Source organism: Rhinoderma darwinii, chromosome 3 (assembly GCF_050947455.1).
Source record: "Rhinoderma darwinii isolate aRhiDar2 chromosome 3, aRhiDar2.hap1, whole genome shotgun sequence".
In the NCBI taxonomy this organism is placed as follows: Eukaryota; Metazoa; Chordata; class Amphibia; order Anura; family Rhinodermatidae; genus Rhinoderma; species Rhinoderma darwinii.
In genome coordinates, this window is record NC_134689.1 from 16,531,840 (window position 1) to 16,603,928 (window position 72,089).

General features: G+C 47.0%; 1 protein-coding gene across 2 annotated transcripts; it reads left to right on the plus strand.

Annotated features, from left to right (window-relative positions):
• The first annotated feature begins 1,841 nt into the window (after window positions 1-1,841).
• FERRY3 (FERRY endosomal RAB5 effector complex subunit 3) lies at window positions 1,842-44,605 on the plus strand. Of its 2 annotated transcripts, none has more exons than XM_075856038.1 (14): window positions 1,842-1,992; window positions 6,199-6,392; window positions 10,242-10,387; window positions 12,585-12,766; window positions 13,546-13,645; window positions 14,729-14,850; window positions 16,549-16,655; window positions 16,745-16,942; window positions 17,704-17,832; window positions 30,778-30,852; window positions 34,108-34,310; window positions 40,513-40,570; window positions 41,692-41,759; window positions 44,253-44,605. In XM_075856038.1, exons 2-14 carry the CDS (start codon window positions 6,215-6,217, stop codon window positions 44,343-44,345), a joined length of 1,659 nt encoding a protein of 552 aa, XP_075712153.1. In that variant the 5' UTR covers window positions 1,842-1,992; window positions 6,199-6,214; the 3' UTR covers window positions 44,346-44,605. The 2 variants fall into 2 exon arrangements, with proteins under 2 accessions (XP_075712153.1, XP_075712152.1); XM_075856037.1 differs by having other exon boundaries at window positions 1,842-1,980.
• Window positions 44,606-72,089: the final 27,484 nt, after the last annotated feature.

Consider the following 72,089-nt stretch of genomic DNA (forward strand, 5'->3'; position numbering starts at 1 on the left):
TTTGGTTGGATGTGAAAATATTTTTTTTCCTTTTTGTGGTATATTTGAAGGGGTTGTTTCGGCTGGATCACCCCTGTCCATGTTATGTGGACCTCATAGAGGGGTCTCCCACTTTAGAAATCCCTCTATTTGCCATAACAGAGAACTGCTCTGGAAGACTTGGTTTAAAGTGTCAGTCCAGTTATTCTCTCCTGCCCCAAGTAACATCGGGAGTTGCGGGACGCTCCTGTACGCTGGGCGTTCCAGGTTGTTGAGGAAACCGTGCGATGCCTGGAAAGTATTGTGCACGGGTCCAACAGTACCGCCCAGCATGCCGGAGTCTCTTCACACCTGATGTTCAGGCGGGAGAGTGTAACTAAACTGACACTTTGCATCAGCAACAGAAGCATCCGGGGACCAGTTTGGGGAACTCCACACAGGTCGAATTGACTGCAAAAATCTGCAGCGGCAAATCCACATTGAATCGTGCAGATTTGCTGCTGTGGATTTTGCTGCAAATTTCTTAAGAAGCAAATAAAATAAGAATAATTCATGTAAAATCCGCACTTGTGGATCTGCAGGTAAATAATACATTACATTGTTTGCGGATTTTGACTTCCGTCATTAAAATCAATGGGGAAAAATCTGCAATAAACCCACCGACCTTAAAAAAATCCGCACCGCAGGTCAAATTCTGCTCAGAAAATTTCCATAGCGTCTAGATGAGATTTATTAGAGAGAACCTTTCACCTACACATACACGTGCAGCATGTAATAGGCAGGGCTTCACAAACCTTGTTTCACTTGGAAAAAAAAAAATTCTATCCTCCGTTATTTAGATATTGGTGCCGATATATTTGGTGCCAAATATGTAAATAACCCCCATAACTGTCAACAGGGCATTTCTTTATTTTTAAATAGCATGGGGGGCGTGTTTCTTATCGCTCTGACATTGTCCAATCAGCTACGGACAGTGCGAGAGCGGCTCGTGCTGTGTGATCTGTCTCGCGAGATCGCAGTCTTGTCGTTCTGCAGAGAGCGCGCACCCTCACCCATGCGCGCACATCTCCGACGTCGCCGCTCCTGATGATACTCCTGCCGCCACGGAACAGAAGAGGAGGAGATGGAAATACCCCTTTAAATGCTACAGAGTTGCAGTTGACTTTAGTGTTCTCCAGTTGGTTGCACTCCCATTCATTTCAATGAGACAGGTAGTCCCAAAAAAGGGTGAAAAAAAAAAAGTGTCACAATGTTGCGTCAAAGCTGCATTTGCCTTCACTGTAACTCTGGCGCTGTAGCCTATAGGCTAGGGCTACACAGCGACTTTGGTCACGCAACATCATCTTGCATGGCAAAAAATGTGTGTGATTTGTTGGGGGCTTGCATCGATGTTGCACATCTATTTTAGGGTACGATTTGGTTGCACCCAAAAAAGTAAATGCCAATGAGTCGCACGCGACCTATATCAAAGTCTGTGATGGCAAAGTTGCTTCTGATCTGCAACGAAAACTCCCAACAGATTTTCGCCACTGTCATGATCACATCACAAGCATTAGTTGCGTTGTGGTGCGACCAAAGTCGCCGTGTAGCCCAAGACTGGAGCCACACATGGACTTTTCTTGTAGGACTGCTTTAATTTCAATTAGTTTGTGACTTACATACAACTTTTATTTACATGTGTCTTTTTTTGTCTTTGTTGAGCGACAGTTGCATAAAAATCGCATAAGCATATAATTTCCACCTGTCGTGCTACAAAAATCTGCCTGTTGTCTCCGATGTGAACACTAGATGGTGCTCTAGAGCTGCTCTAGTGATTAATTCGCTCGCCTGTGCTTGTTTGGGCTTAGTAGCCACCCGTAGTCCGCTAAGGCTCATGGGTTATCCGGGGAGATGACTCCTGTCATGGGTTGTTGTGAAGATGCTGTGGCGTTAAAATAGCCGCCAGGGGAGAGAGATTCCCGGTATTCAAAACACGGTGAATCGGGGGCATCTGTGCCGCAGGTAAAACATATAGTAAGTGAGGGAAAACACTAGAGGGCGCTGTTTTGCAGCTGGAGTTTACGGTAGTCCAGCAGAACCTCTAGCTGTCAATCAAAGGTGGGGCATTACATGGACACATGGTGATGGTCACTAGAGGGCGCTGTCTCACAGCCAGGGTTCACTTCTCAGTGATTGACAGCTGCTCTAGTTGTCAATCAAAATTCATCTAGCCCTAATGGGCATCCAGTCCCTGCAACACTGTTACCTATAGATAATTACTTATTGGTATTGGAATTAGAGGTCGTATTGCTTGTCCCCAAAGGAGAATCTTCTCTTTAATGTGACTAAGGTTGTATAACCCTTTATAGTGCGTCGCCTGCAACTTTGTTTCATTTTCCGTTCATTGACATTCATGGGTTGCAGCATTTAGGGAATTGCTTGAGTAGCAAAACCCTAATATAATGTTATTACCGGAATTGTTTTCAATATTGACAATTAAGAAACTCATTCACCATGACGAGTCTGGTTATCCATGCACAGCTCTGTTCACACCATGTCTGGATCAATCTGCCCTTTGATTTCCGTTGTATAATTTTTGTGAATTAGGTCACTGTGTACATACATTACATTACTTATCCTGTACTGATCCTGAGTTATATCCTGTATTATACTCCAGAGCTGCACTCACTATTCTGCTAGTGGAGTCACTGTGTACATACATTACATTACTTATCCTGTACTGATCCTGAGTTACATCCTGTATTATACACCAGAGCTGCACTCACTATTCTGCTGGTGGAGTCACTGTGTATATACATTACATTACTTATCCTGTACTGATCCTGAGTTACATCCTGTATTATACTCCAGAGCTGCACTCACTGTTCTGCTGGTAGAGTCACTGTGTACATACATTACATTACTTATCCTGTACTGATCCTGAGTTACATCCTGTATTATACTCCAGAGCTGCACTCACTATTCTGCTGGTAGAGTCACTGTGTACATACATTACATTACTTATCCTGTACTGATCCTGAGTTACATCCTGTATTATACTCCAGAGCTGCACTCACTATTCTGCTGGTAGAGTCACTGTGTACATACATTACATTACTTATCCTGTACTGATCCGTAGTTATATCCTGTATTATACTCCAGAGCTGTACTCACTATTCGGCTGGTGTAGTCACTGTGTACATACATTATATTACTTATCCTGTACTGATCCTGAGTTATATCCTGTATTATACTCCAGAGCTGCACTCACTATTCTGCTGGTGGAGTCACTGTGTACAGACATTACATTACTTATCCTGTACTGATCCTGAGTTATATCCTGTATTATACTCCAGAGCTGCACTCACTATTCTGCTGGTGGAGTCACTGTGTACATACATTACATTACTTAGCCTGTACTGATCCTGAGTTACATCCTGTATTATACTCCAGAGCTGCACTCACTATTCTGCTGGTGGAGTCACTGTGTATATACATTACATTACTTATCCTGTACTGATCCTGAGTTATATCCTGTATTATACTCCAGAGCTGCACTCACTATTCTGCTGGTAGAGTCACTGTGTATATACATTACATTACTTATCTAGTACTGATCCTGAGTTACATCCTGTATTATACTCCAGAGCTGCACTCACTATTCTGCTGGTGGAGTCACTATGTACATACATTACATTACTTAGCCTGTACTGATCCTGAGTTACATCCTGTATTATACTCCAGAGCTGCACTCACTATTCTGCTGGTGGAGTCACTATGTACATACATTACATTACTTATCCTGTACTGATCCTGAGTTATATCCTGTATTATACTCCAGAGCTGCACTCACTATTCTGCTGGTAGAGTCACTGTGTATATACATTACATTACTTAGCCTGTACTGATCCTGAGTTACATCCTGTATTATACTCCAGAGCTGCACTCACTATTCTGCTGGTGGAGTCACTGTGTACATACATTACATTACTTATCCTGTACTGATCCTGAGTTATATCCTGTATTATACTCCAGAGCTGCACTCACTATTCTGCTGGTAGAGTCACTGTGTATATACATTACATTACTTAGCCTGTACTGATCCTGAGTTACATCCTGTATTATACTCCAGAGCTGCACTCACTATTCTGCTGGTGGTGTCACTGTGTACATACATTACATTACTTAGCCTGTACTGATCCTGAGTTACATCCTGTATTATACTCCAGAGCTGCACTCACTATTCTGCTGGTGAAGTCACTGTTTACATACATTACATTACTTATCCTGTACTGATCCTGAGTTACATCCTGTATTATACTCCAGAGCTGCACTCTCTATTCTGCTGGTGGAGTCACTGTATACATACATTACATTACTTATCCTGTACTGACCCTGAGGTACAGCCTGTATTATACTCCGTATTATACAGCTGGATTCCCATTTCTGCTGGTTGTCAGTGGAAACAGTAAGCAAGCTTAGCTGGGCTCTTATAATGCAGTTAGTTTTTCCTACATCAGATTACTGTACAGTTTCTGGTGTATAGATGACACTTTCCAGAATGCAAATCATCAGAGAAAGCTCTGGGCAGACATTGAACCAGCAAAGAATGCTGGGAGATTTCAGCTCTAAAGCTTACAGAACTATGAATGCAGCTCTGAAGTATAATACAGACTGGAAGTCCGGATCAGTACAAGATATGTATTTCCAAAGTGACTCAATGAATGGTGAACATGGAAGGTGTCATGAAATATTTTTTATTTTTTATCCAATTGCTTTTAGTATGATATTAAAATAAATTTTATTTATTTGTGTTCTACTTTTTATTTATTTTTTACTTCTCTAGGGGGGCTGCCATTTTTTTTTTCATCTCTGTATGTGTCGATTAACAACACATACAGAGATGGAATACGGCACATACAACCCCATAGAGACTGCGAACGGGAGTCTTTCTATTCACTGGAGTGTACGCCGTCTGTGTGGGAACGCCGCATGCGCCGCTCCCACACAGACCAGAACGAAGCTCGTTCGCAGAGTAAAATCCGGCGCCATTTTATGTGGACCAGAAGCCGCAGCCGAACAGTAAGATGACGACTTCCGGCCGCGGCTTCCGGCCATATGTTCAAGGAAGTGAAGACGCAAGGAATAGGAGCGGAGGCGGCAGGAGCAGGTAAGTTATGTCTGTGTATGTTCGTGTGATACTGTCTGCTGAGCACTGTATCTAATCCTCCTACACTGTGCATTTGCTCAGAAAATGGCGGCACACAGTGTAGGAGGTTTGAAGATTCAGCCCCCTCCTTCGCCTGGCACTAGCCAGAAGAAGGGAGGGGGGATTGTGTGAGGACACTAGAGCGAGTGTGTCTACCCCAAATTTGCAGCATAAAGCAATGAGGTTGCTTTACCACATGCCAATGCTGCAATTTTGGGAATTGCTCCCTCTAGTGCCCAGCACATGGAAATGTTATAAATTAGAATCTAATTTATAATATTTCCTGACTTGTGAAAAAAATAAATAAATTAAAACAATGTGTAATCACTCAAATAATAATTGTTTAACTAAGAAAAAAAAAAAAAAAAAATTTCTAGCGACACATTCCCTTTAAATGCTGGTGTCATGCTCCACCCCTATGCATAGCTATGGATGCAGAGCAGTATATATATATTATACGTAGGGAAATTGGGGCGGAGCACGGCACCAAAGCTCTAATAAGAGAAGCGTGTACAGACAGGTTAGTTGTTGTACACGGTGACCCCGAGTGGTAAGAGTTCCGGGTAAAGCTTCCCCATTGTATAATAAAAAAAAAGTTCTGCAACTTTCTAATATACTTTATGGTTCAAATTCTCACCATTTTCAGCACCTCTGCTTGCTGTCAGTAGATGGGCACATTCATTGTTTACATTAAGAGGCAAAACAACGCATCCTGATCATGTTCACCTGCCACAGGTTACACTGGTTAAGAGTATCACAGCTCTAGCTTGTAAAAGCCTAATCCTGCTTACACAGCTGCCAAGGTTGTTACAGTATCAGTGTTGACAATCACCTCGGACCTAATCGCAGCAGATGCACAACTTTCTCCACGCTGATAGCTCTTTCTACCTATGCTTTATGCATTGTAACAAGCGGTCAGCTGTGTGAACAATATATAAACAATGAATGTTTCTATACACTGATAGCAAGCAGAGATTTTGAAGATTATAATGAATTGTCTCTAAACTGAGCAGTCTTTGGTTCTCTTTTAGCTGAAGACACGACACGATGAAGCCTGGAAAAGGGAAGACCTGTTACACAGAGCGGGATTTTTTGTACAACTTCAATGCAGGATCCCAGAGCTTTCTTCTCACTGTCCCGCTCCAATTCCCAGTCCAAGAAAACCTCGATCACTTACACGGACGTCTGATGCTCCTACACGACTTGCCCTGTTTCATAGAACAAGGTGATTACAGGATTATTTATACATGATTTTTTGGGCTAAAGGGATATAGAAGTTTATATAATTAAAGGGAACCTGTCAGCATGGCAGCTGCGTCCAGCATGATATAGCGACAGGTGTCCTGATTCCCTAAAACGGTGCGGCGCTGTAGAGTAAAATATAGTTTAATGGGATCAGGGCACCTGTCACTGTATCATGCTGCCCGAGGTTAAGGTACCCTGTTTTGATGTTTAAAGGGAAACTCCTTGTAAATTCTCACCTGTAGTCATGATATCTGATGTCACTTCCATAATGAAATAGAAGGCGGGATGCGCCTGGGTCGTTGCATAGCAACTATCTAGGAATGCACAGGGTGACCACCACAAGCCTTCTTAGCCCTATGTCCTCTCTTGTTGTCACTCACTCACCTCCCGGCTGCTTCCTGTCCCCTATACATGATGTAAGATTATTGCCAACCAATCATGTCTGCCCCTCTATGCAGTAGGCTGGAGTGTGCACACTGCCTGTGACATGCGCGCTGCTGCACAGGGCACAGTCTGTCGCCTCTCCTGTGCGTTAGTCCTGCAGCTGTGTCTCTCCACCATTTGGAATGATTTATATCGCTATAGCTTCTGATCGATGTGATCGAGCCACTCATCCTTATATAATCAGGAGAAAAAAGGGTTGTTGGACATCAGCATACCATCACTTCATTTTATTTCAGGCAGGGAATACAAAACCAGGGATGTTTCGGCTTAGACGGAAGTGAGGGCATGCCGACTCCAACAACCCTACCTTACTTCACTATTATATGATGGGTATAGGCTAATCCATGAGGATGGACTTTTCCTTCCGTTATCACCATCCTACATGGGACGTTCGTGCTGCTTCCACTATCCGGTTTTGTCACCACCTTTATATGATGTCATCATGGGACAATCAAGATGGTGGACAGAAGCTGGATTATCCGTTTACGCCTATCCCTCTTGCACACGACCAAGTGGCACCCAATCATTTTTACGGACCCATTCGCTTCGGGTCCGACTCTCCGATCCATGGAAAGATAGAACATGTCTTTCCGCGGACCACGGACGGGACTCGGGCGGCACACAAGGTCGTGTGCATTAGAGCTTGGAGGTGGCATGCAGGTAAAAAGGACACTGGTATAAAGTGGGTTAGATCAAGGGGTAGTGGGAAAGATACAATAGAGAAAGTCCTGCCAAGCCCTCTTGCCTCTTCTTGGTTAGGAACTAGATTTAGATGCCATTCTGGGCATTTGGAAAGCTGGTGAGGAGCAGTTCAGGCATCTGTATGGTCGTTAATGGCTGCCACCCAGTATATGTTACCCTTGTAGGAATGACTGGGTAGAAAATCTGTTACTATGGTATGTGGCATACCGCGCCAACCCTGGGGTTTGTAGTTCTGTGACTAGCCGGGTGATGTGGGTTGGCATGGCATCTCCGGTTGAATCCAGCTGGTGTAAACAAGACGGCCATATGGGATGGTGCCATGCCGGGATATTTTGCACAAGATGCTGTTGCTCACAGTTAATGAAGCAGAGACGTAGCAGCTTGTTGGTGTGACCCTGACCCTGCGAGACCGAGACAGCTGGCCAAGAACCTGAGTGCTTACAGCCGCCCGACATGTCTCACAATCCTCCACGTACACGGCCCTGGAATATTATTTATTGCCAATTAGTTATATGGCACTGACTAGCCTTACACCCGCGGACAGGGCCAGATTATAGCATTTGCCCCTGGTCCCCCCCATAAATCTGACCTTCCCACCACGCAGGTCCCACTCTGAACTACCTCTATGGTGGGTCGTCCTAAATTTACATCATATCGCTGGATGTGGTATTATTTGGGCACTGTATGGGACTATTATGCAGGCACTCCGAAGCAGTATTATGTGAGTACTCTATGGTGGCATTATTTGGGCACTGTATGGGACTATTATGCAGGCACTCTAAGGCCTCATGCACACAACCATAATTTTGATCTGCAATTACGGATCCGTAATTGCGGATCAAAATACTGATCCATTAATTTCTATGGCCCATGGATAACTTCCCGTATATTTATGGGAAGGTGTCTGGGCCGTAGAAATGACCCTAAAAAAATAGCACATGTCCTATTTTTTTAATTTGCGGATTGTGCTCCTATATTTTATAATGGGAGCACGGCCCGCAAATGCAGTTGCCAGTCCGCAGCCATCCATGCCCGTAATTACCAGCCATGTGCATGAGGCCTAAGGCAGTGTTATGGGAGTACTCTGTGGTGGTATTATGTGGGCACTGTATGGGACTATCATGGAGACACTCTAAGGCGGTGTTATGGGAGTACTCTGGTGGTATTATGTGGGCACTGTATGGGACTATCATGGAGACACTCTAAGGCGGTGTTATGGGAGTACTCTGGTGGTATTATGTGGGCACTGTATGGGACTATTATGGAGACACTCTAAGGCAGTGTTATGGGAGTACTCTGTGGTGGTATTATTTGGGCACTGTATGGGACTATCATGGAGACACTCTAAGGCGGTGTTATGGGAGTACTCTGGTGGTATTATTTGGGCACTGTATGGGACTATCATGGAGACACTCTAAGGCAGTGTTATGGGAGTACTTCATGGTGGTATTATTTAGGTACTTTATGGCTTTATTGTGGTGACACTCTGGCAGTATTATATTGGCATTGTATGACTGTAGAAGACTATGGTAGTATTATGTGGGTTCTCTTTGGTGTTCGCCTTTAGACTTTGTGGCACAATCATGTACAACCGCTATTCCTGTCTAGAGCAAATGAGTTCCCTTTTGGCCTCCGTCGGACTGGTATACGTCCGTATACCTTTTTTATTTTTTTTCTGAGGTATGGAATCGCTTAGGAGGCTGTGACGATACATACGTAAAATGCGTAAAAAAAAGTATACCCTAAAAAGTATGCCACTTTTTTTTAACATGGCAGCCGATGTGACGTACAGTATGCCACTATATGATGTCAGCCCATCCATTAAACGTGCACGTCATAAGCTTTACATGACCTATACGTTACGTGGCTGCCATGATACCCTATGAGTTATGGATGCGTGTGACGTATGACTAAGGGCTCATTCAGACGGGCATGTATCTCGCGGTCGTCACACCGACTCATGTATTTCAATGGGGCCGTTCTCACAACTGTTGTTTCAACGGAGTTTGTTTAGGATCTGTGAAAAATTTGAATATGTCCTATTTTTTGGCGCTTCACGCATCCCTCTCTAGTCTATGGGGGGTGCATGATAACTGCAGTTTTTCACGTCCCAGGTTGGCCACATTCACACGAAACAGTGGAAACCGCCAGCTATAACGGTATTGGTTTAGCGCATATATCATGAGATCTCATGACCTATCTATAAACGTATCCCAACATGGTCTATGGGTGACGGAGGCCACTATTAGGCATCCGTCACATCCCATGTTTAACGTATACGCCGTTACATTACTATCGTCGATTGGCGCTAAATACGGGGCATTAATCTGCCGGTGTAAAACCAGCCTAAGTGGCATCTGCAACCATGGAAACAATCAATGCCGCGCACACGATCCTTCCATGACCATCTCCTTTTTATAAGGTGGACTCGCGCTATTCATAACGTGTTGGCAGGAACTTCGCGCTTCTGAGTTTTCAACAGGTGCTTTCAGGCCCATATCAAGGCTCCGGAGTTATTCCCGTACACTGCAGACCCGAAATAATTCTCTTAATTAAGCCTCCTATACCTGTAAGCGGGGTAACCCTTTATAGGGTTGTTTTTATGTCATCCTGGTTCATCTTTCATCCTATTTCTTGAATTAACCCTTCTTTGACCTTTATTTTAATGTTATCTTTGCAACAGACGTAAAGCAATCTCTGAGTCGGTTTGTCAGGGAGGAAACCATTAAAGATTTTGACAGAGAAGCTGAGCAGGCGCTGGAAGCGGTGAACTCGGGCCAGGTGGATGTCGGCTCCTTGGCCAATACCTGGATGAAAGCCTATACAGAGGTGAGCGGGGCTGATATAAGAGGCCTCAATAACTATGAGCACGACTTCTCCTCGCTAGGGCTCTGTTCACATCTGCGTCGTGGTTTCCGCAGTGCCGAAAAAGTCGTAAAACGGATACCACAGGCTCCCGACGGGCGTCATTGATGCCAAATCAGATTAAATCTTTCTGTTTCAATTCCTTGCCATTTTGTAAGACCTTTGCTTGCTGTAGTGAATTGTACCATTCTTGTTTACATTCAGAGGCTGAAAACTTGTCCTGCTCACATAGCTGTAGTTTGTTACAATGTATCCATCTAGGTTAGAGCTATGAGCCTGGAGTCCAGGACAAGAGGGAAGGACGTGATGCTGCAGTGTTGAGCTCACAGAGGATTGCCTAAACTGATAGATTGTAACAAACCTGCAGCTGTGTAAGCATGTAAAGAAGGGGATCTTGAAAATGGTGAGAAATGAAGCACAAAGTTTATGTGCATCATTTATTTTACAATGATTAAGCTTAATTTACATAAGACTGGACCCCTTTTTGGTCCATTGTACCAGTCCAGTTCTGAGCGGCAGGCAGTTTCCACATCAGGACGAGGATAGTTGTCCAGCTGATCACATGGGTACAGCAAGTGTGACCATGCGATCAAGAGCGGGGCAAGCGGCACAGCCGCAAACCCGCTCTGCATACCGGGGTACAGCGCTCGGCTATCTCCTTCAGTACTACAGAGAATGAATGGAGCGGCTGTGCACATGACTGCCGCTTCACTCGAACAGGGGACTCGGGAACCCCGTTCTCCGGATCGGTTGGGGTCACAGCGTTCAAACTGGGAGTTTTGGTGGAATTATGCGTCTAAATGATATACACATATTTGGTATCGTAACAACCTGTACAATAAATTTAGAGCTTCACTTATCCTGATTATTGTTTTCTGGGAAAAATATATATATTTTTCCATTTCTGCACTTTTGCCCCAAAAAAATGTATGTAAATTCAACACTGATATATATGTGGCAAACAATGGCACCTACATAAAGTACAACTCATCCCAAAGAAAACAAAGCCTTCTACAGCTGCGTCGTACGAAGAATAAAAAAGTATTGTCCGCCGGAATGTAAAGAAGAAAGATCTAAAAATGATTCTGGTCTTCAAGGGGTTAACAACCAAAACTGGGTACTACGGGGGCACCGTCCAACAACCACAATCTTTTCAGTGGCAGCGGCTTAACCTCCTATAGTAAACCTGCTCGGCTGATCCAGTCGTCCATGTTTTTTGGGGGCAAATGGGGGGATATAGTTGTCAAATGGACGAGCGCTCAGCCGACAACTCTCTTCATGGTGAATGGGCAAGGAGACGCGATATAACCATCTTTATGGAGAGAACATCCCATAGAACAGCGGCTATGTGTAAATCACTTATTATGTTTTTTTGTGGGATGGCCGATGTAAAGAGAATGACAGGTAGGGGGCAGTAGAACGCTGCCACTATGGAAAAATACAGAGATATATTTAAGGTTTGTTAATGTGCGAATATATCTTGGTACAATTTCTGAAATGCAGTGGTGCACCTATATGGGGGTGCAGAGGTAACAGTCAAACCCAGGCTCTCGTACCAGAGGGGGCACAAGGGGATTCATTAGGTGTCCCTCGGACCAGAAGAGTTTGTGCACCACTGGTCTAAACACAGCCGTAAAAGAAGTCACAACACTTAAAGGAGTTGTCCCGCGAAAATAATTTAGCACCTACCCACAGGATAGGGGATAAATATAGGATCGCTGCGGGTCCGACCAATGTGCCCCCTGCGATCATGAGAACAAGGGTCCCGTGTCCCCTGTTTGAATGCAGCGGTGGACATGCAGGCAGGCTACCCCTCAATTAATTCTCGATGGGACTGACGGAGATAGCTAAGATTGAAGCCCCCGTCCCCCCGAGCTCGGCTATCTCTGTCAGTCCCATAGAAAATGAATGGAGCGGTAGCCTGCACGCATGTCCACCGCTCCATTCAAACAGGGGACACGGGATCCTCGTTATCACTGGGGGTCCCAGAAGTCGGATCGCAGTGATCATACAATTATTCTAAAGGGATGACCCCTTTAATGAGCAAAAGGAACCAGGGAATGTGACTGGGATATGCCATGTTACCCCTTCACTCTATTTAGAGGACAGGTGCCCTTTAAACTGTGCTGAGCTAACCAACAGTAACACCCCCTTCCTGCAGACAACACTAGAACATGCTCGTCCTGAGGAACCCAATTGGGATGAAGATTTTGCCGACATTTATCATGATCTCATCCACTCCCCGGAGTCTGAAACACTTCTGAACCTGGAGCACAACTACTTTGTCAGCATCTCCGAACTCCTGGGAGAAAGAGACGTGGAGCTGAAGAAGTTACGAGAGAGGTAACTCCATATTTTATGTTCAAGCCATTGATTCGGGGTGGTCATAGACATAGGAAAGCCGCATATGTTTTCTGTACTAAGTATTCATGGTTTGCAAGATCTCTGCTTTCAGTCATTCAATAGGATTTTTTATTGTTTACTTTTAGTATGGCAAATGACCAGGAGTTAAAGGGTAACTAAACTTTTAAAAACTTTTGACATGTCAGAAGTTTTGATCAGTGGGAGTCCGAGCACTGAGACCCTCACCGATCGCTAAAACGAAGAGGCAGAAGCACTCGGGTGAGCGCTGTGCCACTTCGTTTCTGATCGTCTTTCCTCGGAGCGGTGTACAGGCTCAATAGAAAGTCGGTACACCGATTTCTCGGCTTTCTGAGGGAAGCCGATCAGAAACGAAGTGCCACAACACCCACCCGAGCACTTTTGCTGCTTCATTTGAGAGGGGATCCCAGTGCTCAGACGCCCACCGATATAACATGTCAAAAGTTTAGTTACCCTTTAAGCCATACAATTCTTTCTGCCGGCAGACACCACTAGGGGGAGCATACCGCATACTGTACTTTTATTAGTAATTGTATAAATTGTATGCAGTGAGCTCCCTCTAGTGGTGGCTGAAAGCAACCAGTTTTTTTATCATATTTTATCATTAGACTTTATGGCTACGCAGGGAATTTGGAGCTCTTTTTGGGATATATTATGATGCCCTTCAACTTCTAAGATTAAAAATCATTGATATTAAATGTACGCTGCAGTCACTGATATCATCCATCTCGTCCCTACAGGCAAGGCTTGGAGATGAATAAAGTGATGCAAGAATTGGGAAAGTCACGAAGCGACTACGATGTCAACTCAGTAGCCACTCAGCATTTTGAATCTCAGCAGGTGACTATCTCATGATCAGCGTAATATCACATTTCCCTTGCAGCCCCCCCCCCCCCCCAAATGATAACAACTGATCTCTGGGGGTTCCAGCAGTCAGACCCCCGACAATAAGCTCATAAATATAGGGATTGTATCGCAAAGACAACCTCTTCTTGTAATGAAGCCAACCGGGCGATCTTGTGATTTCTAAGGGTCTGACTTCTGAAACCCCCAGTGATCAGCTTGCCACTTCTGGGGAAATTAAGTATTACATGGCGGCTATTCAAATGTCTATGTAATACATGGATGGGCCAGGTACACCAGATCAAGGGCAACTGATACTTAGCAGAGCTTTGCTGGGATCATAGAGGGGTATCCCAGTCAGGGGACTCACCTCTATAACATCCATATGCCCTAATAGGTGATTTGGACAGGGGTTGTCTTAGGGATACAGCCCCTTTAACCGCTTCTGGATTTTGCTGTAAAAGCTGCGGAAACGGAAAATCTGCATCATTTCTGTCCTGTCTGAATCCAGCCTAACATGTGCCTGTCTAATATGACAGTATATTGTATATAAAAAAAATCCCTTTATGGGAAAAAAAAATTTAAAAATTGTTACAATTTTTTTTAATAATTACATTTTAATTTTTTTTTAATAATAAATACATTTTATAAAAAAACAACATATACTATAATTATATACGCTTACTATATTGTAGGTCAGCAATAAACAACTTCAAAAATAAAAAGGGAAAAAACATGGCCGAATAGTGTTTTTATTTTGATTGTAACCCTAAAATTAAATGTAAATTTTTTTTAAGTGCTAACATATATGTTCCCCAAAATGGTACGTGTAGAAACTACAACTTGTCCCGCAAAAAAAAACAGGACCCCGCGTCGCCGCGTTGTTGCAAAAATAAAAAATACATTTAGTTCCGGAATGGTGAGACGGAAAATCCAAACTTTTTGTGTGCTCCTGAAGGTCAAAAATGGCCTGGTCCTCAAGGGGTTAAGGGAGCTGCCGAATGTAAGGGGGTCGTCCTGGTGGGACAACCCTTTTTAAATAACCTTTAATAAACTTCTCTTCATAATTTTTTTTTGCAGCTGCTAGAAAATAAATGGAGCACAGAGCTGAAGCAATTATCTACAATCCAGAAACAGGAATATCAGGAGTGGGTGATCAAGTTACACCAAGACCTCAAAAATCCCAACAACAGTTTTATAAGGTGAGAGGAAACCGAAAAACAAGGAGGTTCATATTTTTTCTGGGCTAGGGGGCGCATACGTATACATTGTTCCCTTACACACCTGCAGAAAGCCAAGCATCCAGAACCACGGGTGTATATCACACGGACTTGACGTTCAGTGACATTTATTACGACTGTACAGAACTGTTTCACGCTTGTTAGTCCTCATCAGGGCAGGATATAGAAACCACAGAGGGATTTGGGGGGGACCGTCCTATTTTATTCTGTATGCATATCATGAGTAGGACTTAAAGGAACAGTAAGCATGTTTACTGTAGACTTAGAGGGGTTTTGGTTGTGCACATCGTAGTTAAAACTGGATTTACTAAACAGAATCCAGCGCACAAAAAACCTTAAAGGGGTTTTCTGGGACTTACGAGGACAGGAGGGAGATTTGGGCTGCTGATGTTTTTACCTCACAGAGGATTGTCTTGACCAGATACAGTTGTAGCAATCACTCAGTATATTGAGGGCAGATACTGGACAGACTTTTCAGTAGGCCAAAATTTCGGTATTAAAAATCATTTTTGAAATTGGGTTTATATAATATTCTAATCTTCTGAGACTATACATTTTGGGTTTTCATTAACTGTTCCCATAATCATCAACAGAAAAATAAAAAAATTCTGGAAATAGATCACTGTGTGTGTAATGAATCTATAGAATATACGAGTTTCACTTTTTGTATTGAATTACTGAAATAAATGAACTTTTTGATGATATTCTAATTCATTGAGAAGGACTAGTATATAAGATAACCAAAGGAGCCAAAAAATCCCTCCACTCTTTGGGATACAGCAGTACTGTAATGTCATGGTTTCAGTATCTTGCACTGATGAGGACTAACAAGCCTGGAACAGTTCTCTGCATGTTAGACTTGATGGATCTGAATTAAAGGCGTAAAGATTTATCCCCTATCCGCCGGCATAGTCTACCTGTTCTATCCACCAGCGGTTCTAGATGCGTGGTCGTGTAATGGTCTTCTTTCTGTCTGAAATGTCTGATGGAAATTGTGTGACGGAAATCTGACAGCGGGTGGCGCTGTTGCATTGGTGCCTATGAGACACTTCTGGCGAAGAGGTGCTGCAAGTGACTAAAAGGCTCAGAGCTGAATTTCTGGTTCGATTGCAAATGTAATCATTGTATGATGAAAATGTCCACAACTTTCTAATATTCTTTGTGTTTGGATCTCTCATCATTTTCAAGATCTCTGCTTGCTCTGCTTGAATCAATGAATGGTTGCATGCTTATTTACATCAATTGGATGAAACTTGTAAAACCTAATACTTACCACAGCTTGCTACAGAGTTTGTTACAACTATATCCTGTCTACACAATCCTCGGTCAGGTAAACACTTCAGCAGCACAAATTTATCTCCTGATCTGGCAGTTTGCTACAATGTATCAGTGCAGGTGAAATATATCAGTCTGGAGTCCAGACTATTTAGCTCACAGAGGATTGTTTAGACTAGAGACATTGTAGCAACCCTCAGCTGTGAGATGTGTTAGATCTGTAGCGTCCGTACAATGTTCAGTATTTAGATATAAACAATATTGCTTCCATTCACTGACAGCAAGAGGAAATCCTGAAAATATTAAGTATTGAAACACAATGTAGAGGCAGGAGAGACTTGTATATGAGAAGTTACATGTTGATAATCTCATTCTCTTTCGTAGCGAAGACATTAAAGTGCAACCAAATCGCTTTCAAGAATCCGCCGATTCAGGTCGACCTGTGTACGAGGAGCGCGGGCAGCTGGAAGAAAGTTTCACCATACATTTGGGTAAGAGCCTTTATGACTCTTTTTATGACTCCACATCTGGGTGACAAGTTTCTGGGGGTCCGCGGCAGTCACTGTGCTCTTCTCTCCAGGTGCTCAGTTGAAGACCATGCACAACCTGAGGCTGCTGAGGGCCGACATGCTGGACTTCTGCAGACACAAGCGCAGCCACCGCAGTGGAGTGAAGCTGCATAGACTACAAACTGCCCTCTCCCTGTATTCAACCTCGCTGTGCGGCCTGGTCCTGTTAGTGGACAACCGCATTAATTCATTCAGCGGAATTAAAAGAGGTAAGATGACTCTAAACGTGATGATCTGTTCTAGATTTACTCTGCTGAGTGTGCAAGCTATTATTACCTGTTATCAGCCACCACTAGAGGGAGCCTTAGAGCATACTGTGTTATTATGGAGTTCAGTGTATAAATGTATGCAGTAAGCTCCTGAGCTCCCTCTAGGGGTGGTCGCAGGCAGCAAATAGTTTATTATTGGGGTAGTCCCAGAATTGACATGCATCACCTGTCCACAAAATGTGTGACGAGTCTGATCGCTGGGATCCCCACAATCACTAAAACGGGGGTCCTGACTTCCCTGTTCCTTTTTAATGCACGACTGCAGTGAGGAGGAGTTTGAATGGAGCGGAGGATGAACACGCGCGGCGCCGCTCCACTCAAAGTCTACGGGACGGACGGAGATAACCAAATACAGCGCTGTCCGTTTCATAGACACTGAATGGAGCGGTACTGCGCACGCTCATCCTCCTCTCCGTTCAAACTCCTCCTCACTGTGATCGTGAGGATCGCGAGTGATTGATGGGGGTCATTAGTAGTGGGGCCCCCAACGATCAGGCACTTATCACAGGGGATAAATGTCAGTTCTGGGAATATACCTTTAACTTTATGGTTATGCAGAGGTTTTGGAACTCTGTATCACAAAAGTAAAGCTCAGACCACAATAAAAATGATGATGAAAAATGATTCTGTTTTTTGCCAGCTTTATAAAGTCTATTACTTTTGAACTTTTGTTATTTGCTATTCTTTTGTCATTCATTCAGATTTTGCCACAGTCTGCCAGGAGTGCACTGACTTCCATTTCCCGCATCTACAGGAGCAGTTGGATGTGGTTCAGCAGGTGGTGCTGTATGCCAGAGCTCAGAGGAACCAAAAGGAAAAACGCCAACAAGGTCAGTGGGTTTCTTGTGGAAAATACACGGTGATGACATCACAAAACCATGACATCGTCCTGCCCATAAAACCTTAACATTGTACGGTGCATAATATGGTCCCACATAACGGATTGTGAACTGCTATTGGTTGAAATGGAAAGTCACCCCCCCCATCTAGGATTACATTGACAGAAACCGTTCACACAAACCCTCGCACTATGGCGAAGCGTAGATCAGACAGGATGGATCCCTCTAGGCTGATTGGTCAGAGAAATCTAGCAGCCGCTGATCTTAACCGCTGAATTTAGGGTCCGACTTGCCCAACGTTCGCTTTTATTGTTTCCGTGCTCATCATCTGACAGCATACAACATATAAGCCAAGACCAACTTATCACAGGGTATTAAATTGGCGATAGAACATATTGAAATTGAGTCCATCTGATCTTGTTGTGTCCCAAAGATAAGCGGTGCCATATATGTCATGTGGCCGCTTATCTCCTCTATAAAAATAACATGTCTGTTTGACTGAGCTAAATGGACAGGTTGATAGGTAAGTTTATGTGATATGTCTGTAAAATACGGTGCAGTTCCTGTCCCACCGGTCACCAGATGACTTGTCATTCAGCTACATGTCATGTCGTCACTATGTGCGATTGGCTGCCATGGTCATGTGAAGAGGTGAGTATATTATGAAGTTTGCTTTTTTGCTATGTCAAGCCCGTAGGAAGATTTTATTAGGGGTTGGACATCTCTTTAATGTGGACTCATTAAAAAAGAAGAAAGTGAAGAAGGTATACGCTGAAAAAATTGTGTATAGCAACAGCTGTTGCCCATGGCAACCACTCACTCCTGGTTGCTATGGGCAATCATCTTTCTAGAATACTTTTTCTAAATGTCTTCGTATATGTTTGAGTTCCCAGAATTGATCGGTTAAATATATGACTTGACCCGGCTCATCCAGGGGTCCCCCCTCCCCGGTCTCATCCAGGGGTCCCCTCTCCTTGGCCTCATCCAGTTGTCTTCTCCTCCCACCTAATCCAGGGGTCCCCCCTCCCCGGCCTCATCCAGGGGTCCCCACTCCCCGGCCTCATCCAGGGGTCCCCCCTTCCCGGCCTCATCCAGTTGTCTTCTCCTCCCCGGCCTCATCCAGGGGTCCCCTCTCCCCGGCCTCATCCAGGGGTCCCCCCTCCCCGGCCTCATCCAGGGGTCCCCCCTCCCCGGCCTCATCCAGTTGTCTTCTCCCACCTCATCCGGGGGTCGCCCCGTTTTGCTATATGTTCCTTTAAGCTTCGAGGGTTGTAAACAGCTTAAACCCGTGACGTGAATATATATCAGCACATAACAAAATGAAGACGCGTCTATATTTATCTGTGTCTGTATTTGGCGTGTCATCTGCTCTCTGCTGCTCTATAAATTGAAGTGCTGCTCGGACAATCCTAAATACAGCCAGCGGCTTTCACTAAGTAGTATGAAGAGGGGGAATAAACGGTCGGCATGACGATTTCAACAATTTGGCACCAATTCCAAGCTCCGAACTAAGAGGAACTTACAGGACCCATTTAATCCTTTCTGCGTAGACCCTGTTCAGATCTTAAGGGGGTCATAACCTCCGCTGTAAATTTCAGCACCTTAAAGAGCGATCTCAGAAGACCCCAACACATTGCAGACACAGATTATATACATAGGTTTTCTGGAGGAAAAAATGACCATACAGGTTCTATTGCACCGCTCATCCTGAGCCTCCTGGTTCCTGAATATAATACTAAGATTACTATGACATTTACACAAGCAGAGCAATTAGAAATTAAGGAGTGGAGGATGAGAGTAATAACTACAGTGCAGACTAATAAGCCATTCAGGGTGTGGGGAAAGCTGGGTGGCACTTATGGGAATTATAATGGCTTCCATTAGTAGCTGTCACCCGTGGGAAGATAAATAACAGAAACAGCTAGAAGCCAAACAATCAACTATCTTCCTTGAATCTGCCAAGCTGAACAGACATGTTGTCTCATTATCCGGGAGAGTGAGAAAAGTGGCTACAGGATACATCTGGCACCGCTTATCTAATATTGAAAAGGTTATAATACCACTCTTCGGTTCGATTTTTTTTTTTCCTATGACACATCTGGGTGAAGGTGGGCAGCCCCCGCATACAGGTGGGATCAGTAGTAGATCACATTTTACTGTCTGAACCTAATCAGTATTGGTAGGCTGACAGGCCCGCCCCTGGGCATCCACTTTGTTGGAGTTTTGGTAGGGGTGGGGTAAACCTGTTGGTTCCCGACACCAAAGATGAGGTATGTGCCCCTCTTCAAATCTCTACTCACTATACCAAGATTTTCAATAAATGTGCCTATTCTTCACAAAGACCCTCTTAGTGTTGCCTATTTAAGGGGGCAGTGCCAATTTTGATTGGTTTGTACTTCTTTAATAAAGGGGAACTTCTTTTACCACTTCGATTCAGCCAATTATGAGAGCTTTAGGCATTAGCATGAGGACTGGTTCTGTCACTGTTTGGGGGGGGGGGGGGGGCACTGTGAGGTAATTATTGCTGTTATGGGGCACTGTGGCTTGCTCAACGACGGTGCTGCAATCTCTTATTATAGCTGTTGTTATTATGGGGGCACTGTGACTGGTCACTTATGTCAGCGTTGCACTGTTATGGGGGCTTTATGCATGTCATGGGGAGGGGGGGTTGTACCTGTTTTTGATTTTTTTTAAATGTTGGAGGTTAGGGGGAACTTCAGAAAGGGTAACCTTGTCCGATTGCTGTACTGGGCTATGTATGGCCGGCGTAGAGTGTTTTGATACATATATTCAAGGAAAAAAGTGAGACCCCTTCCCGCGTTCATGCCCGTATACTAGAAGAGTCACCTGACTTTGCCCATTAGACATTGATTGTTGGTGGTCTCTCCTAATTTGCCTGAGTATTTGCAGGGTCTTGATGGCATGTGAGGAACCTCTGGTGTCGTATGACTCACAAAAATAAGATTACAAAAAATTCTGTTCATCTAAAGCCAGAAAGCCGGAGTCGTTTCTCTAATTATCCCGCTGTCATCATACGAATGTCACGTAAATATACCGCTAAATTACTGCCTAAAAGCGATAAAACATACGGCAGGGTCAGGTTTTATTACATCCAAAATGGACCTTTCACAGAGCGTTCCAGAAGCTATTCACCGAGATCTAAAGTGTCTACATTTTTCTTAATTGCCAAGAGGACCTGTCACCTCTCCTGACATGTCTGATTTAATAAATACCAATTCTGCAGCATATAGTCCTAGAACTCTGCGTTTTGCGTTCCTCTGTTAGTCCTCCTAGAAATGTATGAATAAATTGACAACTGGCGTGTCCCTACATTCTCATTCTGTCAGCACTGATTGGACAGTGTCAGTCTGTCTAGGGACACACCCCCAACTGGTAAAACCCAGTTGTTTATTTATTCATAAATTTCTAGGAGGAATAACAGAGGAATGGAACAATTTAAAGTTCTAAGAAAATAGGTTCCAGAATTGTTAATTAGTGGGAAATACAAGTAATTACTAACACAGACCTGTCAGGAGAGGTGAGGGGATGGTGAGGTGATCAGCAGGGGACTTTTCCTTTTACCAACCACTCTCTTTTACATGATATGTTGTTATAGCCGCGTCTCTGTTGTGAGTTGCAATTTTCTTGGGATGGTAATAGACGGGCAGATATCGCACAGGGGACAGTTTGTAAGTTTAGACGGAGCTGCATTCACACTCCTGCCGTATTGGGGAAAGGCAACATTGACTTCCCAAAATCTCAAATGCTCCCCATTCATTACCCAGTGGGCCACTCTGCAGGTTCTTGTGTTTCAGGTAAAAGCAGTATGTATTTAATGAAGTTGGTAAGGGCTCCATTTTTCTGATCCAGAAAATCTCCAAATCCCCTGCATAGCCATAACGCGGTGCGGGGAGTGTGGATGGAGAGGAGGAGCGTGGTGCAGGGAGTGTGGATGGAGAGGAGGAGAGCGGTGCGGGGAGTGTGGATGCAGAGGAGGAGCGCGGTGCGGGGAGTGTGGATGGAGAGGAGAGCGGTGCGGGGAGTGTGGATGGAGAGGAGGAGAGAGATGCGGGGAATGTGGATGGAGAGGAGGAGAGTGGTGCGGGGAGTGTGGATGGAGAGGAGGAGAGCGGTGCGGGGAGTGTGGATGGAGAGGAGGAGCGTGGTGCAGGGAGTGTGGATGGAGAGAAGGAGAGCGGTGCAGGGAGTGTGGATGCAGAGGAGGAGCGCGGTGCGGGGAGTGTGGATGGAGAGGAGAGCGGTGCGGGGAGTGTGGATGGAGAGGAGGAGAGAGATGCGGGGAGTGTGGATGGAGAGGAGGAGAGTGGTGCGGGGAGTGTGGATGGAGAGGAGGAGAGTGGTGCGGGGAGTGTGGATGGAGAGGAGGAGCGTGGTGCAGGGAGTGTGGATGGAGAGGAGGAGCCTGGTGCAGGGAGTGTGGATGGAGAGGAGTAGAGTGGTGCAGGGAGTGTGGATGCAGAGGAGGAGAGCGGTGCGGGGAGTGTGGATGCAGAGGAGGGAGGAGAGAGGTGCGGGGAGTGTGGATGGAGAGGAGAGAAGTGCGGGGAGTGTGGATGGAGAGGAGAGAGGTGCGTGGAGTGTGGATGGAGAGGAGGAGACTGGTGCGGGGAGTGTGGATGGAGAGGAGGGAGGAGAGCGGAGCGGGGAGTGTGGATGGAGAGGAGGGGGGAGAGCGGTGCGGGGAGTGTGGATGGAGAGGAGGTGAGAGGTGCGGGGAGTGTGGATGGGGAGGAGGAGAGCGGTGCGGGGAGTGTGGATGGAGGAGGAGAGTGGTGCGGAGAGTGTGGATGGAGGAGGAGAACGGTGCGGGGAGTGTGGATGGAGAGTGGTGCGGGGATGGAGGAGGAGGGCGGTGCGGGGAGTGTGGATGGAGAGGAGGAGAGCGTTGCGGGGAGTGTGGATGGAGAGGAGGAGGAGCGGTGCGGGGACTGTGGATGGAGAGGAGGAGGAGCGGTGCGGGGAGTGTGGATGGAGGAGGAGAGCGGTCGGGGAGCGTGGATGGAGGAGGAGAGCGGTGCGGGGAGTGTGGATGGAGAGCGGTGCGGGGAGTGTGGATGGAGAGCGGTGCGGGGAGTGTGGATGGAGAGCGGTGCGAGGATGGAGGAGGAGGGCGGTGCGGGGAGTGTGGATGGAGAGCGGTGCGGGGAGTGTGGATGGAGAGGAGGAGGAGCGGTGCGGGGAGTGTGGATGGAGAGGAGGAGAGCGGTGCGGGGAGTGTGGATGGAGAGGAGGAGAGCGGTGCGGGGAGTGTGGATGGAGAGGAGGAGAGCGGTGCGGGGAGTGTGGATGGAGAGGAGGAGGTGCGGGGAGTGTGGATGGAGGAGGAGAGCGGTGCGGGGAGTGTGGATGGAGGAGGAGAGCGGTGCGGGGAGTGTGGATGGAAAGTGGTGCGGGAGTGTGGATCGAGAGGAGGGAGGAGAGCGGTGCGGGGAGTGTGGATGGAGAGGAGGGAGGAGAGCGGTGCGGGGAGTGTGGATGGAGAGGAGGAGAGTGGTGCGGGGAGTGTGGATGGAGAGGAGGAGAGTGGTGCGGGGAGTGTGGATGGAGAGGAGGAGAGTGGTGCGGGGAGTGTGGATGGAGAGGAGGAGAGTGGTGCAGGGAGTGTGGATGGAGAGGAGGAGAGTGGTGCGGGGAGTGTGGATGGAGAGGAGGTGCGGGGAGTGTGGATGGAGAGGAGGTGCGGGGAGTGTGGATGGAGAGGAGGAGTGCGGGGAGTGTGGATGGAGAGGAGGAGAGCGGTGTGGGGAGTGTGGATGGAGAGGAGGAGCGGGGAGTGTGGATGGAGAGGAGGAGCGGGGGGTGTGGATGGAGAGGAGGAGCGGGGAGTGTGGATGGAGAGGAGGAGAGCGGTTCGGGGAGTGTGGATGGAGAGCGTTGCGGGGAGTATGGAGGGAGAGGAGGAGCGGGGAGTGGAGGGAGAAGAGGAGCGCGGTGTGGATGGAGAGGAGGAGAGCGGTGCGGGGAGTGTGGATGGAGAGGAGGAGAGCGGTCCAGGGAGTGTGGATGGAGAGGAGGAGAGCGGTCCAGGGAGTGTGGATGGAGGATGAGAGCGGTGCGAGGAATGTGGATGGAGTGGAGGAGAGCGGTGCGGGGAGTGTGGATGGAGAGTGGTGCGGGGATGGAGGAGGAGGGCGGTGCGGGGAGTGTGGATGGAGAGGAGGAGAGCGTTGCGGGGAGTGTGGATGGAGAGGAGGAGGAGCGGTGCGGGGACTGTGGATGGAGAGGAGGAGGAGCGGTGCGGGGAGTGTGGATGGAGGAGGAGAGCGGTCGGGGAGCGTGGATGGAGGAGGAGAGCGGTGCGGGGAGTGTGGATGGAGAGCGGTGCGGGGAGTGTGGATGGAGAGCGGTGCGGGGAGTGTGGATGGAGAGCGGTGCGAGGATGGAGGAGGAGGGCGGTGCGGGGAGTGTGGATGGAGAGCGGTGCGGGGAGTGTGGATGGAGAGGAGGAGGAGCGGTGCGGGGAGTGTGGATGGAGAGGAGGAGAGCGGTGCGGGGAGTGTGGATGGAGAGGAGGAGAGCGGTGCGGGGAGTGTGGATGGAGAGGAGGAGAGCGGTGCGGGGAGTGTGGATGGAGAGGAGGAGGTGCGGGGAGTGTGGATGGAGGAGGAGAGCGGTGCGGGGAGTGTGGATGGAGGAGGAGAGCGGTGCGGGGAGTGTGGATGGAGAGCGGTACGGGGAGTGTGGATGGAGAGCGGTGCGGGGAGTGTGGATGGAGAGCGGTGCGGGGAGTGTGGATGGAGAGGAGGGAGGAGAGCGGTGCGGGGAGTGTGGATGGAGAGGAGGAGAGTGGTGCGGGGAGTGTGGATGGAGAGGAGGAGAGTGGTGCGGGGAGTGTGGATGGAGAGGAGGAGAGTGGTGCGGGGAGTGTGGATGGAGAGGAGGAGAGTGGTGCAGGGAGTGTGGATGGAGAGGAGGAGAGTGGTGCGGGGAGTGTGGATGGAGAGGAGGTGCGGGGAGTGTGGATGGAGAGGAGGTGCGGGGAGTGTGGATGGAGAGGAGGTGCGGGGAGTGTGGATGGAGAGGAGGAGTGCGGGGAGTGTGGATGGAGAGGAGGAGAGCGGTGTGGGGAGTGTGGATGGAGAGGAGGAGCGGGGAGTGTGGATGGAGAGGAGGAGCGGGGGGTGTGGATGGAGAGGAGGAGCGGGGAGTGTGGATGGAGAGGAGGAGAGCGGTTCGGGGAGTGTGGATGGAGAGCGTTGCGGGGAGTATGGAGGGAGAGGAGGAGCGGGGAGTGGAGGGAGAAGAGGAGCGCGGTGTGGATGGAGAGGAGGAGAGCGGTGCGGGGAGTGTGGATGGAGAGGAGGAGAGCGGTCCAGGGAGTGTGGATGGAGAGGAGGAGAGCGGTCCAGGGAGTGTGGATGGAGGAGGAGAGCGGTGCGAGGAATGTGGATGGAGTGGAGGAGAGCGGTGCGGGGAGTGTGGATGGAGAGGAGGGGTGCGGGGAGTGTGGATAGAGAGGAGGGGTGCGGGGAGTGTGGATAGAGAGGAGGGGTGCGGGGAGTGTGGATGGAGAGGAGGAGAGTGGTGCGGGGAGTGTGGATGGAGGAAGAGAGCGGTGCGGGGAGTGTGGATGGAGGAGGAGAGCGGTGCGGGGAGTGTGGATGGAGAGCGGTGCGGGGAGTGTGGATGGAGAGCGGTGCGGGGAGTGTGGATGGAGAGGAGGAGAAAGGTGCGGGCAGTGTGGATGGAGAGGAGGAGAGTGGTGCGGGGAGTGTGGATGCAGAGGAGGAGCGCGGTGCGGGGAGTGTGGATGGAGAGGAGAGCGGTGCGGGGAGTGTAGATGGAGAGGAGGAGAGAGATGCGGGGAGTGTGGATGGAGAGGAGGAGAGTGGTGCGGGGAGTTTGGATGGAGAGGAGGAGAGTGGTGCGGGGAGTGTGGATGGAGAGGAGGAGAGTGGTGCGGGGAGTGTGGATGGAGAGGAGGTGCGGGGAGTGTGGATGGAGAGGAGGAGCGCGGTGCGGGGAGTGTGGATGGAGAGGAGGAGAGCGGTGCGGGGAGTGTGGATGGAGAGGAGGAGCGCGGTGCGGGGAGTGTGGATGGAGAGGAGGAGCGCGGTGCGGGGAGTGTGGATGGAGAGGAGGAGAGCGGTTCGGGGAGTGTGGATGGAGAGCGTTGCGGGGAGTATGGAGGGAGAGGAGGAGCGGGGAGTGGAGGGAGAAGAGGAGCGCGGTGTGGATGGAGAGGAGGAGAGCGGTGCGGGGAGTGTGGATGGAGAGGAGGAGAGCGGTCCAGGGAGTGTGGATGGAGAGGAGGAGAGCGGTCCAGGGAGTGTGGATGGAGGAGGAGAGCGGTGCGAGGAGTGTGGATGGAGTGGAGGAGAGCGGTGCGGGGAGTGTGGATGGAGAGGAGGGGTGCGGGGAGTGTGGATAGAGAGGAGGGGTGCGGGGAGTGTGGATGGAGAGGAGGAGAGTGGTGCGGGGAGTGTGGATGGAGGAAGAGAGCGGTGCGGGGAGTGTGGATGGAGGAGGAGAGCGGTGCGGGGAGTGTGGATGGAGAGCGGTGCGGGGAGTGTGGATGGAGAGCGGTGCGGGGAGTGTGGATGGAGAGGAGGAGAAAGGTGCGGGCAGTGTGGATGGAGAGGAGGAGAGTGGTGCGGGGAGTGTGGATGCAGAGGAGGAGCGCGGTGCGGGGAGTGTGGATGGAGAGGAGAGCGGTGCGGGGAGTGTGGATGGAGAGGAGGAGAGAGATGCGGGGAGTGTGGATGGAGAGGAGGAGAGTGGTGCGGGGAGTTTGGATGGAGAGGAGGAGAGTGGTGCGGGGAGTGTGGATGGAGAGGAGGAGAGTGGTGCGGGGAGTGTGGATGGAGAGGAGGTGCGGGGAGTGTGGATGGAGAGGAGGAGCGCGGTGCGGGGAGTGTGGATGGAGAGGAGGAGAGCGGTGCGGGGAGTGTGGATGGAGAGGAGGAGCGCGGTGCGGGGAGTGTGGATGGAGAGGAGGAGCGCGGTGCGGGGAGTGTGGATGGAGAGGAGGAGAGCGGTTCGGGGAGTGTGGATGGAGAGCGTTGCGGGGAGTATGGAGGGAGAGGAGGAGCGCGGTGCGGGGAGTGGATGGAGAGGAGGAGAGCGGTCCAGGGAGTGTGGATGGAGGAGGAGAGCGGTGCGGGGAGTGTGGATGGAGAGGAGGGGAGCGGTGCGGGGAGTGTGGATGGAGAGGAGGGGTGCGGGGAGTGTGGATGGAGAGGAGGGGTGCGGGGAGTGTGGATGGAGAGGAGGAGAGCGGTGCGGGGAGTGTGGATGGAGGAGGAGAGCGGTGCGGGGAGTGTGGATGGAGGAGGAGAGCGGTGCGGGGAGTGTGGATGGAGAGCGGTGCGGGGAGTGTGGATGGAGAGCGGTGCGGGGATGGAGGAGGAGGGCGGTGCGGGGAGTGTGGATGGAGAGGAGGGGAGCGTTGCGGGGAGTGTGGATGGAGAGGAGGAGGAGGAGCGGTGCGGGGAGTGTGGATGGAGAGGAGGAGAAAGGTGCGGGGAGTGTGGATGGAGAGGAGGAGAGTGGTGCGGGGAGTGTGGATGCAGAGGAGGAGCGCGGTGCGGGGAGTGTGGATGGAGAGGAGAGCGGTGCGGGGAGTGTGGATGGAGAGGAGGAGAGAGATGCGGGGAGTGTGGATGGAGAGGAGGAGAGTGGTGCGGGGAGTTTCGATGGAGAGGAGGAGAGTGGTGCGGGGAGTGTGGATGGAGAGGAGGAGAGTGGTGCGGGGAGTGTGGATGGAGAGGAGGTGCGGGGAGTGTGGATGGAGAGGAGGAGCGCGGTGCGGGGAGTGTGGATGGAGAGGAGGAGAGCGGTGCGGGGAGTGTGGATGGACAGGAGGAGCGCGGTGCGGGGAGTGTGGATGGAGAGGAGGCGCACGGTGCGGGGAGTGTGGATGGAGAGGAGGAGAGCGGTTCGGGGAGTATGGAGGGAGAGGAGGAGAGCGGTCCAGGGAGTGTGGATGGAGGAGGAGAGCGGTGCGGGGAGTGTGGACGGAGAGGAGGGGAGCGGTGCGGGGAGTGTGGATGGAGAGGAGGGGTGCGGGGAGTGTGGATGGAGAGGAGGGGTGCGGGGAGTGTGGATGGAGAGGAGGAGAGCGGTGCGGGGAGTGTGGATGGAGAGGAGGAGAGCGGTGCGGGGAGTGTGGATGGAGGAGGAGAGCGGTGCGGGGAGTGTGGATGGAGGAGGAGAGCGGTGCGGGGAGTGTGGATGGAGAGCGGTACGGGGAGTGTGGATGGAGAGCGGTGCGGGGAGTGTGGATGGAGAGCGGTGCGGGGAGTGTGGATGGAGGAGGAGAGCGGTGCGGGGAGTGTGGATGGAGAGCGGTGCGGGGAGTGTGGATGGAGAGCGGGGCGGGGAGTGTGGATGGAGAGCGGTGCGGGGAGTGTGGATGGAGAGCGGTGCGGGGATGGAGGAGGGGGGCGGTGCGGGGAGTGTGGATGGAGAGGAGGAGAGCGGTGCGGGGAGTGTGGATGGAGAGGAGGAGGAGCGGTGCGGGGAGTGTGGATGGAGAGGAGGAGAGCGGTGCGGGGAATGTGGATGGAGATGAGGAGAGCGGTGCGGGGAGTGTGGATGGAGAGGAGTAGAGCGGTGCGGGGAGTGTGGATGGAGAGGAGGAGGAGCGGTGCGGGGAGTGTGGATGGAGGAGGAGAGTGGTGCGGGGAGTGTGGATGGAGGAGGAGAGCGGTGCGGGGAGTGTGGATGGAGAGGAGGAGAGCGGTGCGGGGAGTGTGGATGGAGAGGAGGAGAGCGGTGCGGGGAGTGTGGATGGAGAGGAGGAGAGCGGTGCGGGGAGTGTGGATGGAGGAGGAGAAGAGCGGTGCGGGGAGTGTGGATGGAGAGGAGGAGAGCGGTGCGGGGAGTGTGGATGGAGAGGAGGAGGAGCGGTGCGGGGAGTGTGGATGGAGGAGGAGAGCTGTGCGGGGAGTGTGGATGGAGGAGGAGAGCGGTGCGGGGAGTGTGGATGGAGGAGGAGAGCGGTGCGGGGAGTGTGGATGGAGAGCGGTGCGGGGAGTGTGGATGGAGAGCGGTGCGGGGAGTGTGGATGGAGAGCGGTGCGGGGATGGAGGAGGAGGGCGGTGCGGGGAGTGTGGATGGAGAGGAGGAGAGCGGTGCGGGGAGTGTGGATGGAGAGCAGGAGGAGCGGTGCGGGGAGTGTGGATGGAGAGGAGGAGGAGTGGTGCGGGGAGTGTGGATGGAGAGGAGGAGAGCGGCGCGGGGAGTGTGGATGGAGAGGAGGAGAGCGGTGCGGGGAGTGTGGATGGAGAGGAGGGAGGAGAGCAGTGCGGGGAGTGTGGATGGAGAGCGGTGCGGGGATGGAGGAGGAGGGCGGTGCAGGGAGTGTGGATGGAGAGGAGGAGAGAGGTGCGGGGAGTGTGGATGAAGAGGAGGAGCGGTGCGGGGAGTGCGGATGGAGAGGAAGGAGGAGAGCGGTGCGGGGAGTGTGGATGGAGGAGGAGAACGGTGCGGGGAGTGTGGATGGAGAGGAAGGAGGAGAGCGGTGCGGGGAGTGTGGATGGAGGAGGAGAGCGGTGCGGGGAGTGTGGATGGAGAGAAGGAGAGCGGTGCGGGGAGTGTGGATGGAGAGGAGGAGAGCGGTGCGGGGAGTGTGGATGGAAGTAAAGATATATTAAGAAATTATTGGTCACAGAATTTTGGCTCCATTTAGATTTTAAAAAATAAATGGTTTTCAAGGGTGGCCATTCCCTTTTAAATGTATAAATAATAAAATTCAAGTTTGTGGGCTGAACACCAGACCATTAGGAATAGGCCTTATCCTCTTAGCATGAGACACCTGATACCTCATGCCTCTAAGAGGTCACATATTTCTGCAGCATGACAAAGCAAATACCGGTTCTGCCCACACCAGGGGTAGATGTGCACGAAACTGGTTCACTTTAATGGTTTGCCTTGAAATCTTGTTAGTAATCCATGTGCATGCGTGGCTGATGGGCAGGATTCACCCGGCACATAGCAGAGATGGTTGATGTTTTATGCTTGGCCTCCTTTAGCTTATGTCCTGCTGCAACCTCCTCACCCGCCCCATACCTCCGGGACAAGCAGAGCATGCATACGTAACCTAACGCCACTACTCAAAAATACAATTATTCCAAATGGACCCTACGAGCGCTTCATGCACCATTAAGGGTTATAGAGAGTATGTGGCGGGTGCCAAAAACCTTCCCAGCAAGTAACTTTATCAGTCTGATCCTCTTCTGGAGCGTCCGGGGACCTTTTTGCACATCCGATGATACGTTTTCGTGTATATTCGTGATTGTGTGCCGCGTTCTTCTCTGATCTGAGGACAGATGGGAGCGGAACAACTCCTCACCCGCGCCGCCGGGACATTATATGGCCTCCTATGGGAATAAAGTTATTTTTCGTGAGTTGCGTTTCTGTCCTACACATTACACTCGCTTGTCAATTCAGAGGAATTTCTGTAAGCTGATGACAGGCATTGAATGGTGACCAAGGTCATGGGTTGGAAATTAGCGTTACTCGCATTTAAAATGGACAACGTGTCTTAGGCAACGCTGACAGGCATGGAGCAAATGATGCCATTTATCTTAAAGAGGAGCAGTCTCCTCTCCGGACATAAAGTAAAAAAAAATAATTTTTGTGCCGTTCCTCTGTTATTCCTCCTGGAAATGAATGCGTAAATTGGCAACTGGGGAGTACCATTTCCCTTGTCAATAGGGTGTGACCCTACCCAGTGTGATAATGTCAGCACTGATTGGATGGTGTCAGTGTATAGGGATACCCCCAGATTCGCTAATTGTGGTGTGAACAGAGCCTCAGGTTCATACATAACGCCTGTGTCATACTTCACTAATGTCTTTCTTATCATTTTAATTCCTAGTGAAAGGTTTGATTTTAGTTTGTAACTATAAAATATTTCTTCTTCTTTTGTTTTACTCATTTTTATCATTTTTTTTAATTTTTTTAAATCAGTGACGACTAATGGGAGTGAAGGACGCGGTGACAAGGTGAAAAATGCCGAGCGCAACCAGTCTAATTTATTACCAGGTGAGTACACCCTCTATATAGGTAAAGGGAAACCTTGCATGTTTGCCCAACCCTATGAAAAAAATTATATATTGATTGATCATGGTGAGATTTTTACTATGATAGTTCTTCAGGGAAATCTGAACTAGGTCATATTGTAATTGTGACAAAATGAGAAATCTTTTCACTATAAGCAATAAAAAAAGAATAAATATATACAGTAAAAATATTTTATCCAGCATCTGATAATCCAGCACATCTGACAATCCAGCACATCTGATAATCCAGCACATCTGACAATCCAGCACATTTGATAATCCAGCACATTTGATAATCCAGCACATCTGACAATCCAGCACATTTGATAATCCAGCACATTTGATAATCCAGCACTAGTTTACAGCACAGAATTGTGATATAATATGAAATTTCACAAGACCAGAAGCCGACGATTGATCCGAGAACCAATTAAGAAATTTTTCTGATTAAAAAACAAAGTTCTAGCAGCAGATTTTTATATTATGACATTATTGGAAGTCTCCGAAGATTCCCGTGACCATATAAAAGCGTGAGGCCGCAGGCTGAGTACATTATACAGGTCGTGGAACTCCGAGGGGACTCCTAATATTATTATCATTTATAGTAGGGGCATTATTCTTTTTAATACACATCTCAGCTGCTTCAGAACCTCTTTCTGAAGGACAAAGGGTGCTTACTATACATCATTGATTGACTGATATGATCCCTTGTGCTTTTCAAAGAGGCCTGCAGAAGCTGAGGTGTGTATTGTGATGTTTTACAGCAACTGAGGTGTGTATTATGATGTTCTGCAGCAGCTGAGGTGTGTATTGTGATGTTCTACAGTAGCTGAGGTGTGTGTAATGATGTTCTGCAGCAACTGAGGTGTGTATTGTGATGTTCTACAGTAGCTGAGGTGTATGTAATGATGTTCTGAAGCAGCTGAGGTGTGTATTGTGATGTTCTACAGCAGCTGAGGTGTGTATAATGGTGTTCTGCAGCAGCTGAGGTGTGTATAATGATGTTCTGCAGCAGCTGAGGTGTTTATTGTGATCTACAGCAGCTGAGGTGTGTATAATGATCTGCAGCAGCTGAGTTGTGTATAATGATGTTCTGCAGCAGCTGAGTTGTGTATTATGATGTTCTGCAGCAGCTGAGTTGTGTATTATGATGTTCTGCAGCAGCTGAGGTGTGTATTGTGATGTTCTGCAGCAGCTGAGGTGTGTATTGTGATGTTCTGCAGCAGCTGAGGTGTGTATTGTGATGTTCTGCAGCAGCTGAGGTGTGTATTGTGATGTTCTGCAGCAGCTGAGGTGTGTATTGTGATGTTCTGCAGCAGCTGAGGTGGGTATTGTGATGTTCTACAGCAGCTGAGGTGTGTATTGTGATGTTCTGCAGCAGCTCAGGTGTGTATTGTGATGTTCTGCAGCAGCTGAGGTGAGTATTATGATGTTCTGCAGCAGCTGAGGTGTGTATTGTGATCTACAGCAGCTGAGGTGTGTATAATGATGTTCTGCAGCAGCTGAGGTGTGTATTGTGATGTTTTACAGCAGCTGAGGTGTGTATTATGATGTTCTGCAGCAGCTGAGGTGTGTATTGTGCTGTTCTGCAGCAGCTGAGGTGTGTATTGTGCTGTTCTACAGCAGATGAGGTGTGTATTGTGATGTTCTACAGTAGCTGAGGTGTATGTAATGATGTTCTGCAGCAGCTGAGGTGTGTATTGTGATGTTCTACAGCAGCTGAGGTGTGTATAATGGTGTTCTGCAGCAGCTGAGGTGTGTATAATGATGTTCTGCAGCAGCTGAGTTGTGTATTGTGATGTTCTGCAGCAGCTGAGGTGTGTATTGTGATGTTCTGCAGCAGCTGAGGTGTGTATTGTGATGTTCTGCAGCAGCTGAGGTGTGTTGTGATGTTCTGCAGCAGCTGAGGTGTGTATTGTGATGTTCTGCAGCAGCTGAGGTGTGTATTGTGATGTTCTGCAGCAGCTGAGGTGTGTATTGTGATGTTCTGCAGCAGCTGAGGTGTGTATTGTGATGTTCTGCAGCAGCTGAGGTGTGTATTGTGATGTTCTGCAGCAGCTGAGGTGTGTATTGTGATGTTCTGCAGCAGCTGAGGTGTGTATTGTGATGTTCTGCAGCAGCTGAGGTGTGTATTGTGATGTTCTACAGCAGCTGAGGTGTGTATTATGATCTGCAGCAGCTAAGGTGAGTATTATGATGTTCTGCAGCAGCTCAGGTGTGTATTGTGATGTTCTGCAGCAGCTGAGGTGAGTATTATGATGTTCTGCAGCAGCTCAGGTGTGTATTGTGATGTTCTGCAGCAGCTGAGGTGAGTATTATGATGTTCTGCAGTAGCAGGGATACAGTACTGTATAACACACCCTGCAGCTGCTAAAAAAACTTCTTTCTTTTAAGTAATGACCACCATGATATCATATAATTTAATTCGAATATTTCATAACATTATGATCAGTGGGGGTCTGACCCCTGGGACGCTGCTGATCATCATTTCACCTGCACAACGGCACTCCAACGCCATTCAAGTTAAAGGGTTATTCCCATCTTAGACATTTATGTCTGATAGCTGCGCATCCCAGTTCTAGGATCTTGTTTCCGTAGCTTTCACTGACCAAAATGGCGAGAGCCGCATGCATGCGTGAGCCTCTCTCCACTACTACCCGCCTTGAAATCTGCGGCCAGCGGCTGGGACCTGCATCTATCAGACATTTTTGCCATATCCTATGGATACGCCATAGATATCTCTTATGGGAATAACCCCTTAATAGAGCTGTGCTGCAGTGACAGGGATTGTTACTGCAAGGGTGTGGGTCCGGGCAGTCGTACCCATATCAATCCTAGCAATATCTCATTACTTTCTATGGCATTAAAAACCCTTTTAAATAGTAAAATTCTGACTGCCTGCAGCCACCACTAGGTGGAGCTCACTAAGTAACGATTTATACACTGTAAAAATCTGTATGTAGTGAGCTCCCCCTAGTGGAAGCTGCAGGCAAACGCAGTGACTGTGTGGGTAAGCAGTTCAGTGCCCTCTCATTTGATTTGGTATAATCTTGGTTGAAGCAATATTTTTTTTATTTTTATTTTTTCAAACCACAGCAGCAAAAGATAATATATAAGGAGAAGCCTGCTGAGTATATGTCTCTCCCGTGGTAATTGAATCATCTGATGACGGGACGGCAGCTTTCTTTAGATATCTTAGTGGTTGTCCTTAACATTTTAAAACTGCATTGTCTTCCAGGGGAATTTTATGTGACGAGGCACTCGAACCTTTCTGAAACTCATGTGGTTTCTCACCTCTGCGTAGACGATAATGTAAGAAGCGGTAATATAACTGCCCGCGATCCCGCAATTATGGGCTTAAGAAACATCCTGAAGGTGTGCTGTACCCACGATATCACTACTATCAATATCCCTCTACTGCTTGTCCATGAAATGTCAGAGGTAAGAGAGCGTATACTTATAATAGACCAGAGGTGACCTGTAGCAGAAAGAGATTGGGCAAAGACGTATGTATCATATAGGCAGCCAAGGCAGTGGCAATGGGGCTCAGTGAAATCGGGGCTCAGCTCAGTATTGGGCACTGTGCCTCTCCACCGCCCCATTATCACCCTGCCCTTCTCTCCTCCGAGGGGGATAAATAAGCACAGTCTGAATGTCAGGGTGTGAACATACACCACAAGGGGGCCTCAGTATTGCTATGGAGCCCCCTCATTTCTATATATAGTCCTGAGAGTCCACACATCTAGTGCTCATCTATGCTTTGAGATTTAAAGCTAGGCATAGACAAGTGATTATTTCGCCAATAGCGCTCTTCTTCGACCCCCTCATTAACATGCCCAACAGTCATGTTCTGTCTATGGAGAGAGAAGCTGCTGTGAAGCACCCTGGCGCCGCTTATCAATGGAAACCGAAGGATTTGACAGGTTAAATTCCTGCCCAACCAATCTCTGTTTCGTCAAATTGTCTCCAGATTGTCGGTAGAACTTAAAAATCTCATGTATGCAGCCTGCTTAAAGGGGTCTTCCAAGACTTAAATATTAATGGCCTATCCTTAGGATAATGTAGGTCACCGTAGATATGTTTTCTTGCTGTCAGAAATTTATTTAAAGGAGTTGTCTCATTACAGACAATCCTATTAATCTTAGAGCCGCAGCGACTCAACACCCTGGAAAACAGATGATTTGTTTTTGGCTGCTCACTTTCCCTGCAGTGGCCGCTACAGGAGAAATGTGGTATTACATGCGGCCATTCAAATAAGTGCTGCTCTCCACACAGGCTTATAGAGGGGGGCCCTGAGCATCAGACCCTCCTTCGATGATATCCATTTGCCCTAATGGGGCATATGGACAGAGGTTGTAATCATGGAACAACCCCTCTAACTGAAGAGAATAAACAGAACATCAATGGTAGGTTTCCCATAGAGTCTGACATTATACATTTTCTCTACAGGGTGGGCCATTTATATGGATACACCTAAATAAAATGGGAATGGTTGGTGATATTAACTTCCTGTTTGTGGCACATTAGTATATGGGAGGGGGGAAACGTTTCAAGCTGGGTGTTGACCATGGCGGCCATTTTGAAGTCGGCCATTTTGTATCCAACTTTAGTTTTTTCAATGGGAAGAGGGTCATGTGACACATCAAACTTATCGAGAATTTCACAAGAAAAACAATGGTGTGCTTGGTTTTAACGTTACTTTATTATTTCATGAGTTATTTACAAGTTTCTGACCACTTATAAAATGTGTTCAAAGTGCTGCCCATTGTGTTGGATTGTCAATGCAACCCTCTTCTCCCACTCTTCACACACTGATAGCAACACCGCAGAAGAAATGCTAGCACAGGCTTCCAGCATCCGTAGTTTCAGTTGCTGCACATCTCGTATCTTCACAGCATAGACAATTGCCTTCAGATGACCCCAAAGATAAAAGTCACCTCAAGGCCACAGGATATCTGAAATTGCTACATGATGATGTGTTTCCCTCTTTATGCACTGAAGCTGGCACGTTCCCTGAGTTTTTCCAGCAAGATGGTGCACCACTACATTATGGGTGTCAGGTCCGAGCATTCGTAGATGAACAGTTTCCTGGAAAGTGTATTTGTCGTCGTGGGCCAGTTGAATGGCCCCCTAGGTCTCCCGATCTGACCCCCTTAGACTTTTATCTTTGGGGTCATCTGAAGGCAATTGTCTATGCTGTGAAGATACGAGATGTGCAGCAACTGAAACTACGGATACTGGAAGCCTGTGCTAGCATTTCTTCTGCGGTGTTGCTATCAGTGTGTGAAGAGTGGGAGAAGAGGGTTGCATTGACAATCCAACACAATGGGCAGCACTTTGAACACATTTTATAAGTGGTCAGAAACTTGTAAATAACTCATGAAAGAATAAAGTAACGTTAAAACCAAGCACACCATTGTTTTTCTTGTGAAATTCTCGATAAGTTTGATGTGTCACATGACCCTCTTCCCATTGAAAAAACTAAAGTTAGATACAAAATGGCCGACTTCAAAATGGCCGCCATGATCAACACCCAGCTTGAAAAGTTTCCCCCCTCCCATATACTAATGTGCCACAAACAGGAAGTTAATATCACCAACCATTCCCATTTTATTTAGGTGTATCCATATCAATGGCCCACCCTGTATATTGCATTGACATTACATTATTTGTAGGCGACGTCTGTAGGGTAATTGCTTAAGGGCCATAGAAAACATTTGCACATAATTTAATGAAATCTGACTTATTTTTGGTAAATTCTTCCTTTTTAATTAACTTGTAATAAGGTGATAATTGGTTCCTTAATTGTTGACTGCTGCAAGTGTCCTATTGTGGCCCAACTTGATATTTGCACCACGCAAGCAGAGAAACCTTCTATTACAGGGTGTCATAAAGCAAGCGCCAATGTTTCTAGCAACATATGGAATCGAGCTGTTTAATTTATTGCCCCCCTCACTTGACCACCGGCACCGCAATTTAAATGACTTTTCCCTGCAAAGCCAAAGAAGGAATAGAAACGAGAGTCAGAAGATGCCAAATGTGAAACCAAAGTGTTTCGTAAGGAAGGATGTGGAGGAGGTGAAGATGCACGTCGCCTGTACACAGGCAGAGACAAAACTCCATGACCTGGACAAGGATGTCCCAATGGTTTATCTCCATTTAATGGTAGGGTTTGGAACTAACCTCCAGCTCCCGGCCCTAATGTGGGACACCCAAATGGTTCAAAATCTTAAATTGAACCTAGCGATGTTCAGGAAACCCAATTTGAGGTTGCCGGGGTCAACATAGGGTTACGTGTAAGAGTTTAACTCAAATGTTTAAGCCGAGTTTCCCAACCTTTTCAGACTCGAGGCACCCCTGGGGAAAAAAAAAATTCCTCAGGGCACCCCTACCAAAAATTTTTCCAGAGAAAGACAGAAAACGGCTAAAAACAAGCACTACACTCGTAGGGTATGTTCACACATCGTTTTTGTAAGGCAGAAAAAAATCTGCCTCAAAATTCCTTTTGACTTGACAGCGTTGTTTGACAGCGTTGTTTGACCTTTTTTTTGTGTTTTTTTTCTAAAATACAAAAAACAGCAACTTATACTGATCAAATTTCAGTTGATCTAGATTTGATCGGTATTCGGGTTAGATTGTGTGGTAGAGGAACACAGGAGCCGTCAGTTCAGCTCTCACTGATTAATTCGGATTCCAGCGGTGTTCTGCAGCTTCTACGTAAAGTGGATACATACAAGCTGCAGCGCTGAAATAGTAGAACATTTTTATAAAAAGCATATTACAAAAGTGCTTATACTCACTATATATATGTGTATGTATGTATATATATTAAAAATTTCACCAAAAGTTTACATAGCTTTTAAACAGTTGTAGTTAAACTTCCTTGTGAACTTCCTCACCTTGACAGATGACATGGATACAACTCTGGTGCAGCATGAATGAGAAAAAAAATACAAAGGACTGTTCTTTTTAGTTTTAGGAGATGGGTTGTGATCATTATCCAAAACACAGGGCTGAAACCACTGTCAGACGCCTACGCTACTGTCGACAGCATGAAATGTAAGAATGTGCTCCGTGTAGGCAGATAAATTATGATGATGCCCGGCTTCTGAAGAATATCGCTCCTGAATTATGGTTCTCTTGGCCTCCAGGGCTTCTCTAAGCAGTTATTACTCCTAAAATGGCTCTTAAAGAGATATCAACTTGTGGTCAAGACAGAGATTTTAAGATGTTCCCGATATGGAGCTTCTGAGTTACACTAGTATTATTCTCATCATCCATACATCATTATATGCACCATCGACCTAAATAGGAGCCAGAAGATTGGGGTCAGGGCCAGCCTAAGAGGTGTGCGACCTGCGGCAAGACCCATCACCTGTCGCTACTGAAGGGGGTGCCACGCCCTGGGCACCCAGAGTTTGCACCTTAATACCACAGTTGGTGCCCAAATATATGAAAAGGCAGCTGCACAGATTGCAGCTATATCCGCAAAGTTATTTGGGCACTGTATGATAGTATTATTTGGGCACTATATGGTATGCCATGTAAGAGGGGGCATCCATAGAAGATTCTGCACAGGGTATCAACCAACCTAATGCCAGCCCTGATTGTGATAAAAATGGCCATAAACAGCAAAAACTATTAAAGAGGTCGTGTCCTAAAAATAACCCCTGTCCTTGTTATACCCCTAGCTTTATTATGGTATATAGACATCATCGACCGGTCCCCACCTGGGACCCCTCCTCTATGAACCAGAATGGATAGCTACCCTTACGCAATCGGTGCCTGTTCTGTAATCTCAAGTCATCCTTTTATTACATGCCTGGCTGGGCGTCATTTTCCCGTCAAAATCGGCTGTTTTCCGGTAGCGAGACTCTGGGAGATCAGCAGTTGTCTCTAATGAGACAACCCCTTTAATGATCCAACCATTATTGACTATTACAAATTGTTATGTCTGTGATCATTAAAGGGGTTGACTTGTCAAGGTGACCCTTTTCCATATGCCCTATAAGGGCATATGGATGTCATAGAGGGAAGTCCCTTGTTCCGGACCCCCCTCTATTAGCCAAAACGGAGAGTGGACTTGGCCCATCCCTGTATTACATGGATGTCATTCATTCGAAATGGTTGCATGTAATACTATATTTCCCATGCAGCAGCCTCTTCAGGGGAAATATATGGCCAGCCGGTGCTTCCCCGGGTGATAACAGCTGACCGCCGGTGGTTTCTGAAGTCGGACCAAGTATAGAAAGAATTATTAAAGAAGTATTGACATTTTTTTAGTTGATCAGAATATACATATAAAACTTTATTCTAATTTTTTCTCGGTCGTTACTGATCTGATGATGGTGTTCAAAGGAGTATTCCCGCAATCTACAATTTTTCACCTATCCCCTGAAACCATTCCTAATTAGTGATGCGGCCACTAGTTGCTGCCCCCGAGCAGAGACCATGTAAAGAGGTGGCCGGGCTTACAGAAACCGCTTAGCTAGCCCGGCCACCTCTCCACACAGAAATGAGAATACCCCTTTAATCATGAGAGCAATCTCTGTAAGACACTGAACAAGCAGGCGATGCTGGGAGATTTCAGCTCTGGAGCCTGCAGAATTCTATAATAAAAGCTGTAACTCATCCCAGATCAGTAGTGTAATGTATTTGCAAAATGACAATGTCCACTTGAACACCTTTTTTTTAATACTTCATCTTAATAGGTTCAAATTCTGCTCTGTTTAATTTCCTAAAATAATCTTTATCCCTGTTGAGGTTTCATTTTTATAATACAGAGATCAAAATCCCCTGTATAGACCTAGATTAAAAGACAACCTGTCCCCTCTCCTGATAGATCTGCTTTAGTAAATAACTATATTCCCCATGAAATAAAAATTCTGGAGAATCTTCTCAGAACTCTACCTTGTGCCGTTCCTCTGTTATTCCTCCTAGAAATGTATGAATAAATTGACAAGTTGGGGGTGTGTCCCTACAGAGACTGACACTGTCCAATCAGAGCTGACAGAGTGAGACTGTGTACGGACACGCCCCTTTGACAAGGGGAATGGTAACACCCAGTTGTCAATTTATTCATACATTTCTAGGAGGAATAACAGGGGAACGGAACAACACAGAGCTCTAAGAAAATCTGCTCCAGAATTGTTTTTTCATGGGGAATACAAGTATTTGCTAAAACAGACATGTCAGGAGAGGTATCCGGCCATTTTAAAACGTAATATTCTGGTCGCCTTCAGCCACCACTAGAGGGAGCTTACTGCATACAGTTTATACATTAAACTCCATAATAACACAATATGCAGTAAGCTCCCCTTAGCGGCAGTTTTAGGTAGCCAGCGTTTTATCTATGTCCATGTACGAGATATGTAATAGAGAGATCTGAAGATGGATAAAACAAAATAATCAGTACAGACCGTTGGATCTAAAGGCGGACATTGCGTAGATTAATAATCAATCCTATATATTTTTATTGACCTGCGATATACATAACACAGTGCTGAGTGTCACCCTGTATAAGGGACGGGGTCTCTACGTTAATACTGTAAATCACTCGCACAATCACACGTACACACGCGCCGCCTCGTCACCTAATAATAATAATGAGCGCTTCCTGACGGCATTTCTTCTGTCTATTTAGGAAATGACTATACCGTGGTGCCTGAAGAGAGCCGAGCTGGTGTTTAAGTGTGTCAAAGGTAACACAACGTGTGAATTTTTTATGGAGCCGCCTCATAGTAAACACGTCTCCGTCCCATTGTTCCCGTTTACAATCCTAGCATATTTTATGAGTCGAAAAATCATGTTCTGGCTCAAACAGAAGAAAATTGGAAAGGTTTCTTCATCATCTGTTTAATTAAACTCACGTAAGCCGCCCAGTCAGCAGTGAGATTCTGGCCGCATCCTCGGCTCCTCCAGCTTTCCTGTGGACGTTTAGTTTGTTGTTTGTGTACTGGGGGCCGCTAGGTCAAATCAGACGATAATTGTACCCCAATGACAACAGGTGAGCGTCGCTTTTTGATACAGGGTCTGTTTGTTTATTCGGGGTTCTTTGTGATAAAAAATAACCCTTTCTTGGAAAGCTGGTTGAAAACCAATATGGCCGCCATTATAGCTTCCGCAGGCGTTATCACCCATGTCCAATCACGAACATGTGGCCTATATGGGTTTACATTTTACGAATTTTTACTCAGATTTATTTTTAGTTCTTTTTATTCATTTTTATTATTTGCTTTTTATGCCGGGACGGAATTTTCTAGTCAGATTTGCTGCTCAAGAATCTGGGAAAACCGGATTATAACCCCAAGGGGAGCCATAATGGTGGCCATGTTGGTTGTCAGTCATTGTGTTCTGGATCGGTCAGCTATGAGGAACATGAGTACACTAGTCGTAGCTATATAATACCCAGTAATGACCGATCCCACACTGACTGATCCCTACTGCGAAGCGGATGATCAACATTACATTCCCCTCCGCAGGTCCTGCCAACTTCTGAGTATGGGAACTGACAACTGTGGAGGGTTTGATTCATTATTTCCGCCTTCTGAGCCGTAGAAGAAGCGGAATATGAATGTCAATAGGGGGACCAGTAGCGATAACGGGGCGTAGCTATAGGTGCAGAGGGCGCAGTCGTACAATAGCCCCTCTGCCATATATAGAGACTCCGGTATTATAATGGCACATGGCAGGGGGGGGGGGGCACTGTTACAGATTTTGCATCTGGGCCCAGGAGCTTCAAATTACGCCTGTCTCCTATACACGGCCCGCAATATTAGAAGCCATACGTCATAGAATTTGTGTGATTTTTTTTGTTTTGTAGGTTTCATGATGGAAATGGTTTCTTGGGATGGAGGCGTTTCCAGAACTGTGCAATTTCTTGTGCCTCAGGTGAGTTTTATTAAAATATATATTTTTCCAGGATTTTAACATTAGGATATGTGATCAATATGTAATAGGGGAGGCCCCAAAAAATCAGTAGAATGAAGCAGCGCCATCCATGTGTGTGTGGCTGTGCCTGGTACTGCAGCTCAGCTTCATTCAAGTGAACTGGGCTAAGCTGCAATACCAAATACAGCCACATGGACACAATGCTGTGTCGGTACTGTAGTAAAAGGTCACGGCGCTGCAGCCCTTCATTCTGCTGACTGGGGTCAGACCCTCACCGATCACACATTTGATGTCCTATCCTAAGTCATCATTGTCAATAGCTGGAAAACTCCTACAAATTTACCTACAGTCTACCAGAAGTGTTACATAAAAGTGGAATAGGTATCAGTGTTTGAAGATACAGGCCAGGTGTCTGCAGCTCCTTTGTCCCTATGACAGCACTTCTTGTTTGTGCACTGCTGTTTCATTATGGACACCATGTGGATACAAATTGCCTGCCACATCAATGTTCACATAACAACTGAATGATTAGATGCAGTTATATGTATATATGTGCGCATTGATGTAAATGAGGATTTGGATCTACAAAATGTCCCTATGAAAAGGCTGATCAAGGCAAAAGCACTTGCAGGAAGTGTTGTCATGGGGACACGAGAAGTGTTTTCTCCAGGCATCGGGTCTACGATATCATACATCCTGAGATGTCTCGCTAACACCAACACTTTGTATTCTCCTTTCTCTACGAGACAGCCAGAAACCGCCATACAGGGTCTAATAAATCCGCCGCATCCGGCTGAGGTAGCGAACCCTTCAGTGGGTCACGTCTTATTTGTCAGCTCATCATCAAGTACTTCTTGTACAATAATAATTTGTTCGACGTCTTGAAAGCCGTTTTCCCCACGTAAGCGTCAGGCGTTCGGCTTGGTGCTGTCTGTTCCCAGGGCAGTCATAAAGTTATTAGCCGGCGACACACTGACCTAGATAAAAAGGAAAAGCTCCCACTCACAATGTGCCGCTGTCTTTGTCTTGTGGGATCATCTATATGAACAGGAAGAGTCACTCGGAGGCGAGTGACACAACGACACGTATTCTTACTCATGTCTCCAGGGTGGGGGGGACTTTAACCCTTCTTTCATATACCGAGTAGTCCAACCCCTGAGATGTAAGTGATGACAGTACCTAAAAAATTTACAGAATGATTTATTTACTGACGGGAACAGGAATGGAGGACGAGAGTTGTAGATGAATTCATATAGTGATATGTGAAGAAGAAATTGACTAGCATGTAGCAGAGCTGAGTTTGGGATTCAACAATGTGCCGTGATGTCCTGATTTATCGTTTGTGGTTTCCCATAGTACCCACTAAGCGGTTTTGGGGGCTCTACCCGTGCGTCCTTATGACGTCATCATTTAGCAGTTACGTAATATAATCGCGTCCTCATCATTCGGTGTGAACGCGCTTTTGCTGAAATCTTTCGCGACTTACACAGGCAGCGCTCCGTGCATAATGGCTAAATGGTGACATCATGTAGACCAGCGTTAGCCATAGGACGCATCGCTTACACACAGACCGTGGAAATATACGCTGCCTATGGCTCAAAATAAAAATAGGCCCATATTCGCCTTTATAAAAAAAAAACTGCGCCCCTCCAGTCTTTATTTGACTTGGCCGTAGCCAATCGCTGACCGCAGCGGTGATGTCAGTGTGTGGGGCACATCTCGCCATCGCCACCAGATATGTGTGTATATGTATGTGTTTTTATGAGATAGGGAAATTAGATTGTAAGCTCGATTAGTGACAGGGACTGATGTAAGTGATTACAATCTAAGCAGCGCTGTGGTTTATGTTGGTGCTATATAAAAAAAACAGGAAATGAATGAATGGATCAACGTTGATTGCAGCGTCTTTTCGATTTAGAACACTGCCACCTAGTGGTAATGCAGCTTGCTATACACTATCTAGCAGTAGCATTGGAATGATATTTCCATTACATGTAGCAGTGCCTTTGTTTTCTTTATATCATGATTTATATGTACAGCGCCATCCGCAGGACTGTACATTGTAAAACATGTTTATGAGCTTTGAGTATTTAAAGGGGCTGTCTCATATGGCAGCCCTATTCCATATCCTTATTAGGGCATATAGACGTCATAAAGGGGTCCCCAGCTCCGGGCCGAGAGCGGAGAGACACCCATAAAGAGCGCTCTCCCTATAACGGATATGGCTCCTCCATATATAACATGGTCATCCATCCTTGGTGAGACAAACCCTTTAGAATTCCTAGTGAAAATGTGTGGCGGGCTTCTGCATATGCACAGCAGCCAATCTGAAAAAGCAGAGGGAAATGTCACTCTGAACCACAGCACAGTATATTAAAAGATTAATTATTGATTATTTCTGCAATAATGTTTTCAATATTAAGATCACGACTTGACCTCCATGATACTACGTGTCCTCAATAATGTTGATATCAGTAATTTATCTATTTACAGAACATCTCAGAAGAAATGTTCTACCAGCTGAGCAATATGCTTCCTCAGATCTTCAGAGTCTCGTCCACACTCACCCTGACTTCTAAGCGTTGAAGACGTTGACCCTGTGGAATATTAGAGCTCACCCGGAAGCGGCCATTGTATAATATTGACATTGCAGCCATTGGTGGTGATCTGTACTTCTTTATCTCAAGGATGTGAAAAGTCTTCGGGGCGTAGGAATATGGGAAACTACAACTGGCAACCTAGAAGGATCCGGCACCCGAGACCGTAGCCATTATGAACCCCGGGCATGGCATGGTCTACATGTCTATTATGATCTAGAATATGAATAAACATTCCATTACAATGTCTCCGGCTTGAACTTTATGATGAGAGTTGTAGTTTCAGGTTGTCTAAGCCACACTGGATGCATCTTTTGTGTATGGCTGTGTCTGGTATTTCTGTTCAGCCACAATCACTTGAATGTAGCTGAGTTGCAATGCCAGACACAGCCTTTGGGCAAAATTTGGCGCTGTTTCTGGAAGAAAGACAGATGTTTTTTTAATCTCATACCACCGTTTAAAGTAGCCTTTCTAGGGACCTATTAAGACGGGCCCAAGTCCCTGTAGCACCACAAGGTTCACAAACAGTCCTGAGGGTCGTACCAGCCTTCTTTCTTTCAAGGGATGACAAGATGAAAATAAGAACAAGGCCCTCTTGTCTCAGGAAGGGTAGAGTGGGGTAGCATGAACCAGCACCAGAAGGAGGTTGCACTTGTTAGAGCATCCGATTAGGCTCTACACCTACTCTTTTCAATGTCCGTACAACAAGTTGCAGACATTTTTAAGTCTATGGAGAACTCTTTCTGGTCACCGGGTCACCCACCTGCACTGTAAGTATATACAGACAATTACTGCTGCCACTCTTCTCTCCTGTAAATCACACTCGTATGTTTCAAGTACCTACTTCGATTAGTACATAAGGGACAACTTACCTACACAATGGACACGGGACGTCCACATCCTCCTGAGGTTTCCATTCATTTCAGTGGATGGGACAGTCAAGCATGGAATTTTTATGTTTTAATTTCAACGTTAAATTCTGGACAAATAGATATTTATAGACTGAATAGAAAAAGTACCCTGCCCTTCCCGGGTATGACGTGTCGGTCTGTCTGTTTGTGCGTTCATTGGAATTGTTTGGGTGCCCGGGATGCCAATCCATGCCCTCGTATTTTCTTGGTTTACGGGGAAATCGCTAGTAGCCCTATATACCCCGGTAGTTACACACTGTTTGTTTCAACTTTAACTTCCTAAATACCTAACAGCTAAACTGGTAGGAAATGGAGTCATAAGACTGTGACAGAGCCTGTTGATTAAAGAGGCTCTGTCACCAGATTTTGCAACCCCTATCTGCTATTGCAGCAGATCGGCGCTGCAATGTAGATTACAGTAACGTTTTTATTTTTAAAAAACGAGCATTTTTGGCCAAGTTATGACCATTTTTGTAATTATGCAAATGAGGCTTGCAAAAGTCCAAGTGGGCGTGTTTAAAAGTAAAAGTCCAAGTGGGCGTGTATTAGGTGCGTACATCGGGGCGTTTTTAATACTTTTACTAGCTGGGCGCTGTGAAGAGAAGTAACATCCTCTTCTCTTCAGAACGCCCAGCTTCTGGCAGTGCAGATCTGTGACGTCACTCACAGGTCCTGCATCGTGACGGCCACATCGGCAGCAGAGGCTACAGTTGATTCTGCAGCAGCATCAGCGTTTGCAGGTAAGATCGACTTACCTGCAAACGCTGTTGCTGCTGCAGAATCAACTGTAGCCTCTGCTGCCGATGTGGCCGTCACGATGCAGGACCTGTGAGTGACGTCACAGATCTGCACTGTCACAAGCTGGGCGTTCTGAAGAGAAGAGGATGTTACTTCTCATCAGAGCGCCCAGCTAGTGAAAGTATTAAAAACGCCCCGATGTACGCACATAATACACGCCCACTTGGACTTTTACTTTTAAACACGTCCAGTTGTACTTTTGCAAGCCTCATTTGCATAACTACAAAAATGGTCATAACTTGGCCAAAAATGCTCGTTTTTTTAAAATAAAAACGTTACTGTAATCTACATTGCAGCGCCTATCTGCTGCAATAGCAGATAGGGGTTGCAAAATCTGGTGACAGAGCCTCTTTAACAACATTGTCAGTTTTGTTACCAGTTGCCCATAGACTATGGTTGGATCATAATTGAAAACAGCATCATGCATGAAAGCCCACTCATTAGCATGCTGAACATGATGTGCTCTATCAGCTTGCTTTCTGGCCTGGGTTCGGGCAGGAGTCTCTGTGTTTCTGAGAGCCACCTGCTTGATCTGTTGCTGAGAAAGCCAGAGTTTGCTGAGGAGTTTCAGCAGCTCAAGCAGCTTTATGATGCATTTGATCAGCTTGCAGTTGGGCAAGAGGAGTCTCTGCAGCTAGTGATGCAGCTTTCCTCCTGGCCTTCAGTAATCTGATTGGTTGCTATGGGAAACCGCTGCCGTTTCTTCCCATCTAGGATTATCTTGTAAAGTGCACTACCTGCTACTGCCAGATAAAAACATCTTTACTATAAAAGCGAATGTCTGTAGCGTGATCATGTGATAATGGCAGATAACGGAGAATAGCAGCAAGGTCGGGACCTTTACGAAAAACTTCCTGAACACCCGATGTACCTATGTGCCAAATTTGGGGTCAAATGGTTCAGGCGTTTGGATGCCTATAGAGGACAGACAGACATTGACTTTTATAATATAGAATAGCAGAGTTCGCCGGCTTCACACCGGTCCATTTGTTTGTTGTTTGTGTGGTTAAAAACTGAATTTCCTACTGATATGAAGCCGACGTATCCAATAAAGTCCAAGTGCAGGTTCCTTTTTGGAGGCATGACTGGTATGAAAGGGTTTCAATTTATGAGAAAGCGCAAATCCTGTATAGGGTCAGTTCGTTTACAGCGAGTAACACGTCGAGTGAACATACCCTGAGAATGAAGGACCTGCGAGCTTCTATTGGCTAATACAGGTCATCTGATGTGATATGGAGGCGGGTCCTTCCTTGATGTAGAAGCCAGTGGTGCTATATTTGCTTTTGTGAATATGTCGAGAACGGTAGGTCCTAGAGAGCTGAAACCTTCAGAAGCGCGTGATTTACTTATGTGCCAAATTTGGTGCAGATTGGTCCAGTCGTTTGGCCGTGGATAAAGAACGTGCAGCAGAATTATTATTTTTTTTATAGATTATATGTGTATATATATATATATATATATATATATATATATATATATATATAGGAGAGAGAGAGCTAATGTTCAATGTCAAAATGTGATTGAGAAATAGGTATTGTGCACTGTATGGTATATAGAGGATAGGGGGCCCTATAGCAAAGGGCCACCCAGGACAGAAGGGCTTGGTATTTGTTACCCCCTCTTTCACCTTTTCTATGACCCTTGGGCCAATCACTACATCCCTACCCCCCTTTGCAATATTACTACAGATGTGGACGTAACACAGATGTAGCACTGTTTTTTGTCTTCGGAATTACATTTTTTTTGTTTTTTTCCTTTTTCATTTTAGAAGATGTATTTAAAGAAGTGAAATTGATATTTTCATAAATTTGCCTGCACTCTTGGAATCTTGGTTCTGTGGGTAAATAAGAATTATGGGATGCTAAAACGGTCCCTTCAACCAGAAGCATTTATATCCGACTGTGATATATGGCTCTAGTGACCGGTGGCTGAATCACCTCCCCTGCAGAATATTTATAGATCGGACTATAGGATGCCCGGAGTCACAGGAAATTTCATCAGTGTGAAAGATAACGTGCGGGGGAGTACGGCCCGTCTCATCTACATAATTAGCACAGACATTTGTACTCAGGATTTTCCATTTCTGATTCTATTTTTAGGAATTTGTAAGGAAACTTTAATTTTTTTTTCTATATTTTGTATTCATTTTTAATCCCTTATTTAACTATAAAATGAAAAGGAACAAACCACAATTTTTTTTTATATAGAAAACGCTATGCCTATATGTAAGACTACTTTAACCCCTAACCCAGTAGCTCAAACTATATCTGATAATCCGACATGCACAAAAATAGTCCTATAGCGGAATAGGAAGTACCATTTAACAAAAAAGCAAAAAATTCAAGTCTAAATTTTAATAATCCAGCTTTTCCCTGGCCCTGTGTGCATTGGAGAGTCCTGCATGTGACAGGGAGTTTATCAAGTGTGTATACAGTATATATATATATGTGTGTGTGTATATATATGACACGGGTAACCAATGGGAAGGAATATCCAATAATCTAGCATCCTCCGGACAAGTTTTAGAAAACGTTAAAGGGGTTGTACAGGGTTAAAAAAAAAAAAAAAAGCTGCTATTTTCCCAAAACAGTGCCACACCTGTCCACAGGTTATATGTGGTATTGCAGCTCATCCCCATTCATAGAGCTGAGCTGCAATACCACACAAAGCCTGTGAACATGTATGGCGCTGTTTCTGGAAAAAAAAAAACAACCATGTTTATCTAATCCTGTACAACTCCTTTTCGATGTATGTCTTTAAAAAAACCAAAACGTGAGAACTTCCTAAAATAATGACTGATGATGTCACCTGTATTAATAAAGACAATATCCCGGTGACCAGTGCTCTAACCTCCACCATTCACAAGTTAATCTGACACGCACATTACTAGATGAAAAAAAAAAATCTGAAAAGGATTATGTCCAAAAAATGTAAATTTCTTTGGTGCGCTGTGCTCCCCTGCCGATTTTCCCCTGAAAGCCCAATTATTCGCATTTCTTTTCAGGAGCCCCTATTGTTCGCTGATCTGCAGCGAGGTTTTCAGATTGGCTCCTCCGTATACTGCAGTGTGCAGTAGATTGCCCAAAAAGTGACAGATCAAGGGCTCGGAGGAGATGAATGTGGCACTGCCCAGAGTTGTGAATGCCAGCTTTACATGACAAACGAGAACATGCCCTACGCTATAATCTGGTCATATCACATAATTTTTTCCCCCTCTAAAGCCCTAAAAAAATAGAAAAAAATGCAAATATAGTATAAAGTATCATGGTATCAGGCCGGATCTACACAGCGCAGCAGCCAAGCATCAAGCCTAGGACCATAACAAAGTATGAAAAAGACCTGGTTGTCTGGTATACAGTATATATATATATATATATATATATATATATATATATACACACACATTTATGGCCATCAAGATCCTGTTTAACCCTGTATACAATTTCTTAACCCTTACAGGGCACTATGGGCGATACTAACTAGAGCAACGATAAATATAATATTTACAGCGATAATCAAAAATACATAAAGAATCTAAAAAATATACACAGGTAAGAGCCAGTTCACACCTGGGTTGTAGGCTCCGTTAGCAGCCTCCGTCGCAGATCTGCTATTGCTCCCCCTAAAAAAACAGACACCCTCGGAAAGTCGAAAGAACCAAATAAAATCAATGGATACTGGTGTCCACCGGTGGTGTCTGTGGTGCAACAGAACTGGTGCTATTCCCTTGATCTTCTCGGACGCAGCAGAATAACGGAATGATGAGCGCAGGTGTGAACATAGCTTATTACTTACTAATATGGCCCTCACTGAGATGTTGCTTTACAAAATCGCTCAGGGAGCACACAGGAGGCACCGTGTAGCTTACTGAAGGATTCGGCTCAGAACGGCATTCTGCAGCTTCTACGTACTGTGATACATAGAAGCTGCAGGAGGGAAAGTGAATGATTTTTAAAATAAAAATTTATTACAAAACTTGTTTTTAGCCCCAAAGAAATGCAGTATAATGGGGAAAAAAAAAGTCCCTAGCTCATACTATATATTATGCAATATATTTGCTTGCGGTCAGTGAATGGGAACATTATCGTTTACACCGTGCTCATAAATCTGTATGCACCTATTACTCTAAGGGCACGTTCAGACGTGGCAGAATTTTTTCGCTGCAAATGTTGGTGCAGATTTGGGGCAATTACGCAACGAATCTGCACTAACATTTGCATATTTGACAAGTAATTCAGACGTTGCAGATATCACAGCGGACTTGCCACAGATTTCAGTATTTGCATTGCAAAGGCTGAAATCCGCAGTGAATTTCGGCTTCTTCTCCGCAACAGACAGTGCATGCTGCGGAGGGACAATTCTGCACTGCAGCCTATGGTCCGCAGCGGAGTTTTCCGCAATGTCTGCATGAAGATAACTAAAAATGTATAGAAACAAATGTACAAACTGTCTGCAAATGATTTCTACTGCAATTCTGCCACGTCTGAATGTGCCCTTAGGGTATGTTCACACGGCCTATTTTCGGGACGTAAACGGCCGAAAAATCGGAAGCAGAACGCCTCCAAACATCTGCCCATTGATTTTAATGGGAAAAACGGCGTTCTGTTCCGACGGGCCGCGAAAAAGAAGTGCAGGACACTTCTTGGGACGTTTTTGGAGCCTTTTTTCCATTGGCTCTATTGAAAAAAGCTCCAAAAACGGCCGTAAAAAACGCAGCGAAAATCGCGAGTGGCTTTAAAAACGTCTGAAAATTAACAGCTGTTTTCCCTTGAAAACAGCTCCGTATTTTCAGTCGTTTTTAGTCTAGTGTGTGAACATACCCTAAAGGCTCTTTTACACAGGTCGATTATCGGGCGCATGAGCTCGTTCCTGATTATTGCCGTATGTGAACAGGGCAACGATCAGCCGAAGAACAAGACAACGCTCGTTCAACGGTTGATCGTATCATTTATGCAGCAAGAAATATCATTGTTGGCAGCACGTCTCCCTGACGAGCCGTCGATATGATAGAAATGTACGTGGACGAGCGATCGGAGTAGAGACCTCGTCCCCGTGCATTGATTCTTGTGAAAAGAGCCGAGCGCCGATCAACGAGCTGAGTTCGCCACAATGTTCTGCGGCAAACAGCCTGGATTTGACCTGATGTTTTACAGAACACAATATTTCACATGCCCCATTTATATGTTCGGTACGTGATCTGACTCATGCATTTGGGGGATACAAGACGTGGTCGGGTGTCCTTGAGGTGGATAAAAAAACAAATAAATGCATGAACGCAGACAACAGCGCACATTTCACATGCCACGAATGTCTGAATCATCACACGTAACATTTTTATTTATGAAGCAAAATCCTTCAGGAGATTCCGGTTGGGTCATGGGAACGGCTCTCCGATGATGAGGATGGTCGGACAGAAGTAGAAATTATTTTTTTGCAGCTGTAAGCATAAAAAATGTGGCGTTTCAGGGGCCTTAAAAATAGTCCCTGAGATCTGCAGCGCTCGGCTTCTTCCCATGTACTTTGCTCTCTATCCTTGAGAACAGACGAGTAGCGGGCGGCCATATTTAAAGCATGACGACCCACTTGTTTTCAGGTTCCTGGAGACGTGCGGGGGGACATGAGCCATTTATGGCGGGACAGTGTCTTATTAGGAATATTGCATTTTACTTGCTATTACCAGGAGGGCATTAACCCCTAAAGACCAAGTCATTTTTGGCCTTCAGGACCACGTTTTTTTCTTATTTTTGCCTCCCCGCGTTCCAACAGCCATAACTTTTTTTTGAGCGTAGTCTTCGGCTACGTTCACACAGGGCGGATACGCTGTATAAAAGCACACAGCGTATCCGCACTGGTCGCCGCAGGGAATTCCGGCCGAAACCCGCACCAAATCGTGGCGCAGTCTTTGGGCCGGAACGTTGGCTGCGGAAAACTGCATGTATAAAAAAAAACAAAAACATATACTTACCCTCTGACGTCCTGCTGACCGACCTCCTAGGATAATTTTTTATTTTTTACCATGTGACCACTGCCGCCTGTGATTGGCCGCAGCGGTCACATGGGATGAAACGTCATTCCAGGAGGCCGGCCTGGACAAAGAAGCTCAGAATTATGGGTAAGTAAGATTTATTTTTTTTCTCTACGAGTTACATTTTTTGCCGCTTTTTCGCTGCGAAAAACGCAACATCTACTATTTGTTACGGGTTTTACCTCCCTATTGAATACAATGGGGAAAACTTGCAACAAAAAAGCAGCGATTACATAAATATAATTGACAAGCTGCGGATTTAAAAAAACGCACCGAAGGTAAATTTCGGAGTATTTTTTCCGCTCATCATTTACGCAGCGCGTGGATGTGAAATGTTCAAATCTCGTCTTCTCTGCTGCTACTGTATTTGCTGCGGATTTTCCTCAGCAAAACCTGTTGTGGAAAATCCGCAGTATTTATGCGACGTGTGAACTAGGATCACACACACACAGTTTTGATGCAGTTTTTGGCGCAGTTTGTTGAGCCAAACACAAAAGTAAGAAGATGCAACAGTCCTTTCTTTATACCTTTCCTTTCTTTTGGATCCACTACTGGCTCTAGCCAAATAAACAGATTTTCTTAGGTATTAGTTTGGGAGAAAATATCATTTAAAATTAAAAAGGTAATTCTGCCGGTGTCCGTAATTGTTGCCATGGTTACAGGGATAATAAATATATATATATATTATGTTATATAATTTTTTTTAAATATATGTTAAGCCCCTTCCCGATATCCGCCGTTTATACATATATATGCACGTAGCATGTAACCTCTGCTGCCAGGGGGCTCCGCGGTCATGTGTTGTATTTCTCGTATTATGGCAGAAAATACGATTCGTCACCACTGAGCCCTCTGATTGGTTGCAGCGATCACATGCTACATGCATGTAAACAACCACCGGGACTGCCGCCGGAGCATTAACGCTGGATTGCCAGGGGCAAGGATATGTATTGCTTTTTTGATTTATTTATTTCATATCCAGCCTCTAATAAAAAATCTTGACGTCCCAGATCACCCCTTTAAGGAGGTTATAATTTCTTTATTTTTTATTTAATCCTGTGATTTTATATTTTTTTTACGGTCGTTTAAAGGCCTTTTTACACAAGCCGATGCTGACTGTATGGGGACAAGCGATTGTTAACAAGATTATTCGGGCCCCGGTTTACACGGCGAGATGTGCCAACAACAATTATTTTTAAGGCTGCATGAAAGAAGCGATCAGTCGACAAATGTTTTCAGAAAGGCACAGCTGCCTATTAACAGCCACATCTGTCTGATGGCACTTATAGGGGGCACTGTATGGCTGCCACTGCTATAGGGGGCACTGTATGGCTGCCACTGCTATAGGGGGCACTGTATGGCTGCCACTGCTATAGGGGGCACTGTATGGCTGCCACTGCTATAGGGGCACTGTGTGGCTACCACTGCTATAGGGGCACTGTGTGGCTGCCACTGCTATAGGGGCACTGTGTGGCTACCACTGCTATAGGGGCACTGTGTGGTTGCCACTGCTATAAGGGCACTGTGTGGCTACCACTGCTATAGGGGCACTGTGTGGCTGCCACTGCTATAGGGGCACTGTGTGGCTGCCACTGCTGTAGGGGCACTGTGTGGCTGCCACTGCTATAAGGGCACTGCATGGCTGCCACTGTTATTGGGGGCACTGTGTGGCTGTATGAATTCTATTTTCAGCAACTTAAAGGAGCCATCCGGATTGCTCCTCTAAAGGGGTATTCCCACCTGAGACACTTATGGCATATGCACAAGATATACCATAAATGTCGGATATGTTCGGGCCTCCAGGGGGGAGACGAGGCGGAGTGGTCGCTGTGCATGCGTCTCTCTCCATTGTAGTTTATGCCAATCATGGCATACTCAGCTGTTTACATGACCCCCAGAAACTACATTGCATGTGCAGCCACCTCATCTCCTCTTCTCAGAGTGCAGAGGACCCTCCTTCTCCTGATAAGTGGGAGTCCCAGAAATGAACCCCCCACCTAGCAAATGGCATATAGTGTCGATATGTCATACCTCATATGGGAAAGCACCTATAAGGTTTATTGTGGGCACACATACCCCCCTATTTATTTACCCAATCTATGTCAGGGAAGATGGATGTCTTACTTCTGCCTATGGCCAGTATGGGTCAATGTTGATTAAAAAATGTACGCAGTCCAAGGGTCATGTTTTCGTGTTGAATATCTGCTATGGGGCCCGTAATGGGAGAGGCCTGGCACTAAACTTCTCTCGCATCCTGTCTCACAGTAATAGCAGCTGCCTGCATCCACCACTACGTGGACCTCACTGCATACATATTTATACAGCTACCATTGAGTTCAATACTAGCTGTATAAATACATATGCCATTAGCTCCCCCTAGTGGTAACTGCGTGCAGCCACAAATCAGAAAAATAGAGCTCCCTTATCTAGATATATCATGAAATTAATCAGAACTGGATTTAGGACATAAAAACAGAATAGTGGACATTTACTTTAATGTGTAAGAGGAGCTCTCAGTGTGGCGCCAAGTCCATTCTGAGTTTTGGCGCCTTATGATTTATGTGTACGCAGCGGATCTCAGATAAGGGTTGGGAGCAGTCATACACATATATTGCTTACCTGGCTGGTAGAATCTATTAAGCCAAGTCCGAAACTTCTGCATGTTGGAGCTCTACTGTTTACTGCGGACGGGCTGCGATAATTCTTAATGATCTAAAGCTGCTGCTATGTCATATAGTTCCAATTCCTTTTATATTTTATAAAAAATAACCCCCAATCTTATACTACTGAACTTGTTAGATTAAAAAGGAATTTATATTGAAATATCATCTTAATTGATGTGACCATCCAGGTGGCGCTGTTGCTATAGGTGCCCATCTAGATGGCGCTGTTGCTATATGCGGAAGGTTCTCATACTCACCTTTTGTAAAGAAAAAATATGGCTGCTCCCATTCCTGTATGTCAAGACAAAAATATAGGGAATATTTATGGTCTACACTCAATAAACCATGCCAACATAGTTACAGGTTAATGCGAGAAACACATGAACGCTGTCTCAAAATAGAGGTAATTTCCACCTTTAAGGACATTGTGCGACATGCACATATCAGACAGCAATGACTTCCTGTTGTCAAGTGAGGCTGTTTTTGTGACACAATACGTACGAAAACCGGCGTGACTGAGTGGCGCATTGAAGGCTCCGAGATTCCTCTAAATATTTTTACTCAAACCAGATCAGTCCAGACTTAGCTGACTCCACCAAGCGCAGCCCATTGTCAGATCACCCCTTGAGAACAATTCAAGTTAAGGTCAACATTTTATTAGCCGGCACGATACGAAAAGTGTGTTGCAGGCGGAAGTGTTGTGTCATTCTACATGTTCCACCGGACCGTATTAAGAGTCCCTTAGTCTGCGTACATTATTGTCACTGAATGTAATCATCTCCGATCCAAACACTAATGTTAATGAGCATTACAGGAAATCCTTATTGTGCTCGAGATTCCCAGATAAAGGGCTTCCTTGAGAAAAAAAAAAAAAAAAAAGTCCATTTATGTCGATTTTTGCAGAGTGATTTATATGTCTGGGATATTTACGGTGACAGACAGTCAGCCAATGAGTATACGTGCACAGCTGCAACTACACAGTCTGGTCACTGAACTCAGGACATGGGCAATGATTCCCGCTACTGGAAAATTTGGACGGAGTAGATCCAAGATTCTGTGTGAGAGAAGTCAGAGAATGAGAGGAGACAGAAATGAAACATCGGTAAAAAAATCCTCTAAAATATATTCTGACATTTACGCTCCTCATCTATTTCTTCCTCTTGTAGAGGAGTTCAGGAAGTAACGTAGTTACAGCTGCCATTTTTAGCAGCTATGAAGCTGTCGTTTAGTCACAGAGTCACCCAGGCTTCATATACACTATATGGACAAAAGTATAGGGACACACCTCTTAATCATTGAATTCAGGGGTTTCATTCAGTCCCATTGTATAAAATCCAGCGCTCGCCATGCAGTCTGACCTTACAAGCATTAGTGATAGAAAGTTGCAACAAGTCAGTTTGTGAATTTCTTCCCTCTTAGATATTCCACCATCAGCTCTGAGTGATATTATTGTAAAGTGGAAGGAACCGCAGCAACTCAGCCACGAAGTGCAGACCACGCAAAGTAACAGAGCGGGGTGGCCAAGTGGTAAATATAAACCTCCTCATATCCTTACATCACCGAACACAATGCCAAGCGTCGGATGGAGGGGTGTAAAGCACTGGGCTCTGGAGTAGTGGAGACGTGTTCTGTGGAGTGACGTTTCTCTATCCGGCAGTCTGATGGATGAGTCTGGGTTTGGCGAATGCCAGGAGAACGTTACCCGCCTGACTGCATTGTGCCATATGTAAAGTTTGGTGGAGGAGGGATAATGCTATGGGGTTATTTTTCAGGGGTCGGCCGAGGACCCTTAGTACCAGTGAAGGGAAACTTTAATGCTTCAGGTGACCAAGACAATTTGGACAATTGCAGCTTCCAACTTTGTAGGAACAGTTTGGGGTTCGGCCCGTTACTATTCCAGAATGACTGCGCCCCAGTGCACAAGGTCCATAAAGACATGGCTGATTGGTTGGTTGGTGTGGAAGAACTTGAATGCCCGCACAGAGCCCTGACCTCAACCTCATCCAACATCTTTAGGATGAGCTAGAATGGAGATTACGAGCCAGGCCCCCTCCCTCCAACATCAGTGTCCGACCTCTCAAATGATCTTCTGGATGAATGGGTAAAAATTTCCACAGACACCCCAAAATCATAGAAATCCTTCCCAGAAGTGGGAGCTGTTTTAGCTGCAAAGGGGAAACCAACTCCATAATAATATCTATGGATTTGGAATAGGATGTTATAAAAGGCACCTGAGTGTCCCAATACTTTTGTCCATATAGTGTGTCCGTTGCCCCTGCTCTCTCCTCCGCCACTTATATAAGAATGTTAGCCAATTATATATTACTGGTTGTCAGCTTGCACATATGTGTTTTTCTAAAATTGTAATTTTTGGAAAAGTTGGTGTATGTATGGCGCCATTGTATGACTATAATAACCGGTGCTGTCTGCCATGTTTTTGGTAGGAAAAGACCATGCAAATGATTCATCATATGACTATTTTTTGGGTATGGATAGCTGAAAAGGGTATCCAGCCACAAACAAATATCACTTATCCACTGGTTAGGTGCAAAATGTTAAATCAGTGGGGGCCCGGATGCGGTAACTCCCACCGATTGCTAGAATGGGTTCTACTGCTCCCCCAACCGGATCACGGCGGCGAGGAGAAGTGGTCAAACTAGCGCACCGTCGCTCCATTCAAACTCTTTGTGAGTTAGTAGGGAAACAATACCCCTTTAACGAAAACGAGTACCAGTCTTATGGACCTGCACCTAAAGATGACGGGGGAAGCATTGTTTATTTATCTATTCAGAAAGCCATCAAAACTCTCGTTCAGCCATCTCCTCTGACTCCCCCATAAACATGCATACTTGGGATAGGCCAATCATGCATGTTTAGTGTATGTGAGATAAGCGGCTGCCAGGCAACTCTGATGCCGCTTATCTCCCAAGGCTAAAAAGTGCTCAGGCATGTTGAAATCCAGTTGTGGATAGTTGTGCTTCCCCCATACACATTAGATTGTCAGCAGATCCCCGTAATCTGGACAAATATGAATAGAATACAATTTTTTTGTGTTTTCTTTTTTTTTTTGGAGTGTCTATGTGACAGATATGAGGCAGGTGACTATGGCAGTTGAAGTCAATTTTATTGCGTCATTGTTGGAAGCCTCTGCACGGCGGCGGGCACGCAGCTCTCTAAGAACAGCTGGAGGGAACTTGACATCTTTCCTGACAGAGTAGATGTAATCAGCCCTTTGCTGCAGTCACAGTTTATTTAACCCTGTTCCTTTCCTGCCAACAATTCCCTCTTCCATTTTTAACTCTTTACTGTGCGTAACAAAGACAAGAGGTCATCGATGCATTCTAAGCATACTTGGCACGCTGTAAAAACGAATTTTCTCATATCCGATTGCATAGGGGACGTCGTCACAGTAGGAAACAGGAAGCATGGCGCATTGTTAATCATTTGTTCTAGAATGTTCTTCTAATAGAATATTCATACATGAAGATCTAAATAATCAAAAACACCAACCAAAAGTTCCGGATCTGACATTGTGTTTCAAGGAAAATAGTGAAGCGCTTGGGGCACATTATTTCTCACTGGGGGTCCCAATTCAAGGAATAGCTGAGAGGTTACATCTGAGATTATTAAAGGTGGCATTCCCCTTTAAGGTTACTTCTCATCAGACTATGTTGGACTCATTGTTGTCCCCTGGTGGTTGATGAGCTTTGTATGAGCTGCCGACAGTAGTAGCGGAAGGGAATCCACAACTGCCGGGAGCGCATTTCTGCGTCAATAAGTGGTGGACACAGTTGAGTTTCCCGTCCCTGGCTCAGCAGAGTTTCATTACTACATCAGCGCTAAGCAATTACCTGGTTGTCCATGGCAACCAATCAGAAGCTTTTATGTTCCTAACTCGATCACTGGAAAAATGAACTGTGCACTCTGATTGGTTGTTAATGTAAATATGGCCATTTATGGGTTTTTCTAGGTCATGCTGGTGTAAAGTCCCCACCAACCAAACGAACGACTCCAAACCTATAATATCAGAGGTGACTAATACCAATATGCCACACTCACAGGACTCCGGCAGCTGCTTATCCCGATCTTCCTAAGCATTAAAAACGTATGCGTGGCCAATCCAATGTGCATGTCCATAGGGAATCAGAGGAGATGTTTTGCCAATGTGAATGGTCAGCCTTCGGCTTGCAGGATCATCATCTTCCTTTACCTCTCACCTTTGACCTATGACAGGAAAACTAAAGGTAATTTTACTGACAGGAATCAGATCCGGCTCCTGCGCTTCATAGACAAAAGAGGAATCTTGTAACGAAATACGTATCCAGCTATCCCTAGCTGCTTGACTGTCACACAATGACACAGCTCCTTCCATTTAAAGAATGGACAGTGGTTGTAATCCCGCTCCTGCATCTCGGTATGTAATGGGGGAAGGCACGCCGTCAATAGGAAATACATGCCAACTTTAGAAAAACTCAGAATTAATAATAATAATCTTTATTTATATAGCGCCAACATATTACGCAGCACTTTATAATTTAGAGGGAACATGAAACAAACAATATCAGACATTACATAGTGACAAAGTTCATTTACAATTCAAACCTGAGTAGTGAGGACCCTGCGCGCAAGAGCTTACAATCTATGAGGAAATAAGCGCGACACAAAGTGTAACAGTGTTTGTTCTGTACAATGGTGCAGCCATCTTTTATACACATGGGGTGGTAACATAAAGCTGCATGAGCCGGTCACCAGCCAGTATCCGTGTATGACGGACATGAAGAGAAGGAGTGGGAGGGAATCTTATTCTGATGACTAATCTAAAAGGAGGGCCATGGAAAGGAGTCGGATTAGGGAATATTATAGGCCTGTCTAAATAGATGTGTTTTCCAGGATAAAAATATTAGCAAGATGCACCCCATTACTTATATGTCCCCTATCACTTTATTGCAGTATATATATTTTGGACTTTTTAGCTGATCGTTGTTTTCCAAGCTCCTACCCACTCATCTGCATTTAAAACCCATTACTAACTTACAATAGTATTAAATAGCCTTCCCCCATAATAATTATACAAAAAAAATTCCCAATACATGTAGGCCCTGAATTTTCATGTTCTACATCGACTTAGCTCCTACTCAGAGACAGCTGCTAGACAACCAATATGGACGACATTATAGCTTGTAGTGATTAAAGTCCCAAACAGCATGACCTGCCTAGGTAGAGTCGTGCGTTAACCTTAGATCATCCTATCCCCCCACCCCCACTTTAGAAAAGACACGTGACACCGAGGTTGGATGTGAAATGGCCACAGCAGCCGTTTATTAATTTCACAGTTTTATAAAAACAATTTAAATCCGAAACATTCGGATAACTAGTTAGGAATCCGCCATAGAATTCCTCCTAATAATTCACATGACCCAACATGGGTCAGAATCGTAAATAACAATTTAACGTTAACATTAACCCGAGCAGAGGAAGTCCTTGAAGCCCCTTCAGATGTTCCTTTCAAGAACACACCGAATTAGCCATCTGCAAACCACTAATTACCTCCAGCCGTAAACCAGCTCGGAAGCACCGTTCACCTCTGCAGATGGCTCCAACCACTAGAAGTCCACTTCAAGGGGATAACACCCGATGAAGTCCTCAAGTGATATACCGACCACTAGAAGTCCACTTCAAAGGGATAACACCCGATGAAGCCTTCAAGTGATATACCTTCTACCAGAAGACCACTTCAAAGGGATAACACCCGATGAAGTCTTCAACCATGTACCTTTTTTGGGGGACGCATACCCCCGATGCGACCCCCCCACCATTTTGTACTGACTGGCCTCAAGGACTCCCCCCGCCAGCTGCCATGACAACAGAACCTACTCCGGAAAAAAGAAAAACATGTTAAATAAGCACACAAATAAAACACAACGCTCATAGACGGACGTACATAAGACCTAAGGAGTAACAAAACCAAGGGCGGGAGGGTGGGAGCTTACTGTTCTTGTGTTACTCCTCCCGCTGCTTCCGGCTCAATGCCGAGAAACAGCGGGAAGCGCAGAACGGCCCCCCCGTCCCCCTTAACTCCTCCCCGTCCCTCCTCCAGCTCCTACCAACTCTCCCTCACCTAATTAACCCTTTCCCTACCAGGACGGTCATGTCGGCTTCCCTTAATCCCTGCGGGCTGCGTCCAGCCTCTTCTTGACCTGCCTAGGTAGAGTCGTGCGTTAACCTTAGATCATCCTATCCCCCCACCCCCACTTTAGAAAAGACACGTGACACCGAGGTTGGATGTGAAATGGCCACAGCAGCCGTTTATTAATTTCACAGTTTTATAAAAACAATTTAAATCCGATACAGTCGGATAACTAGTTAGGAATCCGCCATAGAATTCCTCCTAATAATTCACATGACCCAACATGGGTCAGAATCGTAAATAACAATTTAACGTTAACATTAACCCGAGCAGAGGAAGTCCTTGAAGCCCCTTCAGATGTTCCTTTTTAAGAACACACCGAATTAGCCATCTGCAAACCACCAATTACCTCCAGCCGTAAACCAGCTCGGAAGCACCGTTCACCTCTGCAGATGGCTCCAACCACTAGAAGTCCACTTCAAGGGGATAACACCCGATGAAGCCCTCAAGTGATATACCGACCACTAGAAGTCCACTTCAAAGGGATAACACCCGATGAAGCCTTCAAGTGATATACCTTCTACCAGAAGACCACTTCAAAGGGATAACACCCGATGAAGTCTTCAACCATGTACCTTTTTTGGGGGACGCATACCCCCGATGCGACCCCCCCACCATTTTGTACTGACTGGCCTCAAGGACTCCCCCCGCACAGCGAAACAGGCCTTGACCACCTCAAGCCTGTGAGTTCCTCCACACCACCACCGCCCTTTCTATGCCTTCTGCTATCGCCAAGCTCCAAAGATCAATGCCAACCTCGGTCAGATGAACCCCGTCACTCCTCCAGAAATTCCCCACTCCTGACTCCAAATCCCTATGCCTCACGCAAATGCCCCCGTTTCTTGCCACAAAACGGGACACCGCCCGGTTAACTTTAATGCGAGCCTTATTGACTCTCTCCACAGATCTAGCTAACCACCAATGCTTTCTTGGGACTATGTCCGACCACACTATCACCAACTTGGGATAAGATACCCACAAACACAACATATCATGTTTGATATCCCGCACCAACTCACGAAAGGGGCGGACTCCTAAGTCATTCCCACCCACGTGCAACACTAAGACCTCCGGAACCCTATCAAGCCGCGCATATGTCTGGAATTCCGCCAACACCCTGCTCCATGACATACCTCTAAAACCCAGCCAATGCACAACCGCGTCCTGTCGCGGAATGCGCAACTGGCGACCATCCGGGCGGACGTCCGCCCTCAAAGCCCCCCAGTGCACGTACGAATGACCCATCAACCACACCAAACACGGAGGCGAATCTGAAACGGAAAACACAGTTAGGCACCACCATATAACATTTGTAAAGCGTAAACAAAATTATAACATATGGGGGCGGACATAGGACTTAAACCTTTTAGACTCCCAACGACCAATACGCCTCACCCCCTCATCATCCAACCCCCAGCACCCCGCTTCCGTTGCTGCGCCAATCCTGAAGGAATGAGATGAATATGAGCCTGCCGCAACACCAACCGCCGTCAAACATTTTTTAAATACAGCTCCAAACTGAAACCTGGACAAAAACGACCCGTCCACATGACATAACAAAGGCAAATCTGGAGACCCCCTGTTTTTCGTAAAACCCCGCATGCACTCTACTGGGCACATGACCGACCCCGGGAGGGCGAACAAAACTATCAGTTTACCCTTCCCTACTTGGTCAGTTTTAGATCGACGCAACCATACCTCCAGCCGGTCTGCGAATAGGCTCACCTCCCCAGATCTCAGCCCCCCTGCCTGTTTGGTACTTGGCGACACCAACTCACCTATTCTAAATGCTCCAAAGAACGCTAACGAAAAAGCCAACCGAAACAAATCCATTTCGTCTGAAGAACGACAGACCGATGCTAATGAACCGCCCAACGAGCTAAGCAAAGCAAACGACACCGGCCTTCTACTATCCGCCTCCACCCTACCTCGGCGCAACCCCTTCAAAGCCTGCGATACCAGAAATTCCTTCGATACATCCTGAAAGCCCCGCAACTTAAACCCAAACGCCACCGCAGATATGAACCGGTTCACCTTCGCTACTGAAAACCCCGCCTCCCAGGCGTCCCCTAACCAGTACAAAAGTGCCACCAACCTGTCTCTATCCGTATTGACGTCACCCAACTCTCTTACCCACTCCTCCCACTGCCTCCAACAAGCAGCATAAGAACTCCACGTCGTGCGCGCCAAAGACCTTTGTAACAGCTGTTCTATGGGACCGATACCAGATCCCAAAGATGCTCCGGACAAGCCAAACCGAGACGTTCCGCTCCCGGTGCCAATTGCCGAAACCGGTCCCACTGCGAGCGAGAAAGAGCATCAGCGATACAATTCCGTACACCCGGGACATGCACCGCCACCACCCACGCGTTCAACGACAAACACACCAACACTAAATGTCGCAACAATTGAACTACCGGAGGAGAGGACGCCGTGATGTTATTAATGGCAAGCACCACCCCCATGTTGTCGCAGTAAAAACGGACCTTCTTATGCCTGAGCCTGTCCCCCCAAATGGTAGCCGCCACCACGATGGGAAACAGCTCGAGCAGGGCCAGATTCCGCGTGAGTCCACTGGACACCCAGCTAGCCGGCCATTGACCTGCGCACCACGGATGTCCCCCGTAAGCTCCAAAACCACCCGCCCCAGCCGCATCCGTGAAAATATTCAAATCACTCGTATCCTGCGCTGGGGCCATCCATAGCGAGCGACCATTGTACTGGCCCAAGAAGTCATCCCAAACCTGAAGATCAGCTCGGTGCTCCTCCTTGAGCCGCACAAAATGATGCGGCGCACGCACTCCCGCCGTTGCCGCCGCCAACCTCCTACCAAACACCCTCCCCATCGGCATAATCCGGCAGGCGAAATTCAACTTCCCCAGCAGCGACTGAAGCTCCCTCAGCGTCATTTTCTTCATTCTACAAGCCCGTCGAACCTCCAGCCTCAAAGCACCCAACTTATCCGCCGGGAGACGACACTCCATTGCCACCGAGTCTATTTCGATTCCCAAAAAACAAATCGTCGCTACCGGGCCCTCCGTTTTTTCCGGCGCCAAAGGAATCCCAAAATCCCTCGCCACCTTCTGTAGAGCATGAAGCAAATTACCGCAAACCGGCGAACCCCCCGGGCCAACGCACAAAAAATCATCTAAGTAATGGATCAACGAGTCGACCCCGGATACTCCCCTCGTTACCCACTCCACGAAGCTACTAAACGCCTCGAAGTATGCACAAGAAAGGGAACACCCCATCGGAAGGCACCGATCCACGTAAAAAGCCCCATTCCAAAAACAACCCAACAGCCGTTGGCTTTCTGGATGGACCGGCAACAACCTGAACGCCGCCTCGATGTCAGTTTTTGCCAGCAGCGCCCCAGGACCCGCAGCCCGCACTAACCCCACCGCCTTATCGAATGAGGTATAAACTACGGAGCACAACTCGTGATCAATCCCGTCATTTACCGACGAACCCTTGGGATACGATAAATGTTGAATCAAACGAAATTTCCCGGGCTCGCGTTTAGGGACAATACCCAAAGGGGACACAACTAAATCTTTTACCGGCGACTCAACAAACGGCCCCGACATGCGGCCCAACGAAACTTCTTTTAACAACTTTTCCGACACGACTTTTGCATGCAAGTAAGCCGATTTTAAATTCCTCCGCGTAACCGGAACCTCATAAGGAGGCGGAGGAATAACAAAACCAACACGAAACCCTTCATAAAGCAACTTAGCCGCCGCCCTATCCGGATACTCATTTAGATAAGGGGCCATCTTTTCCACCCTCACCGGCGACACCCCCTTGACCAGCCGCGTGCTGGTTACCTGACCTCTTTTTTCGCAGACATTTTGCCGCCCCGTGTGATGCACCATTACACTCGGAACACACGTGCTTGAACTTGCACGTGACCCCGAACTTGCACTGACCTTCATTAAATTGCCAGCAAAACCCCGCCTTTCCCCCGCCGCTTTGTCCAACCTGACTAGACTGGCCTCCCTGGCCGGCGCTCCCGGGAAAGGACTGCCTAACCGGAGCCATAACCCGTAACCAGAGAGCAATATCCTTCTGGTCCCACCGAATCGCCGGCCGAACCGCCTTCCGCTGACGGAATTGCTCATCGTATCGCAGCCACGCTTGCCCCCCATACGCCCTATGAGCCTCCCCAATAGCATCAAAATAACAAAACAACGCCGAACAATTTTCCGGCGCCTTTTCCCCTATCACACTAGCCAATATGGCGAACGCCTGCGACCAATTAACGAACGTCTGCGGGATAAGCCTATACCGCCGCCGTTCCTCCTCGTCCTTTTTACTCTCATCCCGCTTGCTCTTATCCAAATTAAATTTAGCGAGCGGCAAGAGAGAAAAAATTTCAACATACTCGTCCTTCCAGATCCGCTCGCGCACCTCCTGCTTTAAATGCGCCCCCAACGGACCTTCAAAACAAACGTACACCTCCCCCCGAGCACGATCATCAATACGCACTCGATCGCCGTCCTTCTGCGCCTCGGTCTGTACCGACACCGCGACCGCCTCTCTAACCGCCGCCACCGGACGCGCCTGTAACGATCCCACGTCCCTGGGGCCTTCCCAAACTACCGCAGGGGACACTTCCGTTACTACCGGCGCCGCGGCCCTGTCCAGGCGCCCCACCAGCTCCCGTAAGCAACCCACTAAGTCTGCCAAACCCGCTCCGTCGCGTCCGCCCGCGCCACTACCGGCCCCCGATGCAATGCTAGCAGCCCCCCCGCCGACACCCGACATAAAAATCGCTGGATAAGACAATGATGGAGTTATACACTCACCGGGCTGCACAGGCGCTGTGTTCCCGTCAGCCGGACCATCCTGACCTCGACGATACACGTCCAGTTCACCTTCCTCCAATTCTTCTCTCGCCGACGACTGTCCATCCCAACGACATCTTCGGAACGGGGATGAGGACGCGCTGACCGATGGGCCGGCAACCTGCCGCCCGACCGCCGGGACCCAGACTTCCGACCGGACCTGTTGCCTCGACGTCGCTGCAGATCTAGGCGTCCGTCTAGACGATCCTGACGAAGCCTGCCCCCTGGCCGGAACATCACCATGCGGGGCGGCCGTACCTTGTACTCCACATCTTCCATCTGATGGGGGAGGGGTGACAGGGAGCCCAGCCTGCGACTCCCTGCTTACCGCCGGACCCCGTCGCGGCCTGGGATTCCTGCCAGGACGCAGGGCCTGGGAAGGGGCGGTCCTCCCAGCTGCCTGGCCTGCAGCGTCCGGGATCGGGCTCCCTCTGCGACGCCGTGTCCGCGGGACTGCCTCCGGGCTGAGGCGCTCTGGAGGTCGGGACCGCCGAGAGGGACGGGTCGACCCGGCCTGCGTCGCCGTCACCCCTGGCAACGCTCTCTGCCCGCCCAGCGCAGGAGCGGTTGTTGCCGACTCCCCCCCCGCCGCCATAGCCATGCTCGTGAGGGGGCCGGGGGAGGGGAGCCTGTCCTTTTCAACAGACCCCGAACGCCGTGCCCGACGTGGCGAAACGGCGTCCGGGATCCTCGTTATGGCAGCCACGGTCTCCTCTAGCCATCCGGGACCGTGGTGCACAGCAGCGGCACGCAGCCGCTCTAACATTAAGGCTTCTGCCATCCCTAAAAGCACGGGCAACGGGGGAGCTTACTGTTCTTGTGTTACTCCTCCCGCTGCTTCCGGCTCAATGCCGAGAAACAGCGGGAAGCGCAGAACGGCCCCCCCGTCCCCCTTAACTCCTCCCCGTCCCTCCTCCAGCTCCTACCAACTCTCCCTCACCTAATTAACCCTTTCCCTACCAGGACGGTCATGTCGGCTTCCCTTAATCCCTGCGGGCTGCGTCCAGCCTCTTCTATTCTACCTTTGTATGCAGCGAAATATAAGCAATGGATGTATCACTGTATAACTGGGTGGATTGCTCTACAATAGCAGCCATACTTGTCACCCAGTTTTCCCAAAAGCAGATATTTAAACAGGACCTGTCAGCTCCATAGTGTAGTGTAATGTAAAGTTGCTGTCGGCTCTCCTGTGTGGTGTAGTATAGAGGATCTGTCAGTTCTCCTGTGTGGTGTAGTATAGAGCATATCAGCTCTCCTGTGTGGTGTAGTATAGAGGATCTGTCAGCTCTCCTGTGTGGTGTAGTATAGAGGATCTGTCAGCTCTCCTGTGTGGTGTAGTATAGAGGAGCTGTCAGCTCTCCTGTGTGGTGTAGTATAGAGGAGCTGTCAGCTCTCCTGTGTGGTGTAGTATAGAGGAGCTGTCAGCTCTCCTGTGTGGTGTAGTATAGAGGATCTGTCAGCTCCCCTGTGTGGTGTAGTATAGAGGAGCTGTCAGCTCTCCTGTGTGGTGTAGTATAGAGGATCTGTCAGTTCTCCTGTGTGGTGTAGTATAGAGGATCTGTCAGCTCCCCTGTGTGGTGTAGTATAGAGGATGTCAGCTCCCCTTTGTGGTGTAGTGTAGAGGAGCTGTCAGATCGCCTGTGTGGTGTAATATAGAGGATCTGTCAGTTCTCCTGTGTGGTGTAGTATAGAGGAGCTGTCAGATCTCCTGTGTGGTGTAGTATAGAGGATCTGTCAGTTCTCCTGTGTGGTGTAGTATAGAGGAGCTGTCAGATCTCCTGTGTGGTGTAGTATAGAGGATCTGTCAGCTCTCCTGTGTAGTGCAGTATAGAGGATCTGTCAGCTCTCCTGTGTGATGTAGTATAGAGGATCTGTCAGTTCTCCTGTGTGGTGTAGAGGATCTGTCAGCTCCCCTGTGTGGTGTAGTGTAGAGGATCTGTCAGCTCTCCTGTGTGGTGTAGTGTAGAGGATCTGTCAGCTCTCCTGTGTGATGTAGTATAGAGGAGTTGTCAGCTCTCCTGTGTGGTGTAGTATAGAGGAGCTGTCAGCTCTCCTGTGTGATGTAGTATAGAGGATCTGTCAGTTCTCCTGTGAGGTGTAGTATAGAGGATCTGTCAGCTCTCCTGTGTGGTGTAGTATAGAGGATCTGTCAGCTCTCCTGTGTGGTGTAGTATAGAGGATCTGTCAGCTCTCCTGTGTGATGTAGTATAGAGGATCTGTCAGCTCTCCTGTGAGGTGTAGTATAGAGAATCTGACAGCTCTCCTGTGTGGTGTAGTATAGAGGACCTGTCAGCTCTCATGTATGGTGTAGTATAGAGGACCTGTCAGCTCCCCTGTGTGGTGTAGTGTAGAGTATCTGTCAGCTCTCCTGTGTGGTGTAGTATAGAGGATCTGTCAGCTCTCCTGTGTAGTGTAGCATAGGGGATCTGTCAGTTCTCCTGTGTGATGTAATCTAGAGGATCTGTTAGTTCTCCTGTGTGGTGTAGTATAGAGGATCTGTCAGCTCTCCTGTGTGGTGTAGTATAGAGGATCTGTCAGCTCTCTAGTGTGGTGTAGTATAGAGGATCTGTCCACTCTCCTGTGTGGTGTAGTATAGAGGATCTGTCAGCTCTCCTGTGTGGTGTAGTATAGAGGATCTGTCAGCTCTCCTGTGTGGTGTAGTATAGAGGATCTGTCAGCTCTCCTGTGAGGTGTAGTATAGAGAATCTGACAGCTCTCCTGTGTGGTGTAGTATAGAGGAGCTGTCAGCTCTCCTGTGTGGTGTAGTATAGAGGAGCTGTCAGCTCTCCTGTGTGGTGTAGTATAGAGGATCTGTCATCTCTCCTGTATTGACTGGTAACTGGTTGACTGTGTAACTCTCGTAGCAGCTGTAGGGCATCAATGTTTGATTGGTGGGGTTTTAACCTCTGGGGCCCCCAGCAGTTTAGCACAATGAAGGGGCCACTTCACTGTTTACATTCGTGGAGTTCTGATTGGCTGCTATGGTCAACAAGGCCAGTTAGACAGTTTTAATAAATAAGGGCCCATATAATAATTGCTATAATGAATTTGGGCTTCTCTACACGGTAATCTAGGAAGGTTCATGTCTTACGCGTTTTCTCACCATTTTCTTGCGTCCTCAGCCGTGATAACAGACAAGTGTTTTCTTTCAATCCTGTATTTCCGGTGCACGAGTCTAAGTGAAGGAGAGTGCAAATTGCACTTGGTCTATAACACGTGTTTTCCCCTCAAGGCTAACCATCAAAACAAAAGGATGTGGAGCTCTACCATGGAGCAGTTGTGGTCAGACCACTGTCTGACCACAAGTTTTTATCTTGGAAGTGCTTCCATCCGCTCTGGGCAATTCCCCTCCCATGGAAAGCCTTCTTCCTTTCAGACAGCACATAAATTAAGAGCAGGCGTTTAAACTGGATCTTGGTGCATGCTGTATCGCACATACTACAGGGAATGGAGGACACAGCCTCCTTGGCTATATTTATCACGGCTTCCTGTGATTTGGGCTAAAAATATACTTTTGTTCAAGTTTCAACCTAGGACTCTTCTATACTGTCTCCGTCTATACATAAATTAGGAACGTTGTTGATACAAGTCTTAACCCTCTGTTTGCACTTAAAGGACAAGTGAAGGCTTAAAGGGGGTGTTCCACTGACAGAAAATAGAGGTCTATGAGCCAAGACTCTCACCTATTCCCCATAGGAGCCCTGTTCTCAGTAATATACCCAACCCCCTGCTCAGAAATTTTCGTACCTTGGAATCTTCAACATTAAGCGTTTTTTAGATGCAGCGTAGAGTGGTCTTGATATGGAGATAGCATGGCAATATGCATCTGAAACCAAACAGATTGGACTCCAAGATGCACAAATATCCCACCTCTGTTAAAGGTTCCAGGGGTTTAAAAACTTAACTGGTTCAGCCTAGGCACGGGGTCCAAAATTACAGACCCCCAGCGATGTGATCTTCTGGTGTGTTATTGATATTGTGCATGCAGGACTAGGTCAGGATGGGATTTGAGCCTCTGATTAGAAACAAAACTGTTCCTATTCACTGACAACAAACAGTGATCTTAAAAATGGTTAGGGATTAAAGCGCAATGGGGGGAATCCCTTTTCATAGGTCAGTCCTAATAGGAAACAAGCTGGAATAAGAGGCAACAGATTTATTAGGAGGCACACGCCTCTTAATAAATGTGTCGCATCTTCGGCTGTCTGTGCGCCACTGCAGCTATGGGCTGGCGTAGATCTCCGTTATAATTGACGCCAGCTTGTGGTATAAATTAGAGTAAATTAATCGGCCCGCGAGTAACCCTGCCCCTTCTTCTACACTCCATGCATGGTGTTAAAAAAGTGGCGAAAGTGGCAGAAACGATCCAAAGTCATAATTTTCGCCGCTTTTAAGCCGTTTACGACTTTCCACACCAGAAAACTGGCGTAGAAAAGTTGATAAATTCCCCCCATAATGTATTAGAAAGTTATATAACATTTGATTATATGGTCATTAAAGGAGTTCTCTAAAGACCGACATTTACTGTATCACCTATCCACAGGAAAGGGGACGTCTGGTTGCTGGGGGTCTGAATGCTGGGACCCCCACGATCACTAGGAGAGGGGTCCTGGGCACCCGTTCCTCCACACTGCACCCCTACAGTGAAGAACTTGAAGTGAGCGGCGGTTAAGCACGCAGCCTGCCGCTCCAATCACTGTCTTAGAAGCTGATGGAAACGGCTGAGCGCCGTACTCTACTATCTCTGTCACTCCCGGAGACTTTGAATGCAGCGGTACCGCACATGCTTGACCGCCGCTCCATTCAACGTTTTTCTCACTGCGTTCGTGCAGAGAGGAGGAACGGGAGGCTCGGGACCCCTGTTCTAGTGATCCGTCGTAGTCCCTATGGCAGGGCCCCGAGCGCTCAGGCATTTATCCCCATCCTGTGGATAGGCAAAAATATCAATCTTGAGATCCAGAAGGCCGTAACTATAGTTTAAAACCACAAAACTGGAATTTCATATATTTTATTTAACATTGCAGTTTTTTTTAGCCCCTCTATTCTGCTGCGGAGGTCCCCTTAACAGATTGTGCCAGTCACAGATATCCTGCACAGTGCCAAGCGCGGATAGTCCCTGAATGTGCCAGACAAAGATATCCCCACCCCACAAGCACCCACAGAAAGTTTTTGATGTTTTCCAGGAATTTGTCTAATGGAGCCATTCCCTAAAGAACATCATAAAAAAGCAGCATCAGGATTTTTGGTAGTAGAGATTCTAGACCGAAGAAATACTGTGGCTGCTGCAGTTAAAAAGAGCGCAGCAGCAAATACGTAACCCATGTGAACACGGCGTAAACAGGCCCTACACGTTACTTTGATCGGACATAATGCAGCCGATCGATCGCCCATGGGACCATTTGTAGGAACAATCCCACCAGCAACATAAAAGAGAAAACAGGCCAAAAAAAACGGACTCCCTGGGGCCAGCGCAAAATAGCAAATGATCGGCCGTATTCAGCCGATCATGCCACACACTTCTAGTTTCGGCAAATTAAATTTATACACAGGTTTGATCATCCTTGGCCATCGCAAACAATCGTTTGCATGGATTTTGCGAATGATGGCCCACCGAAATGGCCAAAATCTGTTGTTTTGGATGACTTTAGTCTCAAGTGCACGGCCAGCTTTACAGTCTTTTTTAATCACAATGGGGCACATTTAAATAATTACTATGTGCTTACAGTATAGCATGCCCCATACTCCCAAAGACGGTGCAACTACTAGACTATGCCAGGTTTTACCTGCTGATGTTCAATGCTACTTTTCGACAAGGCAAGGAAAATGACCCAAAACTTTTCTAAATCAATAGCCCCTAGACAAATATAAAAAAGTGGTGTCAGGCTTGAAAACTATGCTGTACTTTAAAAGCAATTATGCTAGAAATTTGACAATTAAAGGGGTTCTCTCACCTCAACACACTTTTTCAGATACCCTATTAGGGCATATGGACATCACAGAGGGTGTCCTTTGCTCGGGACCTCAGAGCGGAGAGACGCTTATAAACAGCAGCTCTCACTCTGGCGGACCCAATTCGTACATGTACAATATATAAAGCTATTAATTTGAATGGCTGCGTGCAATACTACATCTCCCCTGTAGTGGCTGCTGCATGAAAAATGAGCAGTCGATGGCAACTTCAGCGGTTTGTCAGGGATCTCAGGAGTCGGGCTTGCGGCGATCAGCTGATTGACGCAGCGACTCTCATATTAAACAGGTTGTCGGTGATGGAACAACCCCTTTAATTACATAAATTAATGATG

Bases quoted from the DNA above. Each gene is read 5' to 3' on its own strand.
- FERRY3 (XM_075856038.1), top strand. From the start codon at position 6,215: ATGAAGCCTGGAAAAGGGAAGACCTGTTACACAGAGCGGGATTTTTTG. The intron at 12,767-13,545 runs GTAACTCCATAT...TCGTCCCTACAG, and splicing joins CTGAAGAAGTTACGAGAGAG to GCAAGGCTTGGAGATGAATA. The intron at 14,851-16,548 runs GTGAGAGGAAAC...TCTCTTTCGTAG, and splicing joins CCCAACAACAGTTTTATAAG to CGAAGACATTAAAGTGCAAC.